The sequence below is a fragment of the Ornithodoros turicata genome, chromosome 1 (assembly GCF_037126465.1).
Source record: "Ornithodoros turicata isolate Travis chromosome 1, ASM3712646v1, whole genome shotgun sequence".
NCBI lineage: Eukaryota > Metazoa > Arthropoda > Arachnida > Ixodida > Argasidae > Ornithodoros > Ornithodoros turicata.
In genome coordinates this window covers 4,428,020-4,494,734 of record NC_088201.1, presented here as the reverse complement: position 1 = coordinate 4,494,734, position 66,715 = coordinate 4,428,020, and the positions used below count along the sequence as shown (strand labels likewise).

The following is a 66,715-nucleotide window of genomic DNA, read 5'->3' as shown; positions in this document are numbered from 1 at the left end:
CTACCGGGAAAGCAGAAACACGTATCGAACCTTTTGTCTCGGGGTCTTGAAGGAAGATGTCTAAGCAGTCGATAAAGTTTGTGCCATTGAAAGGGTCGCCTCCAATTCCAACGCACAGGGACTGACCCAGCCCCACTTGAGTCGTCTGATGTACAGCCTCGTAGGTCAGGGTGCCGGACCTCGAGACGATGCCGATCTTACCCTTCTGGTGGATGTGGCCGGGCATGATGCCTATCTTGCACTCTTGAGGCTGAACGTAATTCCCAAAAGTGTGGGGAAAATAGTGTAGGTAACGTCACGGTCCCACGTTCCCCCCAACAACCGATCTCAAATCCTAACGGGACCTGTACCTTGATGATGCCTGGACAGTTGGGGCCGACCAGACGGGTCTTTCCTTGCCGTAGGAGGCTGTGCTGAACGCGCACCATGTCTTGCTGCGGAATCCCTTCCGTGATGCACACCACTAGAGAGATTTCTGCCTCCATGGCCTCCAGTATTGCCTTGGCAGCTACAGGTGCCGGTACGTAGACGACGGAGGCATCCGCACCGGTTGCATCCTTGGCCTGTGCGAGGATCATTTCACGTTGTGTGCATCGCACATTTTCTCACAATGCCAGTTTTTACGGATCACTTTTCTCACCTCCTTAACCGAGTTGAACACTGGAAGATTAAGATGCGTCTGTCCTCCTTTGCCAGGAGACACGCCTCCAACCATCCTGGTGCCATATTCTATCGCCTGCTTACTATGGAAAGTTCCCTGGACGAGGGAGCAACCCACACGTTACCATAGTATCGGTAGGAAGCAGACGACGCCCTACCTGTTTCCCCGTAAAACCCTGGCAAATGATTTTCGTGTCCTTGTCAATTTTTAAAGCGGTCCTAGTGTTCGTGTAGCACGAACGGACGCCGGCTGGGAAGCCTGTGGGAGGAGGAGAAGAGATGTTTGGGGACAATATGGCCAGTCGAGCAACATATTTTTTGTACGGGAGTGACACGTCACAGAGATCATTTGTCTCCGACGGCTGCATCCCGTCCTAACTTAGGAGCAGTCGCGTAAGTGGAACGAGAGGTCCTGTACGAGATATTTTTTGTGCGAGATAAAAACAACGCTGTCACTATCACCCCTTATACCTCACCTGTGAAAGCTGGCACAAAATAACGTAAGCCAAATTAATGGCCATCTTGTCTGTCACAATGTCCCTTTTTTTTTCTTCCAATCTTTTTCTTTTCTCTGCGTTTGTAGTTTCTGCATTGTTCATGCCACAGTCCCCTGCTATGATGCCTTTATTGTGGTGCTGTGGGGTATGCCATAAATCAATATTTTTAAAGTACCAGCAAAATGTAGGTCTTGGTATGGATGCCACCTAGTTCTGAGTATCTCTAACTAAGGAAGCTTCAGTGTTGCTTTTTGATTGTGCTGTATCTCTAACTATGAAAACATTGTGCGCGTGGAGTTTCCCAGCAGCAGATATGGGGTACAAAATCAATGATTCCGCTCAATATTTGCCTCACATTTTTATAACCGCTGGAATACGTAACACTTTAATGACAGGGGTAGTGCTACACTTTCACTGAACAGTCTTCACATCACATCACATCACACCAGTTTTGTTTTGAGACAATAAGATACAAGACATTTGCACGACAGAAAATTTGCACAAAGTAATATACTGAGTGCTTTGAGACTACCTAAGGGTGTCCTATTTGATACCGATACCTGTTCAAAGTAGCCAATGCCTAGGTTTTCATCTGCCTTGAAACAGGAGGCTCCTCCGCATAATTCAACTTCTGCTACTGTATCATCTGCAGCAGAACTGAGCTCTTCACATCCAACCTGACACTTAGGGTTTTCATATCCCAAATGAAAATCATACAAAGCTTTCTGAACATCTGCACAATCTCATTCAATCAGAATTTAGTCCAAGGCTCCTTGGTTCCAGTTCAAGGTGCTTTCATTACAGATAGTTTGTAATACAAACGGCATTATTCTCAATGTTCCATTCCGTGTCTGACTTAAACTATGTTTGCAGGATGACAGGGTGTGGACACGTTTCTGAGCTAAACTTGATTACAAATACCACCCTTCGACACAGGCATAGTGCAAGTATTTTTTACGCGTTTTACTTTCTTCGTACGATACATGGTATGAAAGCAACTCACTGCCTGCTGATGTAAGATTTCATGTACACTATTCTCACAATGCAGCGTTATGCACTTTTCAAAACAGAGCAAGTGTTCTTAAATTCTGAACCATTTCATGAAGCATACGATCAGGAAACTTTCACTGCTTGGCAACAAACTTTGCTCGAAACTGCACTCGCAAATACTTAATGGCTTTGAAATTGATGTTTTTCCACTCTCTATGACATTCTCGAGCTTTCCAACCTGTGTGCACAAATCCTTAGAAGTCGCAAAGCTGTATTTTTACTAGCACGGGCTAAAATGGAAGAAAATAGGTGGACAGTCTCAAAATTTGTCCGCTCTGATTATCGGGTTCTGAAGATCAAACCAAGTTCTCTAACTTCGCACACAAACAATATTTAACTGCCGCACCTCCGAATATATATGCCTGTGTAGGGTCCTAGTGCAAACAGCAAAATCAGAGTAGCTTATTAGGTGATAAACACCACGATACTACGTAGACCGCTATCGTCCGGAGGTTATGCGAGTCGTCCACTTATCGATAGCGAGGTCAATGCGGGCAACAGTTCGCAGAGACATTGCCACTTAACGGGGCCGTTTGGAGGCTCAAATGATGCAATGTATCTTATAAATATTGCTGAAGAATCTTCGTATATTCATTTGAAATACATAGCCGGAAACAAGAAACAGGATAAGCTGCGTTCGCAGCACAAGGAAACATACAAATGGCCTCTTAGTTCCAATATATAAACGCATCCGTCACACGTTTAGTGACGAAATTTTATGAGCATAAGTTTATGAAATTACGAAGGGGAAAAAAAAAACAGCCTCAGAACGGAGCAGTATGCATGCGGTTAAGCGAAGTACCGGTTTGTCTGCCGACAACGTGCCGCTCAATTTGCAACTTGAACTTGGCTTCTGTTTACTGCCCTCTACTCACGCAGGTATTTCTAAAAAGAAACATAGGTAGCAAACGGACGACTTACTAGCAGAGAACCTTGTAATAAACCTGCAGCATGCCATAACTGCCTTCGTCCCTGACCAGTTTCGTACAGGGTGGCCAGAAGGTCAGAACGCAGACGACATTTCCCGCGGTATGTGGCGATTCGAGCTTTCGCTGTAAGCTAACTAGTTCCGCTAGTCCCTTTACTTCGAACTTTATTACTCGCTTGTTTCTTTTGAATTCATTCTCATTAAATCACTCAATATTTTTTGCTGTGCCTTGTTCTTAGTTGTCTGGAAAAAGGCAAGATCCAGAAGCAGAAGAGCTAAGACTCCTGCCATGTGGGAAAGAACCACTAAACATGATCATTAGTATTTTCTTTTACTAAAGGGCCGTGAGGAGCCCTCAAGAGCGTCATAAGAAGAAAAATATGCACAAGAAAGGGTATTAATATTAGCCTGATTCGTGCACCCAGCGACTGATCCGCAGACGCCGGAGACCGCGGCGGGCTTATAGGTAGAGGTGAGTGCGGGTAAGCAAACTTGGACCCGCATCCGCACCCTCAAGAATTTAATCTGGGCGACCCGTAGTCCTGTCTGTATACCCGCATTGGGACCCGCAGGGGGAAGTGAGCGGTATACACGCCCTCGGCCGCCAGTTCGAACCCCCGTTCCCCCCCCCCCCCGTTCCTTTTTTCTTTGTCTTTTTTTTTCTGACAATAAATCCCCCCTTTTTTCTTGTTCACCCTCAGGGTGATGAGGATGACGATGCGGGCACGATACACCAGCCTTACCCCAAATCAATGGATGCCTTCCTTCGTTATTGAACGTCCCCTCGTCCACCGTACCGCTGTTTCCATTTTAAAACAATGGAAATTCTGAGTGTTGGCTACGTGTCTCGGACGGCTTCAATCGTATGCCAATAAAACTGCAATTCGACAAAGAGCCATATATGTCTGCATCAATAATCGAACTCGCCCGCCAGCACTTGCCTGCTGCAGTCTGGCACGTGGATTTATGCGGCCAACGACGTAGGGAACTGCTGAGTTCGTGTGTGACATAGAGGGATCACTTAGTTGGCCATGGAGTGCGGGTAATGCGGGTATATCCGCGGTCGCATTGCGGCTACACCCGCATTTTACACGCTACCCGTAGCGATCGCGAATTCCTACCCGCAAATCGTGACGATGTGCGGGTAACTGCGGGTACTCGCGCGTATACCCGCACCCGCGCTCAGCTCTACTTATAGGCCGTGCAGATTATTGGCATTACTTCTTTTGTGACAGATTGAGTTGTAATTGCACGTTGGCGTCCTCGGAGCTATCACAGGTTACGGTGATTGTACTATAGGTCACGTCACGCCGACTCAACACTATGCTGTCTTGCTGAGTTTTCATGAAACTTTTCATGGTAGCTGCCGGCGTCAACATGGAGCGGGGGGGGGGGGACAATTGCCCCCACCCTCGAGCCCGCCTGAAGGTGCCAAAAAGACACTTTTCGGGCAGGAAGAAGCTGCTTTGACAGAAGACAAAGATAATCAAGAATACGGGGGGCACAAATTTCACAGTTTACTCCCGGAGACGAAAAGTATAACACCGGCCCCTGCCTGGTGTCTTTCCATGGCATCCCGTTGGTCTTGCTGTTTGAACTCATCTGAACGCAACTGGCGCAGCTAGTCCTGACGACGTCGTTTGAAGCGGAGAACATACTCTGTTCGACCCAGGGGCGGATTTAGGGGGAAGGGGGTCCGGATGTCCTGACCGCCCCCCTCAATTCGAGACTTGAACATAGGGTTCAATGGACCACAGCATGCACCTGGCACTTGTCCATAGCGGACCCCCCACCCCCCACCCCTCGGAAAAATCCTAGATCCGCCCCTGGTTAGACAGTTTGCTACGGTGCTAACGCCACAGTCTCGATTTGTTGTGACGCATATGGGGGTAAAAGAGTAGGCAGCGCCTCCCACTGAAGGATATGCAGTTCTCGGGTCATCGTCCCTTAGCGTCCTCCTGGTGACCCTTCGTGCCCTGTCTGGCAGCGAAAACTGTCGCAGGATTTTCCCAGCACCCCCCTATAATAGCCTCCCCCCCCCTCCCCCCCGTGTAGTCGGCTGCGTACTAACCTCCTTCCTGCTGTCCTTGTCAATCTATCACACGCCAGTAAGTCACTCGTAGCCACGGTTGCTTCGCGGTGATAAGAGGTCTATGGAGGGATGTGCATGGGCAGACGAACGAATGAGAGACGCACGCTATGGGGCTGATGGAATTTATGAGAAGTGTCCTGACGTAGGTGTAAGGACCACACACACACACACACGCACACACACACACACAAATCTCTTAGATGAATACACCGAGAAATGTTGCTCTGTCTCCAACACATCACACACCGTTGCTCATTCTAAACAGCAATAAATTAATAAGACTTAGGAAATGCAGGAACGTGAAACACATGCAGCACTCGGTTTTTTTAAAAAAGGAGATAAGAAAGTTGATTTCAGAGGTAAAAAAAAAAGGTTTCATTGCAATGCGTTCGACAGTAACTTTTAACAGAGTTCTATACCCCTACAGTCTTCAAATGAAAAACCGATGGAAAAATTGACCACCAAGTGACACGTTAGGTGGCGCCACGCATATGTTCATGTTCAATTATGATTGAAGAGCGTTTCAAATGAGTCTCAGTGCAATACATTTGTGCAAATCTCTACACTTTGGATTTACTCCTTTATTATTCATGTTGAGCGTTTTATCCTGCGTTGTAGATAGAATTCGACTACGCCTTTCCTTTCCAGACTCCAATGATTGTGACGTAGCGGTTGCAGCCAATCAGGAAGCGCGAAGTCCTCTTTTTTTTTAATGCTTTCTATGCAACAGCCATTTCAGGCTACACTCTTAAAAATGAACTTCACCTCATAGCACGCCCCTAGCCAACCATTATCTCGAATGATATGGTTATCTGCCCTGATTTGTTGAAAACGGGGGGCGTACGCCATTTCTGTGACACTTATGCTGTTCATAATTGTCACAGAAAAGGCGTACGCCCCGTGTTTTCAACAAATCAGGGCAGATAACGATATCATTCGAGATAATGGTTGGCTAGGAGCGTGCTATGGGGTGAAGTTCATTTTTAAGAGTGTAGACTATATAGTCATGTAGAGGTCTTCTAGAAAACGGCGGTCTGTGGTGCTTCCCATCTTCCATTCTACGTCCTGTGGCGCGTAAAGTATCGTCATTTTTTCTTCTTCTTTTTTTTTTGTGTGTTGCGAGCAGATAGCGGAGACAACTGCATAGATTTCAATGACCGATTTTGACAAGTAAATGGAGCTAGATATTTACCCCCTCTGAAAGAGCAACTCCTTCTCTGAGTGTGCACTGAGTTTTTTCTTTCTTTCTTTCTATTTTTTTTTTTTTAAATGGTCCACACTTGTCCACAATAATGTCGGAGATGCATCTAAAGACTTCTCTGCAGTTCCGTGCCGACGTTAAACTTTTATGAAATGTGGAAATAACGAGCATGCATATCCCGACCGGGAAAGGAAAACCACGCCGAAAAGTGCACCGTCGTGCGATAACAGCTGACAATCCATTTATTACGTATATATGCTAATTGCCTCTGGAACTTCTTTCGTAAAAAGCACTTTGTCCAATATGCAACGCGTCTGAAGGCTGGTCGTCTGAAAATCGACTGGAAACAGCACCGGTCGATTGCAGACGACACACTTGCAGATCGGACGCAACGTTTGGGACACCACGACACTATTGGTAATCAGTTGACAGTAATCAAACTGCCCGCATCAATTGCATAAATAGTAATGCTGACCTACAACTGCGTTCGAGAAACTCTCGAGTGTAATCCTCTACACTCTCAGAGAAAAGGGTGGAGCAGTTATACCTTCCAGGAGGTAATATTTGTCGCATGTTGTGCCTAAAAGGTTGCAAAGTTCTACACTCTTACAAATGAAGTTCACCGCATAGCACGCTCCTAGCCAACCATCATCTCGAATGATATCGCTTTCTGCCCTGATTTGTTGAAAACGGGAGGCGTATGCCTTTTTTTGTGTCAATTATAAACAGCATAAGTGTCACAAAAAAGGCGTACGCCTCCCGTTTTCAACAAATCAGGGCAGATAACGATATCATTCGAGATGATGGTTGGCTAGGAGCGTGCTATGCGGTAAAGTTCATTTCTAAGAGTGTACCTGGTACCTCACTCTCTCCCACGAATGTTAGGGTTACAACTTCTGATTCGGTGAGCGAGGGGGGCGTACGCCTTTTTGTAGCAATTTGGATATATGATAACTGCTTTTGCCACCCTTTTACATCCTTTATGAGACGCCGTGTTGACCTAGGTGGTAACTGTACGAGTTACCACTTTTTCACACCCTTTTTTCTGAGAGTGTGTACGCTCACAGAAATGAACTTCACCGCATAGCACGCTCCTAGCCAATCATAATCTCGAATGATATCGTTATCTTCCCTGATTTGCTGAAAACGGGAGGCGTACGCCTTTTTTTTGTGACAATTATGTACAGCATAAGTGTCACAAAATAAGCTCCGCCCCACGTTTTCAACGAATCAGGGACGAGAACGTTGTCATTCGGGATTATATGGTTGGCTACACTGTAAAAACAGAAGTTCACCGCATAGCACGCTGTGCGCCAACCATTGCCAAGGATGATAGGGTTATCGCTTCTGATTCGAAGAGAGACGGGGGCGTACGCCTTTTTGTGGCAATTTTCATATATCCAAATTGCCACAAAAAGGCGCCCCCCTCTCTCTTCGAATCAGAAGCGATAACCCTATCATTCGTGGCAATGGTTGGCTCACAGCGTGCTATGCGGTGAACTTCTGTTTTTTTAGAGTGTACACTATTAAACAGAACTTCACCACATAGCACGCTCCTGACCAACCACCATACCGAATGATATCATTCTGTGTCATGATTTGTTCAAAACAGGGGGGAGGCGCCTATCTGGGACAAGATAATCTGTCCCAGATAGGCGCCTCCTCTCATTTTCAACAAATCAATGCACAGAATGATATCATTCGGAATGACGGTTAGCTAGGAGCGTGCTATGCGGTGAAGTTCTGTTTTAACAGTGTAGGAGCGTGCTCTGTGGTGACACTCATTTTTAAGAGTGTAGGGGGGAAGTCGAACTGCCGAGTGTTGTGTGAACAAGTGTGGACCAACATCTTTCTCTGCGTGAAACAACCAAACATCCGTCGATGACACCAATATCGATGAAACTCCGGACGCCAGACGCTCAGGCGGAATTTGCGTGCACCCGCATGTGCCGGTTCAAGTTGCCAGACTGCGAGAAGCGGAGCAGGCAAAGCTTGCACTGGTACGGTTTTTCCCCGCTGTGGATTCTCAAATGCTTGGTCAACGTGGAGCTGTCCGAGAAGGCCTTGCGGCAGAAACAGCAGCGGTAGGGCCGTTCGCCCGAGTGCGTACGCAGGTGCGTCGTCACCGAGGAGCTCTGCGAGAACCGGCGCTCGCACACGGGACATCGGAAGGGCTTCTCGCCGCTGTGGGTCCGCAGATGCGCTGTCAGGTTGGCCGCCTGCGAGAAGCACTTGCTGCACTGCAGGCAGCGGTAGGGACGCTCGCCCGAGTGCGTGCGCAGGTGCGTCTTCAGCGTGCTGGGCCGCGCGTATGCCTTGCCGCAGATACCGCACAGGTTGAGACGACCCGCGTCCATAGAGTTCATCGGCGTTGCCAGGCCGGCGCTCGGGACCTGTGGTTGTGGAGGGGGTCCGGCCCACGGGGAAGAGTAGCAACCGCCGTCTAGGCTGGACATGGAGAACATGGGTGCCGAGGGCTCTGGGCCCCCCATGGGCCCGGTCGACTGGTTGGGATGGACGACGGCGTGCTTCAGGGAGAGGAGGACGTCCGCGATGGTGTCGTGGCCTCCGGCTCTGCGAGGAAATAAGTGCCGATGGTACGTTTTCGTATTCAAGTCGAATGAAGAGAACATACACGCGTGCTGAAGAAAGGTTAGTTAGTTACAGTGAACTCTCGTTATTATGACCATGGTCGTTCCCGAAAATTTTGGTCATAATGAGGAGTTGTCATATTAACGGGAGGAGACTTGCATAGGTTTCACTGCATTGTTCCCCAGTAGTATGGTCGTAAAGCGCGTATGTCAGATTATCGGGGGTCATATTAACGAGTGTTCACTGTAGATGATTTCCTAATGCCACTTTTTTTTTTGTCTCATCCCAGAAATTGGTGCGAAAGGGATTGAAAAGAACCGTTTATATCCTATTATTTAAAATGAAGTCCAGGGACTACAGTTGCATGACGGTTCTCGGAGTTTTATTCACTAGTGAACATCTTGTAAGAGATAGTATGTTAGGCGTCAAGACTCGATGTCCTTCTCCAGGCCGTCTTACGCGACATGGCGGAAAAAAATGGTCGTTTGCGTTCTCGTCAACTCCAAGACCTTAGAGTTATGAGGGAGGTTCAGACTAAAGATGAGCCGAAAGATGATAACGGTTGTACCTTTTGCGGGACCTCGACGCAGACGTTGCAGGTTTGTGTAGGAACAATTTTGTATAAAAATCACGCTTGTTCCACAAGGCTCGTGAACAAATTACTATGTGCCGTTGTCATCAAAAAGAAAGGACGTCTCACTTTAGGCCTCATCACTAGGCCTTCGCACATCTTGATAAAAACATCAGTTGGGGAGGCTCTGTTCGTCTATAGGGTTCTTGTATATGGCACTATCCAGCTTCGGTATACGACGATGTAAGTGAGACAGAAGCTGGAATAGACCTTGTCGATGATTGCGGGCCATAATCATCTGAAGGACAGTTCGTTGAAGGACAATGAGTTGCATCAAAAATTGAAGTTCGGACGTTCCCATTTGTTGGGGTTGTGCGCACTCATCCGAGGTGCACTCACATTCGGCATACGGATGTTGAGCAACTGTGGGATGCTATAAAGCCGAAAACAGTGAGGGACTAAAGCAGTCGTCGAACAGGTCAGACAGCGATGGGTTGGCGCTATGTGGCTTTTTGGACGACTGCTTTATTTAGTAAACGTCGTATACCGAGAAGGACATTTACTGATCGAATCTGGTGCTTCCTCAGACGCCTATGAATGTCAAGTCCCCGGAACAACATATTGCCACACAAACAACGCGCCGCCAACTAACGCCGCACTTCGCTTTACCAGCAGCGTGCCTCTCATTCCACGGGAACGAAAAAAAAAAAAAGCAAGTTAACGCCGTCCAGGACCGTTATTATTAATTATGGTTCAATCGAAATTGACTTCTGTTCCCGATGGATGCGCTCAGACGGGAGCATCTTTGTGCGCGTCTTTGGGTATATATTTTTTTTTATTGAACTGACAACATCGTAATATACATGGTAAGGCACTATATACCAGTCGGATCATAGCTACAAGCTAGTGCGATCCGATAATATTTTTCGACGTTTAGTTATTCAAACGCGGCAGTTACATTAAGAAAAAGATTGGCTGAGGAAACACACATTTATACAAGCGCTAAGATTACACAATAACAAAAATATAAATATATATCATCAATCCTTCTTACTGACATCACTATAACGATATATTCAACAAGACTCGAACAGAAACCTCCGGACGGCTAATTTGAAGTGTTTGGCTACAACGACATCAAGGGGGCAAGGAGTTCCACTTTATGACCCCTTGGCGTTGGAGAAGGCGCTTACCATATATGTTTGAGAAACACTGTACAATAAAGTGATGTTCCAATACGTCCGTATATACGTCACGCGTCATTCTTGCTACGTTCGGAGCATCATTGTGATCTAAATTTATTAACTAACGTAACCAGGGTATCGATCGTATATACGAACCCGATACACTCTTTAAAAAAAAGGGTGTGCTTTAACTCCTTTTCCTTGCCACACATATATCACTCCCTTTTGAAGAGTACAATTACTCTCAAAAAGGAATCTCCTCACTCTCTTCAGGGAGTGAGGGTACCCCTTAACTCCCTACTGCAATATTACTCTCCAGTACGGAGTTAAAGGGTCTGAAGAGAGTGGACTCCTTTTTGAGAGTAATTGTACTCTCCAAAACGGGAGTGATATACAGTGAACCCTCGTTATTATGACCATGGTCGTTCCCGAAAATTTTGGTCATAATGCGGAATGGTCATATTAACGGGGAAGATTTGCAGAGCTTTCACTGCATTGTTCCCCAGAAGTATGGTCGTAAAGCGCGTATGTCAGATTATCGGGGGTCATATTAACGAGGGTTCACTGTATATATCAAGAGAGCAAGGCAAGGAAAAGAAGTGCGAATGGTGACTAACAGTAACCAAGTTTAGCTCTCTCCGTGAGATGTAGAACAACAGTCAGAGCAATTAAATGTTGGACCTCAAACTGTTTAAATCTATACAGACCGTTAAGGATTACAAGGATGACGCGTACGACCGGCGAGCATCGAGACCTCCGCGCGCCCTATGCACCTTTTCGCGGCCCGCTATAGTATATGCGTGCTTATCTTTTGATACCAATATAATTAAATAGGAAGACTGAGGGGAGTACACGAGTGGAACATTTCTTTTCAATGTCATGTGCGGCCAAGATGGCGGCCGTTGCATACGTGGCTTCCTGGGATCAATATGGCAGGAGAGAAGCCGGACTCGGACAAGAAAAGATTGACCACATGGGCTCTTAACGTGGTACCTCGAATTATAGGGAAGTTAAAAACGCTTTCCCGGTTGTCTAATTGGAAAGCCACAGGGGTTGATATTTGTCTTTTTCGGTGCATCCGGTTCACCCGGTAGCACATCTACTAGCCTCTCCATCAATCCAGTACATTGTCTTGAGGGAACATTCTTTCACTGAGATGGAATGCGGTTCGAACTGCAACCAGCGATGCAGTGCGACACGCATTGTTTCTGACAGCAGGGACAACGAAAGGGCATGCCAAAGAAGAGCAAGAAGAATTGTTCCCGGAGTGCGGCTTCACCTGTTCTCACCTGGGGGAATGTCCGAAGAATCCCGCCAGAGGATCGGGTTCGGCGTTCACCAGGTCGGTGAGGTCGGGCTGTCCGCACTTCCAGGACTCATCGTCGTCCCACAACTCCATGGCTTCCAGAATCCTTAGGGCGGCCGTGACGTCAGCGCCTGCGACCGAGACTGCACTCTGAGTCCGTTCGTTCGCGAAGCCCCCGAAGGATTGAAACTCAGGGGCTTCGACCCTCCTGTGGGGCTTCAGCCTCGTAAGGATTCCCTTTGCATCGAACATCAAATAGGAAATACGGACACGGGCACCGCCTAACGATGCGAAGGTTAAAGCTCCACCCCCTTAATACTAACCGTTATCCCGCCTTCCAAGTGATTGGCACAAGAGTTGACACTTGGTCGTGGCGGACGACTTGGAATGCAGGACCAGGAGAACTACGGGGATACAGTGCTACGTGGATCTTCCAACGTGTTTTTAATTTCTTTATTACTCGATAGGACGGTTTGTGACTTGGAAGGACTGCTTCGGACGGACAACATAAGTGCTTTTCCAAAACTCTCTCAGACGTAACCAGCCCCGGTTTTGTCTTAGCACGGGAGCTGCTCTTTCTGCCGGAAGGCAAAAAAAGACAAATTGATGCTCTAAAACTATCAACTTCTACACCGCAAAAGAAGCTATAGCAATTTGTGCGCATATATATGCGTCATATACTTGCCTTCTGCAAATTAGAACAGTGAACGATTCAATGCAGGTCGCTATATGTGTCGCGCCCCCGCTTGAATCTATAGATCGAAAGCTCAAAAAGTATGGAAGAGTGTCCGTCATTTCATTTCTTGACAATGTGAAGATATACTTTTTCGGAAGATGGTGACTTTCACAACAACAACAACAACAAACTGACTGAAACTGGTGACTTTCAGAAAAGCCGTTAAGCGATATGAATTCCTGGTTATCAACATTTTAGCTTCGTGATCTATAGATGCGTCGATAAAACGGGTTGTATACGCTCGTACTCTTTTTAAACTACTGTGCCGCAGAGGGAAAAAAAAACGTACTGTCAGTTTATTTAGTTTATTCCGTCCGTATACATGCACATGTGGCAATACTATAGATTCCGACGGGCGCTCGCACTGCCTTCCATTCTTCCTTCTTTGAGACCCGGAATGTTTCTATAGGGAACTTGCTTATTCTAATAACAAAAGCGTAGTCCTCTCGATTTTTTTTTGGCTTAAGATGGCTACCGTGGCCGCAGCGGAACTTATAAGTGATGGTGCCTGGGCCCGCAAATTGCGCAGGGAGTCCGTGCGCTTTACCAATCCACCAATTCCGTCAGCCGAACTCTTGCCGTGATCCGTGTCGGAAAATATCCATTCCGTCATGTGCGATCTTTTTTGGAATTCATACCTCTGATACTAGTTCTTGAAATGTCTGGCGGCTCAGTCTGGCACTGATTAGAGTCACTAAATAAGCTACGCTTCAGAGTATCGACACTGAGCCGCCATGTTGTTTCGGATGACCTCCAGCGCCATCCATTTAGCGCTCTTCGAAGTGTTGTCTTCTTCCACTGCTGAACTTCACCTTCTTCTATTTCTACTGCCAAAAGAGAGGTGGGGCTGGAGGTCATCCGAAACAACATGGCGGCTCAGTGTCGATACTCTGAAGCGTAGCTTATTTAGTGACTCTAGCACTGATATGGCTCCGGCAAAGACACCAGCATTTTCGTCCATCCAGTCTTCAATCAGGCTCAGCGCCGCCATGGGCGGAGTTGTGAGGAATGTCGGTAGTAATCGCTTGGATTCTGGTTCAGTATGATGCCAATACATATACGATGCCACGATGAGACCAATACATACATAATATAAGGTACAGGAGCTTACGCTTGTCCCATCCTACAGTTGGCAATATAAAGGTACAATATTTGGCTTCGATGCCAATACATAATGTCTCGTTAAAAGGAGCCTAAACCTCCATAGGTAGCTCCATGATGCCAATACAAAGTAATGTCTCGTTAAAGGAGCCTATACCTCCATAGGTAGCTCTCCTGCTTGATGACAATACACATGTCTCGTTAAAATCCCAGGAGTTGTTTTTGACAGTGCAGGGGGTCTCAACTGCCAACTGCATGACCTCGAGTATTCAGCCGCTGTGGTGCTCTGCTGTGAGATCTTAAGTTTGTTGACCTGGCGATCACTTTTCGGGCACGGCTGTTAGCAGCATGGTATTACAGTCGCTTGCGGTTTTTACCGGCTGTCTCATCACCGCCAGCGGTAATACAAGCTTCTATCACTCGACACGCGTTCCGCTTTCTGTGGGCCGGATCCGTTGAGTGGGTCTCTGGGTCTCTGGGTCTCTGTGATCTGGGTATTCTCCGTGCGTGAGAGCTCCCGTGAGAGCGTGGGTGCTCCGTGCGTGAGAGCACCCGGCCTGCGTATTAATGTGTACACTCTAAGAAAAAAAAGGAGTAAAACGGGGAGTAATTGTAACTTCTACTCCCCTAGTCTGCAATTACTCCCCATTTTAGTCCCCTAACCCGATATTTACTCCCCAGGACTGCAAATTGTCACTGAACTTCGCGAATGGTCTCCTGAATGCAACAGTCTATACGTAAATATGTGCCCTCGGTCAATTTGAACGACGTAAGTCTGTGTATACAGGGTGTCCCAGAAAACTTGTCATTGAATTATAAGAAAAAAAAAAAAAACTACAGCACCTAGAGTCATGCGGTCAATGGCATTTGTTCTTACTGGGTTTTTGCCACCTCCTCATGTGAATGTCGTGTAACGTAAGTTTAATTATGTAAATTTTTGCGAGCGTAAGTCGGAAATTTGCCTAGTAAAGGTCACTTTTTTTACCCCACCAATGTGAGGAGCGTGTCTAATTTACTCAAATTTATGATAATTGACAGTGATAGTCAGGAGCTATCCCATCGGAAAAAATAGCCAAACATCATGCTCTACGGAGGTTGCACAGGACAGCGCAATCTTCGTCAGTCCGACGAAAGGAGGTTGGAAACCCAGCCCTCCCCGACATCGCAGAAAGAGATAAAGCAGGCACGGCTTATCACGTCCGACTTTCGATGGGATAATGCTTTCCCTCTCCAATTTTAGGAACTGTTACTTTTTCTACTATCACTCTGTGGGCTGGCTTTGGAACCTCCTTTCGTCGCACTGAGAGCGATTGCGCTCAAAAAGTCATCGCGCGCTATGGTCCGGTGCTCCGAAAAGCATGATATTCGGCTATTTTTTCCGATGGGATAGCTCGTGAATATCACTGCGAATTGTCGTGAATTTGAGCGAATTCGGCACGCTCTTTATATTGGCGGGGTAAAAAAGTGATCTTTACTTGGCAAATTTCCGAGTTCAGTTCGCAAATATTTACATAATTAAACTTGGAGTACATGACATTCACATTAGGAGGTGGCAAAAACCTAATAAGAACAAATGCTGTTGACCGCGTGATTCTAGGTGGCGTAGTTTTTTTATTATAATTCAATGACACGTTTTCTGGGACACCCTGTAAAACTCCGACAACGTTGCAATTTTCCAGCCACACAGAGTAAAAACAGTTAGCGCATCTTCTTCGCAAATTGTGCCCTATGTATGGCGCAAGATTTTATATCACTCGATATATCACGGTTGACGGTTTGCTTCAAAGTATTTTCACGCATGCGCACCAATTATGTACCTGGGACTCTTACGACAGCGCGTGAGATGCGGTCTCCACTCTGCGACATTCATTTACACCCGTGCATTTACTCCCGAAAGGGACTATTTTTTGTGGCAATGCATTTAGTCCCCAAAATGAGTAAAAGTACTCCTTTTTTTTTTTCCTAGAGTGTAGAGGATGTGGTGTTCCTCTGCATGTGGTGACCCGAACAAAGAACACCATGTTCGGCGTAATTCGGCCTAGTACTGTCCCAAATTTTCCAACGACCAGCGAATCATTTCGGAAGCCATCATTGAAGGTACGGTGCCTAGTTCCTCCGAGGACTCGCTCAGTGGCGTAGCCACGGGGGGGGGCTAGGGGTGGCTCGAGCCCCCCCTACCTGCGACGGACCGACTCACGCAAATCGTGCAAATCCGAGGAGAACGTTATATAAGGGGGGGGGGCAGTGTGACGATCGCGAAAGTTCTTGCAGATCATGGCGTCTATCTAAGCAGCACTCTTGAATGGTTTTAATCATCGTATTGTGAATGTCCAAATCAACTTTTTTTTTTCATCCGCACTTTGCAGTGTGCCCAAGTACGTGTCCGTACTCGCACGCAGAATCAGCGGGGGGGGGGGCGAGTTTTCGTATCGAGCCCCCCCTACCTTGAAGGTCTGGCTACGCCACTGGACTCGCAATAGGCGGTGACGCTCTTCGCTCAGCATTCAACGACCTAGCATATCACGAGGCCCTCTCCCGCACCGTACCACTCTCACCACGCCATGGTAATACTCTCACTGCGTCACGCCCGCCTCGCGCTTCGCAGCGGTCCTCCTCGGGCATACACCAGCGGCATGTTCCCGACCACAGGGGTGACACAAACCCGCCATTGTTGTAACTACCCTCAAGCGGGTGCTTTTGGCAAAACTGCCATCTTGTCCTGGTCGTACGTCATGGAAAACGTCCATTTTGAGGTCATGTGACTTTGTTTACATGTCGTTTTGCCGCTTACCGACATATTTTCGCCGTCATAACACCAAGAGATGACCGTATTTTGCCAGCGTAAACTATGTGGTGCTTCTTCCGCAACATGGTAGCCCATTTCACCTTAGTTTAAGTACATCGCATCGGCTCGATAAGTCTTAACGCGCGGTCGTCATCACATCTTTGGAAGTTGTCAACAATACGAGGCCTTATGTGCAAAACTGCGCGTTTTATTGCGAGATTATCGGATAAAAATAATTACCGTGATCGAAAGACATCCAAAACGTTGCGCAGAAAAAACAACCGCATTGTTTACAAACGGTTTGCCCGCCGATCGCGGGCGCCGCCATCTTTAAGGTCACGTGTGCCTTGACGTTTGCTGTGACGTGCGACCAGGACCTGTCCAGGATGCATTGCGTTCGCCCACACGCTTTCGTCTACGGAGCAATACATTGGATGCCATCCCTGTGTCGGGCATACACCAGCGGCATGTTCCCGACCCACACGCTCCTGTACCGGTCGCGGTACGCCGCTGTCGACCGCACCACCTCCATCTCCTATACGGTAGCGGTCCAGGAACCCAGCCGCCGCTGTCTTCTCGCCTGGCCTTCCACATCGGTTTCTGAACTTCGACCACCCAGTAGCCCAACCATCTTATAGGGCAGGCAAGGGGCCCCGGGACCACCATTCCACCGAGACACGCACGGTAAGCCACAGTGAGTCCTGCTCCCGGTCTCCCCGTGCTTGTCGACGGTCCTCCCCGGCAATTCACAGGCGACAACCCTCGAGCTAAATGCTCACGTATCGGTCGCGGTATACTGTCGCCCTTCCGCCCACGCCACTTCGGCGCCCGCCAGTGGAACACGCCCGGTCAGCGCTTGCACCGCACCAACCCTTATGCTGCTAACTGCGCTTTCTGAACCAAGACGCTAAGCCGAGCCGTCCCTGTTGCACGTGCATGTCGCCGCTCTTTCTCATCATGGTCGGTGGATTCTTAAGATTCGATTCGCCGTTCTGGGCACTGCACTCTTAAAAATGAACTTCCCCGCACAGCACGCTCCTAGCCAAGCATCATCTCGAATGATATCGCTATGTGCCCTGATTTGTACAAAACGGTAGGCGTACGCCTTTTTTGTGACACTTATGCTGTTCATAATTGTCACAAAAATGGCGTACGCCTCCCTTTTTAACAAATCAGGGCGGATAACGATATCATTCGAGAAGATGGTGGCTAGGAGCGTGCTATGCGGTGAAGTTTATTTCTAAGAGTGTGGGATTCGAATCCCTGCCTACACTCTTAAAAATGAACTTCACCGCACAGCACGCTCCTAGCCAACCACTATCTCGAATGATATCGTTATCTGCCCTGATTTGTTGAAAACGGAGGCGGACGCCTTTTCTGTGACCATTATGAACAGCATAAGTGTCACAGAAAAGGCGTACGCCTCCCGTTTCAACAAATCAGGGCAGATAACGACATCATTCGAGGTTATGGTTGGCTAGGAGCGTGCTATGCGGTGAAGTTCATTTTTAAGAGTGTAGGCAGGGATTCGAATCCCACACTCTTAAAAATGAACTTCACCGCACAGAACACTCCTAGCCAACCATTATCTCGAATGATATCGTTATCTGCCCTGATTTGTTGAAAACGGGAGGCGTACGCCTTTCTGTGACAATTATGAACAGCATAAGTGTCACAGAAAATGCGTACGCCTCCCGTTTTCAACAAATCAGGGCAGATAACGATATCGTTCGAGGCTATGGTTGGCTAGGAGCGTGCTATGCGGTGAAGTTCATTTTTCAGAGTGTAGGCAGGGATTCGAATCCCACACTCTTAAAAATGAACTTCACCGCACAGAACACTCCTAGCCAACCATTATCTCGAATGATATCGTTATCTGCCCTGATTTGTTGAAAACGGGAGGCGTACGCCTTTTCTGTGACAATTATGAACAGCATAAGTGTCACAGAAAATGCGTACGCCTCCCGTTTTCAACAAATCAGGGCAGATAACGATATCGTTCGAGGCTGTGGTTGGCTAGGAGCGTGCTATGCGGTGAAGTTCATTTTCAGAGTGTAGGCAGGGATTCGAATCCCCACACTCTTAAAAATGAACTTCACCGCACAGAAACACTCCTAGCCAACCATTATCTCGAATGATATCGTTATCTGCCCTGATTTGTTGAAAACGGGAGGCGTACGCCTTTTCTGTGACAATTATGAACAGCATAAGTGTCACAGAAAATGCGTACGCCTCCCGTTTTCAACAAATCAGGGCAGATAACGATATCGTTCGAGGCTATGGTTGGCTAGGAGCGTGCTATGCGGTGAAGTTCATTTTTCAGAGTGTAGGCAGGGATTCGAATCCCACACTCTTAAAAATGAACTTCACCGCACAGAACACTCCTAGCCAACCATTATCTCGAATGATATCGTTATCTGCCCTGATTTGTTGAAAACGGGAGGCGTACGCCTTTTCTGTGACAATTATGAACAGCATAAGTGTCACAGAAAATGCGTACGCCTCCCGTTTTCAACAAATCAGGGCAGATAACGATATCGTTCGAGGCTATGGTTGGCTAGGAGCGTGCTATGCGGTGAAGTTCATTTTTCAGAGTGTAGGCAGGGATTCGAATCCCACACTCTTAAAAATGAACTTCACCGCACAGAACACTCCTAGCCAACCATTATCTCGAATGATATCGTTATCTGCCCTGATTTGTTGAAAACGGGAGGCGTACGCCTTTTCTGTGACAATTATGAACAGCATAAGTGTCACAGAAAATGCGTACGCCTCCCGTTTTCAACAAATCAGGGCAGATACGATATCGTTCGAGGCTATGGTTGGCTAGGAGCGTGCTATGCGGTGAAGTTCATTTTTCAGAGTGTAGGCAGGGATTCGAATCCCACACTCTTAAAAATGAACTTCACCGCACAGAACACTCCTAGCCAACCATTATCTCGAATGATATCGTTATCTGCCCTGATTTGTTGAAAACGGGAGGCGTACGCCTTTTCTGTGACAATTATGAACAGCATAAGTGTCACAGAAAAGGCGTACACCTCCCGTTTCAACAAATCAGGGCAGATAACGATATCATTCGAGGTTATGGTTGGCTAGGAGCGTGCTATGCGGTGAAGTTCATTTTTAAGAGTGTAGGATTCGTGAATTTGGTTGGCACATCCTAAAAAAAAAAAACGGAAACGCGCTATACCAAAAACTAAAAAGAAAAACCAAACCGTCGTTCGGCACAATCATCATTCGACAAGAATGACGATGACGATGAATTTTTGCCCACCTTTAACCGAGTCCCCGCATTTGGTGTCCCTCGTGGTCGTGCCTATATAAGCAACTTATTGTACCCCGATGCCTGCACCAGGTTGCGTGGTATCTTTCACCTATATACCGCTGTCCCAAAAGTTTCTGTCCAACTATTTCACGCAAAGACACTCCTCCGATCTTGACCCAGACGTCGCGTCAACATTCTAGCCAGCAGTGTCATCTGCGACGGTGTAGATAACACGATCTTGTACAGATAGTGGTGGCGGTGATAGAACTGCTTGATCGGTCACGCTAAAGCGATAGGAGGTTGACTTCCTAGACAGAGTTCCTTCCCCCCAAAAAGGCAGTGCCTTTCTGCTGTCCTTCTAGACACTTCTGTATATGCCACTCGTGACTACTTCGTGGTACTACACTCTTAAAAATGAACTTCACCGCATAGCACGGTCTTATCCAACCATCATCACGAATGATATCGTTATCTGCAATGATTCGTTGAAAACGGGAGGCGGACGCCTTTTTGTGACACTTATGCTGTTCATAATTGTCACAAAAAAGGCGTACGCCTCCCGTTTTCAACAAATCAGGGCAGATAACGATATCATTTGAGATTATGGTTGGCTAGGAGCGTGCTATGTGGTGAAGTTCATTTCTAAGTTCCCTTTCACCATCACCACCACCACCATCAATTCTAAGAGTGTACTTGAAGAAGAAGAAGAAAAACAATTTTTCGCCCTTGTGGTTAGAATTCACCCAACAATTGATTCGCGGGAGAGATGGTTTGAACTCGAAAACCGGGACGAAACGCTGAGTATTTTGCTATACTGCTAAAGTGTCAAAATTGTACACTCTAAAACAGAACTTCACCGCATAGCACGCTGTGCGCCAACCATTGCCGCGAATGATATGGTTATCGCTTCTGATTCAAAGAGAGAGGGGGGCGTACGCCTTTTTGTGGCAATTTGGATATACGAAAATTGCCACAAAAAGGCGTACGCCCCCGCTCCCCCTCGCTTCGAATCAGAAGCGATAATCCTACACTCTTAAAGATGATTTTCACCGCATAGCACGCATAGCCGCAACTTCACCGCATAGCTCGAATGATATCGTTATCTGCCCCGATTTGTTGAAAACTGGAGGCGTACGCCATTTTGTGACGCGATATCATTTGCGATGATGGCTGGCTAGCAGCGTCTATGCGGTGAAGTTCATTTTTAAAGAGTGTATCATTATTGGCAACGGTTGGAGCACAGAGTGCTATGCGGTGAAGTTCTGTTTTTAGAGGGTAGTGTCAAAAAAAAAAAATGTAAAGAACAAAATTGCCAAGTTGGCTGTCAGGGGGGCCGGTGTTGTCATCATCAGTGACTTGCGCTTTTTTTTGTTCTGTGAAGCGACAAAGTTGGCGAAATTTTGACAGATTCTTGGAACACGCCTCGTTGGTTGCATGTCTTCCCATTTTGCCTAATCTTAGCGCGTCATCTACCCATCCATAGACCTCTCCCTGTTTGTAAGCAAATGACGTCATACTGTTCGACGGCGCCACCAATTTGGTAGAGTTGAACTATACACATGTTAGAAATGAACTTCACCACATAGCACGATCCTAGCCAACCATCATCCCGAATGACAACGTTCTCGCCCCTGATTTGTTGAAAACATGAGGCGGATCTGGTGTGGTGAAGTTCATTCTAAGACAGTACGCTCGAAGCTACACTCTTAAAAATGAACTTCACCGCATAGCACGCTCCTAGCCAACCAGCATCTTGAATGATATCGTTACCTGCCCTGATTTGTTAAAAACGGGAGGCGTACGCCATTTTTGTGACACTTATGCTGTTCATAATTGTCACAGAAAAGGCGTACGCCCCTGTTTTCACAAATCAGGGCAGATAACGATATCATTCGACATTATGGTTGGCTAGGAGCGTGCTATGCGGTGAAGTTCATTTTGTAGGGGCGGACAAGGTCGCGCCCAAAAGCCACGGCCTTGAGGGGATTACGATGGTCCCTGAAAGGAACGCGACCTTCGGTCCTACTTTTCGTTCATTAGGAGGCAGCGAACAAGTGTCCATTCGTGGAACCCAGCTCTCCCCTTCCGATTTGTTTCGGTTTCAGTTTGTCTACCAACGTCATGATGACGTTTCTCGGGTAGAGGTTTATAGCCACTCACCCCGAACTGCACAGATGTGTCATTTCGCCCATTACCCTTCAGCCATGTCTATGTATTGGAGATATCACCAAGGCACATATATGCTTTCACCCCATAATTCAAGTGCATGATCAGATGCTGTGACACAAGCCTCTGTTCCACACTCTAAAAACAGAACTTCACCGCGTAGCACGCTGTGTGCCAACCATTGCCGCGAGTGATAGGTTATCGCTGTTGATTTGCAGAGAGGGGAGGCGTACACTCTTAAAATTTTTGTGACACTTATGCTGTTCATAATTGTCACAGAAAAGGCGTACGCCCCCCGTTTTCAACAAACCAGGGCAGATAACGATATCATTCGACATTATGGTTGGCTAGGAGCATGCTATGCGTTTGAAGTTCATTTTTAAGAGTGTACGCCTTTTTGTGGCAATTATCGTACATCCAAATTGCCACAAAAAGGCGTACGCCCTCCTCTCTCTTCGAATCAGAAGCGATAACCCTATCGCTTTCGGCAATGGTTGGCGCACAGCGTGCCATGTGGTGAAGTTCTGTGTTTAGCGTGTAGCGTGAGCGGTGACCCAGTCTCCAAATGACGCCAACCCATTTCTGACAGCATATATATATATGGTTTCATAGTAGCGGCCTGAAATGCGGACATTCCATCTTGGTGCAAGACGACATGTGTTTCAAAGCAGCCTTCCTCCGATGCTCGATTTCAACGCCTTCGCATCACTAAACCCCAAATCATCATCGCTTGGACGAATGCAATGAATATATACGTTCGCACGTTAGTAGCCCAAGTTAAATACAGTAGTTTAAATACAAGTGAAATACAGTTAAATTCAAGTTAAATACAGTTAAATACAAGTTAAATACCGTACACTCAATCTGACTCGTACACTCAAAAAACGGAGCTTCACCGCATAGCACGCTGTGCGCCAACCATTGCCACGAATGATAGGGCTTCCGATTCGAGGAGGGAAGGGGGCGTACGCCTTTTTGTGGCAATTTGGATATATGGTAATTGCCACAAAAAAAGGCGTACGCCCACCCCGTCTCCTCGAATCAAAAGCGATAACTCTACACTCTTAAAAATGACCTTCACCGCATAGCACGCTCCTAGCCAACCATAATCTCGAATGATATCACTATCTGCCCTGATTTGTTGAAAACGGTAGGCGTACGCCTTTTTTGTGACACTTATGCTGTTCATAATTGTCACAAAAAGGCGTCCGCCCCCCGTTTTCAACAAATCAGGGCAGATAACGATATCATTCGAGATGATGGTTGGTTAGAAGTGTGCTATGCGGTGAAGTTCATTTTTAAGAGAGTATCGTTCGCGACAATGATTGGTGCACTACGTGCCATGCGGTGAAGTTCTGTTTCTACACTCTAAAAACAGAACTTCACCGCATAGCACGCTGTGCGCCAACCGTTGCCACGAATGATAGGGTTATCGCTTGTGATTGAAAGACAGTGGGAGGCGTACGCCTGTTTGTGGCAATTACCATACATCCAAATTTCCAGAAAAAGGCGTACGCCCCCTCTCTCTTCGAATCACAAGCGATAACCCTATCACTCGGTTGGTGTACAGTGTGCTATGCGGTGAAGTTCTGTTTTTAGAGTGTATAGAGTGTAGATTGCAAGGTGTCACGCGTTCGCAAAATGTCACCAACAGGGTGTCGAGACAACGGCAATCTTTTAAGACGTCCGCGGTGACCTCTCGCGGTGATAAACCTCGGATATATACAGGAGGCCCACTACACTTGAATTGTTGCCGAGCAAAAGAGTGACTTACCTGGATCGGCCTCGTGGCCGGGGTGCGGTGCCACTGCCATGCAGTCGTTCAGCGACCGATATGTTGCGGAGACGCGATCTGGACCCACGTGGGCCGGCCGCTATACGGCTGGTGGGATTAGCCGGGTTGCGCAATCGTCCAGCTGCGGGTCCCCCGTGAGGGGACGTCCGGCAGCGACCGCTAAACGCGCTGTGACAGCGCGCGCTTCCGCCACGCCGGCTGCCAGCCGTCGTGGGGCTCGCGTTAACGTTCCCGACCGAAAAATCAACAGGAAAGGGGGATATGTCACGTGTCCGTCTTCATCGTCACCGTAACGAAAAAAAAAAAAGAAAAAAAACAGTGGCCGAGTCAGTCACGTATGCTTAAAAAACAAATGTGTTTGTGCAGTTTGTGTCTTCATCATTTTTCATTGACACCGTTCGAAGTATTTTTGTGGATAGAAATAACCAATGATGGCCAGTAGATAACTACATGTAGGTAAACTACATGGTTGTAGTTAAAAAGTAGTTACCAACTACTCGCAGAAATGTAGTGTGCAACTACTAGTTAAACTACTATTTTAAGTAGTTAACTACAGTAGTTAGGTTACTGAAGGCGCCAACTACTTCCGATTTTGCCGCAACCTTTACGGCACGATTGTGCTTCCGACTTTTACCTTGAGCGGCTTGTTTGATGAGAACGGAGGTGCAGAGCAATTGTGTCGTGCATGCGTACTAAATCTTCACTTTTAATGCTTGTCTAGTGAAGCCTCATTTGCCGTGAAATAATTCTGCAACTTAGTTTATCGCGTAGACACAGAACGACTCCCGCCGCAAGCTTTGTATATGACGATCGTAGCAATGGCTTGAGCCAAAGTTTATCATTGCTTGTGATTCGTATTTAGGTGTCCAAGAACACTACGAGGAATTGGTGTTGATGGACAACGTTAAGTAGTTATAGATATAGTTAAACTACATTGCAGTAGTTAAAGAAGTAGTTTTAACTACTCCCCTGAAAAGTAGTTCAACTACTTGTTAAACTACTCAGTGGCAAAGTAGTTAGTAGTTATAGTTAAACTATACTGTAGAAGTAGTTAGTGGCCATCACTGGAAATAACGTCTCTGTGCACTCTAAAAACGGAACTTCACCGCATGGCACGCTGTGCACCAACCACTGCGAAGAATGATAAACCTGTCGCTTCTGATTCGAAGAGAGAGGCGGGCGTACGCCTTTTTGTGGCAATTTTCATATATCCAAATTGCCACAAAAAGGCGTACGCCCCCCTCTCCCAATCGAATCAGAAGTGATAATCCTATCATTCTTCGCAGTGGTTGGCGCACAGCGTGCTATGCGGTGAAGTTCTGTTGTTATAGAGTGTGCTTTATCGAGTGAAATGGTACCCAAGCGAGCGACAGTGTAGTATTTGTAACTATCCTTATAAGCGTGACATTGATCACCGTGTCTTAGGTATAAGCCTCAATATAAATACCTCTCGATGACACATACACTCTAAGAAAAAAGGAGTAATTTTACTCATTTTGGGGAGTAATTGCATTGCCACAAAAAATAGTCCCTTTCGGGAGTAAATGCACGGGAGTAAATGAATGTCACAGAGTGAAGACCGCATTTCACGCGATGTTGTGAGAGTCCCAGGTACATAATTGGTGCGCATGCATGAAGATACTTTGAAGCAAACAGTAAACGGTGATATATGGAGTGATATAAAATCTTGCGCCATACATAGGGCACAATTTGCGAAGAAAGATGCGCTAACTGTTTCTTACTCTGTGTGGCTGGAAAATTGCTACGTTGTGTGAGTTATACAGCCTTATGTCGTTCAAATTGACCAAGGGCACATATTTACGTAACTTCTGCATTCAGGAGACCATTCGCGAAGTTTAGGGACAATTTGCAGTCGTGGGGAGTAAACGTCGGGACTAAATGTTGGGTTAGGGGACTAAAATGGGGAGTAATTGCAGATTAGGGGAGTAGAAGCTGCAATTACTCCCCGTTTTACTCCTTTTTTTCTTAGAGTGTATACGAGTCCTGTCCGTATGGGCGATCATCCTATTTACCTCAAAGTCCGCAAACAACAACACGATTACCTCGCAGACCCCATTACAACGTGCAGACGGATTGTTGTACAGTTTGTTGAGTTTCCTTTCGGCACAGAGACGTGTCTTTTATTAGAACCGTTCGTTTGGCGGACTTTTGTAACACGTTGGACGGCAACGTCCAGTCGAATGAGAAGGATATTCCATGGAACGTTCTCCGCAGGTCTGTAATAAGTGCACTCGATGTAGAGAACACTCGGTGAATGGCGGGACATTGAGTTGCGGCTGTTGCGCTCTTCGCTATCGAGATAACTGACTGATAACTGATATCGAGACCACATCCAAGTGGATCCCCCAAGGTCACGTGCCGGTGCAGGGTTCAAACCCTACACTCTTAAAAATGAACTTCACCGCATAGCACGCGCTTAGCCAACCATACTCTCGAATGGTATCGTTATCTGCCCTGATTTGTTGAAAACAGGGGCGTACGCCTTTTCTGTGACAATTATGAACAGCATAAGTGTCACAGAAATGGCGTACGCCCCCCGTTTTCAACAAATCAGGGAAGATAACGATATCATTCGAGATAATGGTTGGCTAGGAGCATGCTATGCGGTGAAGTTCATTTTTAAGAGTGAAGGATATCGTTATCTGCCCTTCGTTGAAAACGGGAGGCGTACGCTTTTTTTTTGTGTGTGTGTGACACTTATGCTGTTCATAATTGTCACAGAAAAGGCGTACGCCTCCCGTTTTCAACAAATCAGGGAAGATAACGATATCATTCGACGTGATGGAGCACCGCTAGGAGCGTGCTATGCGGTGAAGTTCATTTTTAAGAGTGCACTGTTGCAATGTAACTGCACCCGCTCCCTCTTCTTCTTCTTCTTTTTTTTTTTTTTTTGCAACACCCCCCCCCCTCCCTTGAGCCTGCGGTTCGTAATCGTAATCTTTATTCAGTCAATATTGCAAAAAATGTACACAAAGCGGGACTGTGAAGGGAAACCCTGTGGTATACAGTCCGAGCACAGTTCAAGGATTAACAGCTAAAAGATACAATTTAGTTGTGATTAAGATATTGTTAAATCGATATACGATTGCTATGAACAACGACAAAAACAGAAAAGATATACAAAAATATTTAAAAAAGAAGTACGTGTGGGGAGTTACCCGACAACTAACACACTGGTAAGTTACTAAAGATTGATTGATTGATTTTAAAAGAAAAAAATTACTAAAGAGCTATGGAACATTCGGGGAGTTCTGGCTAAACTGCCCTCGGGAAAGTGTTTCACCCTAAACACTCGTGTCTTTTACGTCAGGGTGTTTCGCCGAGATACAAGTGATAGTTGCTGGGTCCGTTATTACCGATCCCGCATGTTACTAGCGAGTCTTCCTGGGCCGACTTCACTGGGGCCGGGACTTGCCTTTACAGCGTCACACTTACAGCATACTGCAGTGTCCGTGGAGTTGCAAAACGTATTTTTTGAGAAAAATTGGAGGGTAACCCGATTCGGACCAAAATTGGTTTTACTCGAAAAAAAAAAAAAATCACTCCCTGGCGCGGTAGAAGAAGGATATATCTCGAGGAATCCTGTTGTCCATTCTCTACAGCTTTTCCAGACAAGTATACCGGAGTAGCCAGTCCTGACCCCGTCGGCCCTACCCAGCACGCTGAAGTCACGTCTGCGCTGACACGATTCCTTCGGGAATCTAAACTCCTGGACAGTCTCTGATGCGTCCTATGCGCAACGATTAGTGAAGGAGCTGTTTCTTCTGTATTTTTTGATAATTTTCTGTATCCCAGCTGTTTTCTTTTGTTTGCTTGAAAGCATTAGGGAATAGCAAGCCCACACCGTGGCTAACCTTTCCCTCCCCTTTTTTCTTACTTTGCATTAAACATATCCCCCCCCCCCCCCCCGTCGGCCGGAACTCACAGATTCACATTTCTTTTGATAAATCGCGCGCTTTTCAATGCGCTTCAATGTGATGTTTCAAACGCAATTCCAAATTGCGTCTGATGCGAAAAGTATTGGCGCTAATTTCCGCTTCTCAACGCGCTTTCCGATCGTCGGTTCTTTTCATCTATATAGAGCCACTCAATAGGCTCTGACTTACACCGACTTCACCTTCACGAAGAAACGGACACCGCGCGATTATATACCAAAGGCCATCCACGCGGGTCAAAGGAAACAAGGTCTCCGATCCGCGGTCAGTCTGACTCAGTGGCCGTGGAGTAATATATCCCTGACCTCGTTTCCTGGCCCTATCTGCTGCTTCCCATGATTCTGCAGCCAGTGAGCATTTGGACATGTGCGACAAGAACGTCATGTTCAACACGGCTTGCATCCGACCGGCGGTACCGCACCAGGTCTGTGGTTAATCGAGCTGTACAGATGCCACCTGTCAAGACTGTGGGTTCCGTTCGCAGATTTGAGGTCAGTCATTTCCAATCGTAATTTGCTGTAAAGTTACAAAGCTGAGCATATGACGAAAGGGCTTCAGCAGGTTTTTTTTTTTTCTTACGTACAGAAAGCACCGCTGGTTAACGTACTTGCGTGATCTGGATCTTACTGTGTCAAGAGGCACGGACAACGAGGGACATGAAAAGCACAAGGCTGATCATTGTCCTGTTGTGTTGTCCGTCTCTTGCGCCTGCTATACAGTTCAGATCACGCAATTATTCATTAACTGCTTCGTGACTTCGAAATCCTTAGTATAGTATCATGCGATAATCGATGCGATAATCGGCGTGGTACTATATACTGTGCACGGGAAATGTCTTTGACAAAGCTGGGTCTCTCGAGTCCTCGGGCAGGTATACGCGGGCTCATTTCATTTTTGTCTTCATCTTCACTGCGCAACATGCCGAATGTACTCAACAAAAATCGCGTAAGGGATATTCTTACACCCATCGACAAACGAACAAACCTCCTCGATTGTTTCATATTCTTTTTAAATGAATACAGTGAACCCTCGTTATTATGACCATGGTCGTTCCCGAAAATTTTGGTCATAAGCGAAATTATCCTATTAACGGAGGAATTGCAGAGGTTTCACTGCATTGTTCCCCAGGAGTATGGTCATAAAGCGGGTATGTCAGATTATCGGGGGTCATATTAACGAGGGTTCACTGTATACGTTTCGCGAATTCAGTAAGAAGCGTAACAAAGAAACGCCGTTTGTGCGTTGCAGAGTTTATTGCTTCGAATAAATCTTCCCTTTACAAAGAAACGCAAACTTCGTCAAATACCCGCATCCTTCGTCGAGGTCTTGCATGGGATCAGTTACATTGGTATATATAGTACGCGTAGTATTGTGTTCCATGTATAGTTTCTTCATATCAGTGAGTCACAAGAGCGCTGTGCAACGCTCAACGGAGAAAGAGGGAGATATCCGTCCTCTTGAAACGAGCAGCTGAATCACTTTCACCGATGACTCCTTTCTGTCCTCGAAGCCATCGCTGTCTTCCAAATCTAGCACACAAAGAAACACAATGCCCGTTGAAATGGCCTCTCCTATACTCTCCGAAAATAGAACTTGACCGCGTAGCACGCTCCTATATAGCCAACCATAATCCCAAATCAAATCGTTCTGCTCCCTGATTGGTTGAAAACGTTTTTGTGACACTTATGCAGTTACGTGAATTGCCATAAAAAGGCGTAACTTGACGCATAGCACGTAGCACGTAGAGGAAGACGTACACTTTTCTTTTTTGTGTGTGTGTGTGTGTGTCAATTATCCAAATTGACACAAAAAAGGCGTACGCCTCCCTCTTTCTTCAAATCAGCAGGTGATATCCTATCATTCGTGGCAATGGTTGGCGAGAGTGTTCTGCCGTCAAGTTCTGTTTTTAGAACTGGGAGGTACCGGGTTCGAATCCCGCTGCCGGCTGTGCTGTCTGTGGTCCTTCCTGGGTTTTCCTCGGACGCTGTCAGACATATTTTGACACAGTTCCCTTAGAAGTCGGCCCAGGAGCGTTAGTCGCAAACCTCTGTGAGGCCGACAACGGCGAGCTCTTTCAGCACTAACATTGATATCATTGATTGATAGATTGATATAGATTGATATCATTCTGTTTAATGGTTGGCCTTCACCGGGCTATGTGGTCAAGTAGAGGGTCGAGCGCGTGGTTTAAAAGTTTCATTTGGCGCTATATTTATTTAATATTTTTTATTATTTCAATATAATTTTAAAATAATTTTTATAATTTTAAAATAATTTTTATTATTGTAATATTTATCCCGATACTGGTGGCAGTTCTCTCTCAGTGATTCTCGACCGACTTGGCCTGCCCCGGCATGTTGCTTTGGTGCGGCCTACTTGAAACTATGCCGGCCATGAATCCCAGTGCCTCGGAGTGCAATGACACGGGCCCCAACTTTTAAGACAAATCGTGGGTAAACTTGACCGCATAGCACAGTGAAGGCGAACCATTGCACACAATGATATACCTTTATTGCTCCTTATTTGTGGAAGGCACGGGGCCTTTTTGTGACAATTAACGTAACTGCATAAGCATCACAAAAAAGGCCTCTCGTTTTTAACCAATCAGGGCGCATGCCGAACGATGTCATTGGGGATGGTGGTTGGCTAAGAGCGTTCTACACTGTTAAAACATAACTTCACCACATAGCACGCTACTAGCCAACCATCATACCGAATGATATCATTTTGTGTCATGATTTGGTTCAAAACAGGGGGGAGGCGCCTATCTGGGACAAGTTATACACTCTTAATTTTTTACACCTTTTAGGGTGTATAAAGGGTGTAATCCAAAAGTGCGATAACTCACTCCCTTTAGGGTGTAATATAACACCCTTTTCCACTGACTACACCCTGCGGAATGAGTTATCGCACTTTTGGATTACACCCTTTATACACCCTAAAGGGTGTAAAAAAATTAAGAGTGTATATCTTGTCCCACACTCTTAAAAAAAGGGTGTACTTTAACTCCTTTCCTTGCCACATATATAACACCCTTTTGGAGAGTACCATTACGCTCAAAGGGCCGGTGTCTCCTCATTCCCTCAAGGGAGTAGCATAACACCTTCTCCCTGCCGGGGAGTAATATTACTCTCCAGTAAGGAGAAAGGTGTTATGCTACTCCCTTGAGGGAGTGAGGAGACACCCTTTTGAGCGTAATGGTACTCTCCAAAAGGGTGTTATATATGTGGCAAGGAAAGGAGTTAAAGTACACCCTTTTTTTAAGAGTGCAGATAGGCGACTCCCCCCTGTTTTGAACAAATCATGACACAAAAGGATATCATTCCGTATGATGGTTGGCTAGTAGCGTGCTATGTGGTGAAGTCATGTTTTAACAGTGTATGTTCCCACCACCATCTGTTCGCTTTAACGGCATATACTAACACCGAGCGGTCTTCTTCTCTTGTGCAGATGGAATCACCTGCCCCTTCGAAAACGCATCTCCCTCACGTGGCGAGCAGAAACCGCCAAGGGAACCGACTTGAGCTGCCCACTGTGCTTGAAGGTGTTCCGCGACGCAGCGAATCAGCGAGCGCACGTGCGCAGACATCGGAGCAAAGCCATGGGACGGTACGCCTGCTCGGAGTGCGGCAAGCGGTTTGTCCAGCAGTCCTCGCTGACCACCCACGCGAGAATCCACAGCGGCGAGCGACCCTTCGACTGCGAACTGTGCGGTGCCAGCTTCAGTGATCTGTCCACCTGCGCCAAGCATCGCAGAACGCACAGCGGCGAAAAACCGTACGTCTGCCCGGTCTGTCAGCGAGCGTTCTCGCAGTCCGGCAACATGCACAGGCACGTCAAGACGTTTGCATCCACAAGTGAGATGTTAGTTACTGAGAATGAACTCTGAACTATATAGACACCCTCGTGGGACCAGGGTTGGCACTGCATACTGAGGGCACTATCACTTGACCATCTGCTGGACAGTTCCATCTGCTAAAGAACTGCAAGTCATGCAGAGTTGAGCATAAGCCATGGCTTATGCTCAACTCTGCATGACTTGCAGTTCTTTAGCAGATGGAACTGTCCAGCAGATGGTCAAGTGATAGTGCCCTCAGTACGTTTCATTTCTAGAAACAGGCGTGCACCCTTCTGCTTGTCTGCGCTGACACAAAATGGCCGTAACGCCGCTGTCGGAAGGGTTAGCGATGCTGTCGATGAAAGCTCTGTTGCTGATACAGAAGGATCTCGTTGCATGCTAGTCATGATATTTGCTCTGTAATAATATCAATAAATGGACTCCTGTTCTTACTTGCTCTGTAGACGTTTCGTTTTAGCAATCACTGCAAGAAAATGTATCTCGTGCTCACGGGGTGCGCATCTATAGTATTCATCAATTGATAAACCAGTCACAGTATCGCTATATGCGTCTTGCTTTTCCAGCCAGTTGAAGCATGTTTCATTCAGTGACGTGGCTGGATTGGTGCATGTTATAAAATACTCGCCTTATTAAGTTAAGGATAACGTCGCATTATGTGTAAGGCATATCGTAGCCTCTATTGGCAACATATCTACGTGTACCTGATGCATCACAAACAACTTCTACTTTCACTGCTAAAGTTTCAGAATTGAATGTGTGCGCACGCGCACACTTTCCCATGTGCGTGCATATAATATGCGGTGCAGACGTGTGCAATGTTTTCGATAATTAATTACTTTAACCCGATAACACCCGAATTCAAACTCAGTGCCCGATTTCGCTCACTTCATACTTGCGGCCAGTGATGGCCACTAACTACTTCTACAGTAGTTTAACTATAACTACTAACTACTTTGTGATTGAGTAGTTTAACTAGTAGTTCAACTACTTTTCAGGGAAGTAGTTAAAACTACTTTTTTAGCTACTGCAATGTAGTTTAACTACATCTATAACTACTTAACGTTGTCCACCAACACCAATCCCATGTAGTGTTCTTGGACAGCTAAATATGAATCACAAGCAATAATAAATTTTGGCTCAAGCCATTGCTACGGTCGTCAAATACAAAGCTTGCGGCGGGATTCTTTCTGTGCCTACGCGATAAACTAAGTTGCAGAATTATTTCACAGCAAATGAGGCTTCACTAGACAAGCATTAAAAGTGAAGATTAAGTACACATGCACGACACAATTGCTCTGCATCTCCGTTCTCATCAAACAAGTAGCTCAAGGTAAAAGTCGGAAGCACAATCGTGCCGTAAAGCTTGCGGCAAAATCGGAAGTAGTTGGCGCCTTGAGTAACCTAACTACTGTAGTTAACTACATAAAATAGTAGTTTAACTAGTAGTTGCCATTACATTTCTACAAGTAGTTGATAACTACTTTTTAACTACAATCAGGTAGTTTAACTAGTAGTTTAACTACATGTAGTTAACTACTGGCCATCACTGCTTGCGGCCACTGCAAGTTGTACCGAGGATAGCATTTCAGCCCGAATTATAGATAAAAAAGGTAGATGCCGTTTTCAATGTCAGAATTTGGAAAAAAACGTACTCTGTCTCACTTCGTATACCGCATTGAAAATGATACATCATTCGGCTAAGACGAGGATTGAAACGAGGCCAAACATTAAAGGACAACTTAATCCGACCAAATGGAGGACTTCTGGTCCGTGAACCTGACGACTTCCGTGAAATACCGTTACCTGCGAAACACACCGGCGACCTTCGCGGCGCCGTGAAATCGGCAGAACGCGGGCTGGGTGCAGGAAGCGTCACGAAAAGACTCTTCTATCTCGACGTCCAAAAAAAATAAAAATAAAAATAAATATATATATATATAGTATATAAAACGTGAGAAACTTGTCGTAAAGAAAGTTCGTGTGGAAACAGAAGTTCGCCACCACTTCATCCTTAAAGAGCACCTCCTTCTGCGTGCTCCTCCGGCACAGGTCACGTTTGCTTCGTGGCGTTTATCGCCGACCTGATTTGCCTTCCAGCATCGTAGGAAACACAGTTCCAACTACGGCTAATAAACCTCTACCCGAGAAACGTCATCATGACGTTGGTGTAGACAGACCGAAACCGAAACAGATCGGAAGGGGGAGAGCTGGTTTCCACGAATGAGCACTTGTTCGCTGCCTCCTATATTGAAAGAAAAGTAGGACCGAAGGTCGCGTCCAATCCCCTCAAGACAGTGGCTTTCGGGCGCGACCTTGTTGGCCCCCATAGCTTCGAGCATATATAGTTCAACTCTACCAAACCGGTGGCGCTGTCGAACACTATGACGTCATTTGTTTACAAACAGGGAGAGGTCTTTCACGAGCAAGATGACAATCCCCAGGTACTTCTCTGACCTACCGATCCTCAAAGTTCTGTACGTTTGCTTTCTTTTTTCTTTTTTTGCCCGTTATAGCGTCTGTGTACGGTCCACCATGGCGGTCGTCATGGGAAGGATCATGTGCTTTGGGCCGACTTCACAGGGACTTGGGCGTGGAGTATGCCATCGTCGTATAGCCACGGGAGCTGGTTAGCGAAGTAGTCTGGCGGAAGCGCTATATACCGACCATACCTGTGTAGTAGTGTCATTACTGTAATGAAATTACAGTAATATGAATTACTTTTTCTGGTAATTTGTAATGTAATGCATTACTTTTGACATCATGTAATTTGTAATGCAATTTAATTACATTTTGGGCAGTAATTTTAACGACATTACTCGTGACTTTTTACAAAAGAATCGAGCCTGTGTTCTGTGTTGGCACTTATTGGCAGAAAGAGAGTTGGCGACTGGCGAGTTAAAAGAATTCCGACGTCCACAATGAATTTCCACATCCTCAACATCGTTACGATTAAGCTCGCGGTAATGACTTTGTAATGTCATTACTTTTTTTCGTAGTAATCGTAATGTAATTTCATTACGTTTCAATTGCAGTAATGAGTAATGTATCTCTCGGAGAACAAGGAGCAGTCTAAACAAGGACAACGACACAAGAAGACACACAAACAGAGGCTCCTGTTTGTGTAATACATGAGTAATGTAATTTAATTAAATTCTAGCTGGAGTAATGAGTAATTTAATTTAATTACATTTTAGCTGGAGTAATGAGTCATGTAATTTAATTACATTTTAGAAGTAATTTACCCAGGTATGATACCGACTGAGAAATCTCCTCAACGCGTAAGCAAGCACGTTTGTGGCTTGCTCTTCGCGGTGTTTGGACGGATGGTCACTCCTGGAGCGCTGATCACTCCGCACGCTTTTGTTGACTTGGCCAACTTAACGCGTCGGCGAAAGAAAACAGAGCCGTCAGTAGAGATTGTACTTTTTAATAGGGATACGTTTTTTTGGATCGGCGACGATTAAAAAGATGCGTTTTTATTCTTCGTCGTCGGTGCCACCGCAGATGAGCTTCACGTACGAGTCGATGTTGATGTAGCCGTCCCGGTCGATGGGGACTTCTTTCAAGACCTCGTCCACCTGATGGTTAGAACAGGTGCCATTTTACTTTTTTTTAGCTCATATTTACACGGGGAAACATGCCATGTTATCATCCACTCTTAGAAATGATGGTGGTGGTGGTGGTGGTGATGTTGAAAGGGCTTGCCGTTGTCGGCCTCACGTATGTGGGCAACGTCACGACTGACGCCCTGGGGAAATGTGCGTCCTGGGCCGACTTCTAGGGGAACTGTGCCGACATATGTCTGAAAGCGTCTGAGGAAAACTCTTAGAAATGAACTTCACCACATAGCACGCTCCTAGCCAACCATCATCCCGAATACCAACGTTCTCGCCCCTGATTTGTTGAAAACGGGAGGCGGAGCCTATTTTGTTTTCATTATGCACGGCACAGAAGAGGCTCCGCCTCCCGTTTTCAACAAATCTAGGGCGAGAACGTTGTCATTCAGGGTGATGGTTGGCTGGGAGCGTGCTATGTGGTGAAGTTCATTTTTAAGAGTGTCACTTCTCCTTCATTTATTGTTGTTGTTGTACAACATTTCTCTTTTCGTATCTTATCTCATTTTCCCGATAGTTACGCATAAAACCTCTTTATTATTGCGCTGCTCACGTGACTTACAGATAGCCGAACCCAACAAACGTGAAATACGTGGGGAAAGGCCAGCGCGGAATGATTGGGTAATACAACGACCCTAATGAAACGAAATTTGTGTCCCCGTGCATTCCTACGGCCAATACCTCCCCGTAAAGCAGGAGCGGGCTTCCAGAGCGTTTTCTGCACGAACCGCTAGGGGCAGCACAGTAGCATCAACGCTCGTCGGCGGTGGTTGGCCAGATGGCCAGAAACACGAAAATCGGAAACGAACGTTGGAAGATGCGGCTATCCATTTCCACGTTCCGTACAGACAATCTGAGAAATTTTTCGGGGGTTTTCAAAGAGCAACGCGAACTTGAACTGGTTCTGCGCGCCGCAGAGAACATTATTATAGAAATAATTACAAAGTAACGAAGCAGTTTTCCACGATGCTTGGAAGGTACACTTTCTGGGATCTCATACGCGCACTTGACAGCAGTGTCAATAAGAATTGAACAGAACGTGCATGCAGATGGACAGCACACATGATACGAGCACAATGCAAGCTTTTGTGAACAGAATTGCGACATTTAGAAGGAATGCCATTGACGACGAAAGATGGAAGTCACTGAAAAGGTTAGCCAGCTGTACACTCTTAAAAATGAACTTCACCACATAGCACGCTCCTAGCCAACCATCACCCCGAATGACAACGTTCTCGCCCTAGATTTGTTGAAAACGGGAGGAGGAGCCTATTTTGTGCCATTATGCACGGCACAAAATAGGCTCCTCCTCCCGTTTTCAACAAATCAGGGGCGAGAACGTTGTCATTCGGGGTGATGGTTGGCTAGGAGCGTGCTATGTGGTGAAGTTCATTTTTAAGAGTGTAGGACTCGATCCCACATCTTCTGGATTACCGACCCAGGGCTCTACCAATTGAGCTATGCTAACACGCCTTCTCAGCGACTTCCAGGGTGCGTCATCCAGGGTTGTTCCAGCCTCAGAACATCAGTTCTCTCTTGAATGCCATTGAGCAGTGCTAGACACCATCAGGGTTCTCTGAGGAAGAGTATTTTAGTTTGAGAGGTAAACACGTTTAAGTGAAACGGCTCATGAAGGATGTAGACGAAGGGGATACTCGAAGCCGTGGTGTTATAACGAAGAAGGTTTTCAAGGGTTTCAAGGTCCTGTGCGAACCCTGAATTCGTTGGACTGGATAAGCCATGCGTGCGTAAGGTATTGTGTAGTGCATATGTGTAGTAATGTCATTACTGTAATGAAATTACAGTAATGAATTACTTTTTCTGGTAATTTGTAATGTAATGTATTACTTTTGACATTATGTAATTTGTAATGCAATTTAATTACATTTTGGGCAGTAATTTTAATGACATTACTCGTGACTTTTTACGAAAGAATCAAGTCTGTGTTCTGTGTTGGCACTTATTGGCAGAAAGAGAGTTGGCGACTGGCGAGTTTAAAGAACTCCAACGCCCACAATGAATTTCCACATCCTCAACATCGTTACGATTAAGCTCGCAGTAATGACTTTGTAATGTCATTACTTTTTCGTAGTAATTGTAATGTAATTTCATTACGTTTCGATTGCAGTGATGAGTAATGTAATTAAATTAAATTCTAGCTGGAGTAATGAGTAATGTAATTTAATTACATTTTAGAAGTAATTTACCCAGGTATGGTGTAGTATAGTTCTGCGCACTGCGCGAAGCTGTCTTTCTGTTATGGGGCGTGCGCAGAACTTATCAACGCTGTCGTTTACGTACGCAAAGGCTATAGCGTACAATGCACTTCCCGTGCATTCACACGAGCGACATTTCCCCAGAAGCGGCAGACGCGAAAAACGCCATGGCCTTCTGCTGTTACGTGAGCGCGAGCGCTCAGCGTCATATCCTCACCACGACCTACTAGATTATAACGACCATGTCACAATCAGAAAACCCTATGAGGAGCCTGTCCGCACGATCCGCCAGGGGCGCTACTGATCGGCACAACACGATTGGACGATGGAAATTTGAATTCTGAACGCGCAGAAGCGTGTGTACGAGTACCGTAGCAGACGACAGCGATAGCCCCTATGAAAACGCGTAGAATGATGATGATAATCAACCTCAGAATGAAACATCTGTGGAACGTCCACCGCTTGTACAGAAATACTAAGGTAAGCTGAAGTACAAAGTATTGTAGAGGTTGAGGAAACAATAACTGGGACGATCAGAAGCGCCACCGCTACCTTCCAAAAATGCGGCGCATAGAAGGGGTGCGCCTGACATGGTCGTTATAATCTAGTAGGTCGTGATCCTCACGTACGCCGCTAACTATGGGGAATATCTTGCGCCACAGCCACAAGATATTCCGTAGCAGACGACAGGAAAAGACTTGGCGTCGTCTGCTAAGTGCCGTCTGCTAAATGCGCAATAGGCCTTGTGAATGCTCAACACAAGACGGGTACCGACCTTCGTCTTTGTGAGCAGCATTTTCGCGTTTTCTTCCGCTAGAATCTTCCGTGAGCATGTCGCTCTTGTGAATACACGGTAATACTGACTATTGTTGGAACTTCTGATGAAGGACAATAGAAGGGGGGGGGGGGCAACATTTGAAAGGCCACGTCAGCATGGTGTTACTACAACCGACCCGGGTACTCGTTTTGGACGAGACGTTTGGATTCGAGTCCACACCGCCCTCGTACTCACTTTCCATTCTGATAAGAATTGAAAACGTATGTCATGTGTCACGGTAATCAGTCAAGTCATATTAACTTTGGAGCGCGATGCGTCTTCATCTTATCTGCACCAGAGAAAAGCGCTCTATCATTTTAAGCTCCGCAAGGCTTGACTTTTGTTCCAGTAATCCATGCTGATTGCGGAGTCGTGATAGGACTTTCACTGGTTATCTTGAAGGTTGCACGTGTGCATCGAATCCACATCTTGCTAGTGATATCATGAAGCTGTCGTGATTCGAAAGTTCCCGAACTTTTTTGTTTTAGTTCGACGTTAGCGCCGCGAAGTAACCGTCGCTATGAGCGGTGTACAGACTTGGACAGACGAAGAGAGGACAGCAGGAAGGAGTGGGAGACAGGGGGGGTTAGTGTGCGTCCTGGGCCGACTTCAGGGGGAAACTGTGCCGACATTCCGAACTTTGATCCCCGAAAATCGAAAATGTTGGTCAAGGTTCGACTTTACTACGCACGCCCTTTCAAGCACCTCCCCAGGTGAAGTCTGCTTTGGAAATAGCTGACTGCAACCTCGTCACATTCGTGCAAATCCCTCGAACATCGTGAGGTATTTTTTTCCTTTTAGCGGCATATTTTTTTTAATTTTTTTGCAGCTTTGGAGTCACACGGGGCGAATTGCCCCCTTTTCCCTCTATCCAAAAACCCAAATGTAATTATAACGTAAATATAATTAAATGTTTTATACAAAAAAAGTTCTTTTTGTCCTGACGAAGACAGTGCTGCTGTCGAAACGTCGAGCGTTCTTTTAAACGTTTCATAGCGTTTTATAATCTAAGAGTTAAATTACCCATTAAATAAATTAGTTTTTGTTAACTTTCCTGTAATCTGTCGTCCACGTCTTATTATTTTACTTTTATTCAACTTCGTAGCCGTCTCTATATGTATGTAAGATTTACTTACTACTTTATTTATTTATTTATTTATTATTATTACTTTACATATATGTATGTAAGATTTCAGGATCTACGGGAGATAGAAAAAGATATTTCGCACACTGGGAACAGCGCTGGTGTAAGTGTGTGGCTTTGAAACCGCCGGACTACTTCGATGATGACTAAATTCCAAATATCTCCAGCATTCTACACTTAAAAAAAAAGGGGGTATAAATCCAGTCTTTGAACAGCTGTCCCACGTGACAAATAATTATCCCCCGTTTGCCTCGATGCGCTGACACAAGTCATCCGTGTGGCTGTACACTCTTAGAAATGAACTTCACCGCATAGCACGCTCCTAGACAACCATCACCTCGAATGATATCGTTATCTGTCCTGATTTGTTGAAAACGGGGGGCGTACGCCTTTTTTGTGACAATTATGAACAGCATAAGTGTCACAAAAAGGCGTACGCCTCCAGTTGTCAACAAATCAGGGCAGATAACGATATCATTCGAGATGATGGTTGGCTAGGAGCGTGCTCTGCGGTGAAGTTCATTTTTAAGAGTGTATTTACCTCCGATTCTTGAAACTTGTCTCCCCACGTGATGAGAGCTCTCTTCAGTCTGCAAGAAAGGAATCCGTTATTGGAGCCATCTAACGTGGACGGCCGGTGGACGTACTCTTTTTCGCTCACTCTTCCGTCCCCAGTCTTGTCGAAGGTTTTGAAAGCGTTGCGGATCACGTCCTCTGGGTCGGTGCCTGCAGAAAACACTCGCATCACACGGTGTTCGCCGACTAATCTATGAACGTTCCATCCTGCCAGAGTACGCCCTCTGTTCTTGCGAGCCCAATTTTCCAACCACTGTGCACACTCTTAAAAATGAGGTGGTGGTGGTGGTCGTGGTGGTGACGAAGAACCGGCTTGCCGTTGTTGGCCTCACGTATGTGGGCTGCGTCACGACTGTATAGCCAGGATGAGATGAGATGGTGCGATAACAGATGAAGGAATGATGACGGCCGAAATTTAAGATTAAGGGCTGTCACTGCAGAGTTGCCGAGCAGTACTTATAGCCTTTGAGCGAGGCCAGATTCTTGGAGAAAGTACACTCTTAAAAATGAACTTCACCACATAGCACGCTCCTAGCCAACCATCATCTCGAATGACAACGTTCTCGCCCTAGATTTGTTGAAAACGGGAGGACGAGCCTATTTTCTGCCGTGCATAACAGCACAAAATAGGCTCCTCCTCCTGTTTTCAACAAATCAGGGGCGAGAACGTTGTCATTCGGGATGGTGGTTGGCTAGGAGCGTGCTATGTGGTGAAGTTCATTTTTAAGAGTGTAGACGAGGCTGCGAATTTTGGAGTGTCTTTCCGTGAATGAGCCTTTGGGATGTAGGACATCATCCACACTCTTAAAAATGAACTTCATCGCATAGCACGCTCCTAGCCAACCATTATTTCCAATGATTTCGTTATCTGACCTGATTCGCTGAAAACGGGGGGCGTACGCCTTTTTTGTGTCAATTATAAACAGCATAAGTGTCACAAAAAAGGCGTACGTCTCCCGTTTTCAACAAATCAGGGAAGATAACGATATCATTCGTGATGATGTCTGGCTACGAGTGTGCTATGCTGTGAAGTTCATTTCTAAGAGTGCACTGTACAGTTCCTGCAATGAACTTAAAAATGAACTTCACCACATAGTACGCTCCTAGCCAACTATCGTCCTGAAGGACAGCGTTCTCGCTCACGATTTGTTGGAAACGAGGGGCGTAGCCTATTTTGTTGCCATTATGTACGGCACAAAATAGGCTCCGCCTCTCGTTTTTCAACAAATCGGGGACGAGAACGCTGTCATTCGGGATGATGGTTGGCTAGGAGCGTGCTATGTGGTGAAGTGCACCTCACCGCATCCTCATCCTTCAACCTCCTCTATCCTCCATCCGTCCGTCCTTCCTTTGTGTTTTGTTTTGCTATGCGTTTTCTTTTTTTTTCTTTTTTTTTGCTATAGTCGTGACGACGCCCACTTCTGTGTGGCCAACAACGGCGATCCTACACTCTTAAAAATGAACTTCACCACATAGCACGCTCCTAGCCAACCATCATCCCGAGTGACATCGTTCTCTCCCCTGATTTGTTGAAAACGGGAGGCGTCCGCCTTTTTGTGACAATTAACATTTCTGCATAAGTGTCACAAAAAGGCGTACGCCTCCCGTTTTAAACAAATGAGGGGAGAGAACGATGTCACTCGGGATGATGGTTGGCTAGGAGCGTGCTATGTGGTGAAGTTCATTTTTAAGAGTGTATCCTGCCATCACCCCCCCCCCCCCCCCCTCATTTCTAAGAGTGCACCTATGTGTGGCCTCCAATGCTATAAATTGCGACCCTGTTGACACTGTGCGTTAAAGCGAGATTTCGTCCTAGCTAGATACGTCATTGAAAGTCCAATAAATGTCCCGTTTAGGTGCCCTACTTGATGACAATTTACGGTAATTTTGAATGATTCGGTTATAAAAAAACTTCGACTGCAAACGATTTAAATCCGCGTTCTAATCGTTTGCTTTTAGGGCGAGGGCAATATTAGGGATAGGGGGAGCAATTTTAATGAGTATAAAAAAAGGGGGTATATACACCGACTGGACAAAAACAATAGAAAAAACAAAAAAAGCAGAGAACTCCGGCTTAACACGACTCTACTTTTTTGTCTAGTTATGTCGTCTCCCGGCTTTTGGAGTATTTTTGCATTAAATTCCTCGTCCTAATTAAATTGTTTTTTCTATTGTTTTTGTCAAGTCGGTGTATATACCCCCTTTTTTTATACTCGTGATGAATCCCGGCTTTTGGAACATTTTTTCGGCAATTTTAATGCACCCAATGAACGGCTCGTACACGGCGGAATCGGGTTTCCCCCAACCAGGGATGGGCATAAATACATTTTTTGAGTATTTAAATATAAATAAAAAATACTTTGTTGACGAGGGTATTTAAATACTCTTCATAAATAGTTTTCAAAATGAGTATTTAAATACAAAATATAAATACTGTATTTAAATACCGTAACTACTACCATAAATACTGTGAGGAAGATGTCATATGGAATTACAGAAAGAATTATGATCATAAGGACAAATCAGCAAGAAAGAACAGCATTTATTTGTTAGATTATCATGGCGATTTTAATATAAGAAATTTCTCGAAGAGATCTTCTTTTAGGCATCTTCTGCTCGGCCGTACAATCAGATTCGCAAAGGGGAACAGCATCTCCACAGGTGCCGATGAACAAATGCTTGTATTAAATTTGACGAAGATGCTTCGTAGAACAATGTAATCGGGTAGCCACGACCGTTGTCCGCAGCAACAGTGAAAAACTCGCCATCTAAAATGGTTTGTCGCATGCGCATGCTAGCGCAAACCCGGCATAATTGCGCCCCAAACTCTCCCTTCTTCCCGAAAGGTCAAATGCAGGGCAACTTTAAGATATGTGTCAGTATATTCTGTATTTAAGAGTATTTATAAAGTATTTACAAGAATAAATACCCGAAAATTGGTATTTAAATATAATTATAAATACATTTTTTAAGTCTGTATTTAAATACAAAATATAAATACATGTATTTATATTTTAAATAGTATTTTAATTACAATGTATTTAAATACTGCCCATCCCTGCCCCCAACCCAAAACGTAACCTTGCGGTGTGAAGTACTATATACGAAGGTACAGGGCGTTGTCTCGCGGGTTGAGTCTGTGCAAGAGGATAGCAATACCGCGGTCCATATTTGTACGAATTTTCAAAGCTGACTGAGGGCACCTACCATGAACTCGCTCTCCGAAGATGGTGAGGAACATGGTGAAGTTGATGGGGCCTGTGGCTTCCGCCACCATGCCGTCCAGGTCCTTATCCGGAATGATTCTCCCTGCGAAGATTATGAAAAAAAGGAATCGTCTTGCTTGTGCTCCTGCATCAGCTGCATTAGTTACTTGGCGTCATGGTTGGAGCTCGGCTAGCGTCGCTCGATAAACGCTTATCATTTAAAATAGTTTCGTTGTCTCGTCACTGGCCCTATTTCATTTACAAATATGTCCTATAAAAAAAAAAAAAACACGTGTCGTGCTTGGAAGCCCATTCCCTCATCCATTCAAGTTATTCAATCCTTTTGCCTTCGTACACAAACACGCGGGTGTTGTGTTACACACCGTGCGCTTATACAACCAGACAGTGTCCAGCACGTTCGTAAGAGTTAACTACGAGGGTGCCCATCGACTAACTGTTCACTATAGCACGTTGAACAACCACAAGGATGGTATACACACCGAGAGAGTCCCACGTGGCTCGGAGGTCGTTCTTATCCAGGAAGCCGTCCTTGTTTGAGTCGATCATCTGGAACGCCTGAGAAAAAAAAAACAAAAAAAAAAAAAAAAAAAACGGTGGGTTGCGTCTGTATAATGCAGTGATGACGGAGACTGACGACGTTGTCTCAACACCCTAAAGAAGTCGAGATGATATGTGCTGGTCTGATTCAGTAACATTTAATGCTACAGTTTTATCGGGTCTACGACATTTTGGTGCACGGGCAATTCAGGTATTCCAGAGTTCAGACAATTCCCAAGGTTGGGAATTGTTGGAATTATTGGGAATTGTTGGAATTATACACCAAAAATAAAATAAACGAAAACGACTTCTTAGGAGTTAAGCACCCCAGAAGCAAAGCAGCGTTTTGCGCAATGGGCAGTGATGCCTCCTTGTTCCATTGGAGTACCCAATGCGCTCGGGTACCCTAACTGTTTAAATATTGTTGCCGGTTTATGAAACTGCCTATTTATTATTCTGCTGCTTCACAATTTCAAAAGATAGCGTGCGCTATTGTTGTTTCACCTTTGAATAAGTTGCTAAGTATTTTTTTTTTTTTTTAATATGGAGATATGCCTCCTACAGTTAATTTCAATGCAACAGTTATCCCCCTGATAGAACGAAAATTGCAGAATTGCGGTGAACACGAATACTTTGCAGAAATGCATCCGGGGCGATGCTACAACCAACCGCTATCCCCGTATAGCCTACAGCAGACGACAGCCCAAACGCGTAGTGTTCAATCCTCGAATTTTGGGAGTCACGGCCACGGAGATGACGTCACGAGAGCGGCGGCGAGGAATTTTCGCCCACGAAGAGTCCACTCTCGAGTTGCTCGAGTCCATCCGCTTGCCCATATGTTACGTGATGTACTTAATTACCTCCCTTATTAACACTCCAGTTCAGGCAACTATTTCCATTTCCATCCCTCTGTCTCAAAAAAACAAAAAAAACAAAAACAAAAACCTAACTAGAAGGATGCATGAAACTAAAAACCGGAAAGAAACGACACTCGTATCCTATTTTTGTTTTGCAGACGACATCCCTATTTTTGTTTTGTTTCGCAGACGACATCCCAGGTGCACGTGACCGGCCACCCGCTTGTCGTAATGCGCCCCCTCGCGAGCGGCGCACAAACCTCAAAACAGAAGCAAGGGGAAGCCAGGTGCACAGGAGAGTGACATGATAGGCTTCACCTTTCTCCGTTTTTTACTTTTCTAGCTCTCGCTGAGCGAGGCTGCGCATCATTTCCACGTGTTCCATTGATCCTGAGTGATTACGGAAGAGATAAGAACTTACCCGTAATCCACGCGCTGTGCTCAAATGGTTTTTACGCGGTATAGTAGTCTGCGCGGGAGATTGAATATAGCCGTTAAAAAAAAGGGGGGGAGAGGGCGATGAGCAAAGTGAGCGAGAGACAAGCGAGCTGGTGGCTGCGTGAAGCGGGCAATATTTACTTGAGTTATATGAAACAAACAATTTGTCCCTTGTTTGTTTTCTTCACATTCAAAATTAAATGTTCCCCGCGTCCAAAAGAGGGATATTGCACGCAGTAAATAGCTTTGAGAAACGAGAAGGAGTCATTTTTAATGTAATACTAAGAATGCTTATTAGCGTTTTTGTTCGAAGTGACTTTATGATAATTGTAGCATTATCAATTTTACGAGATGATCTTCCAAAGTGAGAAAAGGCTTGGGGGGTAGCTACATATTGAAGCACCATTCCTTCCTAAACTTTAGCCTAAACGGAAGTTCAGCAAGTTATACTATAGAGGAAATTGCATATAACCCAGTGACATAATCTAATCACACTTAACCAGAATTTTCGTGGACAACACGGGACTAATGCATATTACATCATCGTGAAATTCCATAATTAGTATGAGGGCCCTGCAGAGTAGGCTTCTCCTACTCGCATCCAAGATTTAGGCGGTGTTAACTTGGAGGACATCAACCAAAATAAGTTGGTCTCCGAAACATCTCTTACGTGCCAAATACCAACGAAGAATATTTGACTTTTGATTCGAATATTTTTTTTAAGCTCGAGTCGCCGCGTCTTCGCGTTTTTTAGCAGTGACCTCGCACTATTTTTTACACCGAATATACCTCAAAATATCTACGATGTTAGCACGCTTGGATGTTGTAGGCGCTTGACGATTCCGCCAAGATGTCTTGGCTACGAACCAGCCTTAAAAATACACGATTATCGGTGGGATCGGTGTGCTAAAGTTGTGTGGTTTGACAGGTGTAACATTTATCCCCAGAGTGCGTTGAAACACGTATTTGTCCGTTAAGAAACCGTGCAAAAGAATCATCACAGTCCCGTAGTAGGTTGTAATTCATATTATTGTGCCACTCAAATCCCAGTATACTCAACAGAGAAATTAATGTTATCATTGCCTCGAGTTTGAGGCAAAACACAGGACGAGAAGAAGACACGACAGACGCTTTCTGTCGTGTGTTCTTCTCGTGCCGTGTTTTACCTCAAACTCATGACTATGTTAGCATCAAGTCAACGGGCGCGTTTTCTTATTCAACTCGAGTAGCCAGGGAGTTAGGTAACGACGTCAGAGCCTTTATCATCACGTGACTCCAGAGTAGCCACCTTTAACCGCAATTTTCGAACGGCTAGAGTTACTCTGCGCTGAAAATGGCAGACTGGCCTGACGGGCGGGTGGCATACCGTCTGTTCAACAACTTACCCCAGATGCGTGCACTCTAGCAGATTTTGAAAACGTTCGACAGTTTTTGACCAGTCCTACATTTCCAAATTGAACACCACCCAAACTGTCTGTCAACAGGACGGTTGGTAGCAGACGACGCATCGTCGTCTGCTAGCTTGCGTGTGACGTCATAACGACGGCTACCCGTCTTCAGAGCAGAGTATAGAGAAGAGTTGTCACTCCCTGGCTACTCCGGCTGCTCTGGTTATTTTTTGCCGGCTTAGAGTAACTCGGAGTTGCCAGAGTTGAATAAGAGAACGCACCAAACATCAGCTATCTTGCCTACTCCTGTTATGTTCAGATAAATTAACTTGGCAGACGACACTTAAAGTATGCGACCTACAGGCGCAGACGGCACGTCAGAGAATGCAATCTGTTGTTTATGAATGCAGCATATGAGCAGTATGCTGAGCAATTAACACCAACATACACTATTCCACACTAGTGGTTAAATTATCGCGCTCTTTTTAATTCGCGAATTTGGATGGAGGCACGTTTGGGAAACATTTCGCGAGATCTTAATAGAGAGTTTTAGCACATCGTACGCAAATGCGGTAGCCTATACGTAGGGCCTGACTTTTTAGGGTTAAACCCGTATCCACCCGATATTTACCCCCCGAACGAAATCTGTAAAATTCGGGTTTAACCCGAATCTACCCGAAAACATCCCGGTCGCGTGGCACACTCATATGCGTGCATTAAAATAAAGTTTGATAACATTGCTAAACATTAGTTCCATGTTAAGACAAATTTTTATTAAACAAAAAAAAAATCACCAGAATACACCCGAATTCCTGACGGCAGAATATGCCGTAACGGGATTTAACTCGAATACACCCGAATTTTCGAATGAAAATATCACCCGATATTTACCCCCCGAATTTGGCCAAAAATAAAACCCGAAAAAGTCAGGCCCTACCTATACGGTGTACTAAAACTCTATAATTTCGCGGCGGTACGTCGATCATATACCACGGAGTTCTCGGGGGGTGTCGCTTACTTCGCGAGACTTTAATTTCGCGGGAAAATGGCATTAACGAAATTCGCGAAAAAAAAAATGAAGTCCTCGCGAAAATGCCTCTACTCTTATACCGTATATGTGGATGGGTGTGTTTGCGCGCGCGGCGGAACGCAGAAGAGAGAGGAGGGTAGGCCCCGCTTGCTCATGTCGGCAGGACGCGCCTCCCGAGCGCTAGCCCTATTTGGTGCGGGCGCTAAATCGAGCTGATGTCTGGAGGGGGGAAACCGGAGCTCACTTACCTCTTTGAACTCGGCTATTTGGTTCTGCTCAAACATGGCGAAAACGTTGGAGGTGGCCCTCTGGGCGCGCCTCTTGGTCGAGTCACTCTTTCCACGCTTCGACTGAAAAAAAAAAATTTTTTTTTCTTCTATGGAGCCGACGAATTATGATCGCGTCAAGGCTGTCTCCAACACATTCCATAGCGGTTCGCAATATAGAATGTGAAACCGCGCTATAAAACATTTCGATGGACAAAGACTCAAACTTTAAAGGAGATAAGAACTCCTATCTGCATATATTTAGTTACGGGTTGAATATACACTCTTAGAAATGAACTTCACCGTATAGCACGCTCCTAGCCAACCATCATCTCGAATGATAACGTTATCTGCCCTGATTTGTTGAAAACGGGAGGCGTACGCCTTTTTTTTTGTGACAATTATGAACAGCATAAGTGTCACAAAAAAAAGGCGTACGCCTCCCGTTTCCAACAAATCAGGGCAGATAACGATATGTCACTCGAGGTGATGGTTGGCTGAGAGCGTGCTATGCGGTGAAGTTCATTTCTAAGAGTGTAGATGTAATAATGTTCTTCTACGCTTCCTAATTCTATTTACACTCTAAAAACAGAAATTTCGCCGCATAGCACGCTGTCTGCCAACCATTTTCATATATATTTTCGTATGTCCAAGTTGCCACAAAAAGGTTCTTCGAATCAGAAGCGATAACCCTATCATTCGTGGCAATGGTTGGCGCACAGCGTGCTATGCGGTGAAGTTCTGTTTTTAGAGTGTACAATTTATTGTTCAGTTCCTCACTTTCATAACTTGTGCAGCGTTAATACAAAAACGCACCCTCTTTCGTATTCGGGCGAGTAGACGCACCGCCGTTACCTCTATCCATCGTTACGTCATCCGAAGAATTGTAGCACCCAATCAGACGCCAACGCGGAAGTACACATAACGTTCTGCTTTACCCTCTTCAAGATGAACTTCACTACATGGCACGCTCCTAGCCAACCATCATCCCGAATGACAACGTTTTCGTCTCTGATTTGTTGAAAACGGGAGGCGTAGCCCATTTTGTAGCCGCGCATAATAGATACATAATAAGCTCCGCCTCTCGTTATCAACAAATCATGGGCGAGAACGTTGTCATTCGGGAAGATGGTTGGCCAAGAGCGTGCTATATGTGCTGAAGATACGCACCTATCAAATTCACCTATACAAACGGTGTCACAGATAACACGTTGAAATCGCCCTTTGGGGCCGACACAGTCGGCGGGCTCGCTTGGTACAGTTCATAACTCCTTTAAAGTGACGGAGTGGTGAACGTAAAAATGTGCGTCCATCCTCTTCATTACTGCTGGCCCCATTCAAGATATACACTTGCGATGCATTCTGAACGACAGGGCATGACACTACACTCTTACAAATGAACTTCACCGCATAGCACGCTCCTAGCCAACCATAATCTCAAATGATATCGTTATCTGCCCTAGTTCGTTGAAAACGGGAGGCGTACGCCTTTTTGTGACAATTATGAACCGCATAAGTGTCACAAAAAAGGCGTACACCTCCAGTTTTCAATAAATCAGGGCAGATAACGCTATCATTCGAGATGGGGGTTGGCTAGGAGCGTGCTATGCGGTGAAGTTCATATTTAAGAGTGTAGCGCAGTGAAGTCGCGTACAATAATAAGTTATACACCGCATTCGTAATCGCCGCGCCACTGTGATAAAAATTTGACCAACTGCTTTGTTTACAGTTGTGAAGGTTCGCGTGACTGTGTGTCACGGTGTAAATAACTATACGCCCAATTTCCGCGAATCACACTAAGTTATCTGACGAAAGACAGTGGTGGAAAGTAGAATGTACAGATATTTTATTTCGTGCCTGCGAAGCTTTCTTCACCACACGCTTACATCCAATGAGGGAAAGCGAACTTTACATCTCATTCACACGTTAGCACCGGGGTGTTCTTGCCAAGTAGCCTATTCTAGGCGATCTTGGATCTTGAGTTACTTAACTAATGATAAGGTTTGAAGTATGCACTTGAGGCTTGGAGGTGGGAAGACTGTATATAACCGAACGGGATATATATACATGCAATGCAGCACATGTATGATGCGGATAAAAATATGAAGTATATATCGCTCACTTTCCTTTCTGCCGCTTCGGAACTATTCGAATTTATTCGGTTTGGAACATCGACTCGATTCGAAATTCACGCATACGTATAAAAGTCGGTATTCGAATAGGAAATAGAATCTGATACAGGATTATGCGCTTCGATATTAAACATATACGGGCCTAGACGATACATTCTGTGAACGCAGAAGGCGACACGGCGTACAAAACTGAAGCGGCAGGGACAGCAGTGTTGTGCGTCCGGGGATGTCAACAGCTCTTCGGAACACCGCAATTTTGTTCGTTTTCAATGCGATGCTCCGAAATTTACCAGGATTAATTGAATTGTACTGGATCCAGCATTGAGTAATTGCAGAGCACGCGGCACGGGTAAACGTTTCGAGGTGGCTGCCCTGTACGTATTTCATTGGCCATATAGCTCGAAGCTCGATTCTGTTCGTCTATGTGAAGGTACGTTAATGAAATACGATAGTGTATATTCGCTATTCGCCCGCTGTAGCTATATCACGCTGGTCACTACTGTTCTTTAGTCGTTATCTGTGAATTGAGGTGACATTAACTTTTCTTCGGAGCTCCCCAAGTACATGAGAGACGGGTTGATATTGGAACTTTGTGATTGGTTGCTCCCGTTAGGTCACGCGGCACCAAGTCGAGAAAAGAAAAGATATATATATATTGCAGTCGCACACGTGCATAGGGAATATCCAAATTGCTTGTCCATTCAAAGTCGCAGAAAGGTGATCGTCGCAAAAGAACTGATATTTAGAAAGCACGCGTAATTAATAGAGCGAAATATTTTCATTGAACGTTGTTTGACCTTTGCGATCTGACGTAAGGAGTACACCGTGACGTAGGAGATCTCGTGACATGTCTTTCTATATGAAGGGTTTCTGGAGTGTGGGACTTCAAAACTATTCTGCACAACTGCATGTACACCAACCATCCAACAGATAACAAAGCCAGGAAAAAAGGGCTTTAATGCTTCGCGTTGGCATATGAGAGTAGAGATGCAAAATTTCCGGAAATTTTGAATCGCGCGAAAAAAAAATAAATAAATAAATAGCGGTTTCTTTTCGTGTTTTTTTCTCGAAAGATTGGAAGAAATGGAAACAAACGTGGTTACTGCTCTCCAACATTATGTGAACGCGATGGCAATCGCTTGGAGCGGCCAGATGGAGCTCTAAGTTGGTGGTTGTTGGCGGATTAGAGGCACGTAGGCACTGTTGGCGGGTTGGAACGCATCAAAGGCACGAAAATTTACATTGTCGAATTTTGTCGCCTGGGAATTTTGGGCTATTTTTCCAGAGACGAGGAAAAAAACCGAAAAATTGTTTTTCCCCAAAATTTCCATTTTTTTTCCGGGGCTTCGCATCTCTGTGTGAGAGCACTGAAATACAAAGAGACTGAATACGATATTCCAAGTGCTACCAGCGGAGCGAAACAGCATAAACCACACCCTACTGACCCCTATACGTTCCGGCTTCCAACCCGTACCGAGGAATCCCATACATCTTCATGTCTGAGCGCAAGTTGCCACGTCTTTCTCCGCGCCCTCATGATCGCAGTCCGCCGTAAAGCTACCAATTATCATTATCATTATAATCAACGTGTGCAGAGGTAAAAAAAAAAAAAAAAAACGCTGTCTGAGGGTGAAAAACGTCCGGTCCAAGATAAAAACGCACGCAGAAAGAATGAATATTTCATATGTCTGCTGTCCAGAACGGCTGGGACAACTCGTGCAAGTTTCCGCTTTGTTTCCATCACGTATACCTTCCTCTACCCGATGATTCCGAAATTATGGCGCCATTTAATTCCTCATTTGAGCACCCACAAGACGGAAATTTTGTTTCTGCTTTGGGAGCAAAATAGTGCTCGGCACTTGGCTCTCTGATCGGAGCGGCCGATGGCAAACTCCCAAGAGATGAGCACCCTGCGCTGGTGGTTGCTCGCTTGCACCACGGACCCTCGTTGCATGTTTTCTACTACTATAGACAGATGAGACATATGTGAAAGAAGGAAAAGACCCCACATCGTCTGGATTACCGGTCCAGGGCTCTACGAATTCAGAACATCACTTTCCATCGAGACATATACAGTCAACCCTCGATTTATGAACACCCTCGGTTCCCCGAAAAATCGTTCATAAATCGAGGGATTCATAAATCGAAAATTCCGTTAAGTGAGTACTATCGAGCAAATGGAACAGTATTTCCGAGTTGATATTGTGTTTATAATGCAATATATTGTGTAATTTTGCTTTGGACCATGCCTTCTGCTGTATCAGTCTCACAAAACACTGATGTTGGCGCATTCACACTCTGTTTATTATGCAATACTAAACAGTTTAATTTTGCTTTGGACTATGCCTTCCGCTGTGTCAATTGAGATCAGGAACACTTCTGCAAAAATCCGTTTGTTGTTCGGATTTCGAGGGGTTAAGAACCGAGGGTGCAATACCTGGAAAACGTTTTGTCTGTTCAGGCGTCATTCATAAGACCACGAATAATCCCTTTGAAGGTTTTTGTTGGCCTCGGAATGATCCGTTCATGAATTGAGGGGAAAAACGCTGGGCAACTCCTAGTTGGTTCCCAGAAATTCCATTCATTATTCGAATATCGAGGTTCATAAGACGAGGGAAAAATGCATGTAAAAAGTTTGGTTCCTCGTGCTAGTGTTCATAAAACGAGGGAATTCATAAATCGAAGGTTCATAAATCGGGGGTTTACTGTATATGTTCTCAGTCCGGGTGGCACGGTATTGGTCATCGCGTGATTTGCCGCGACAATGTTATAGGCAGGGTCATCTAAGACTTAATGCCCGCCGAGGACGCACTCTTAAAAATGAACTTCACCTCATAGCACGCTCCTAGCCAACCATTATTTCGAATGATATCGTTATCTGCCCTGATTTGTTGAAAACGGGGGGCGTACGCCATTTCTGTGACACTTATGCTGTTCATAATTGTCACAGAAAAGGCGTACGCCCTGTGATTTCAACAAATCAGGGCAGATAACGATATCATTCGAGATAATGGTTGGCTAGGAGCGTGCTATGCGGTGAAGTTCATTTTTAAGAGTGCGGTTGCAGTATGTCCATATACACTCTTAAAAATGAACTTCACCGCATAGCACGCTCCTAGCCAACCATTATCTTGAATGATATCGTTATCTGCTCTGATTTGTTGAAAACGGGAGGCGTACGCCTTTTTTGTGACAATTATGAACAGCATAAGTGTCACAAAAAAGGCGTACGCCCCCGTTTTCAACAAATCAGGGCAGATAACGATATCATTCGAGATGATGGTTGGCTAGGAGCATGCTATGCGGTGAAGTTCATTTTTAAGAGTGTATAGTGGTATATGTCTGAGTTTATACTACTTTTCTCGCACACGGCTCATTAAAATACCGCCGTCAAATCACGGAGAATTATTTCGTCATATTTTGTCACTCACAACTCGGTGAGTGAGCAACTGTCGAGTTGAAGAGAGTGTTTGGTTGGTGCAAGTTTGGAACGCAAGAATGGGAAGGGACCCGGGTTGGAATACCGGCTGTGATTCTCTGGGTCTTTTCCCGCTTGGGTTCTCTTCGGAAGTCGGTAAATGTCGGTACAGTTCCACACTCTTAAAAATGAACTTCACCGCAAAGCACGCTCCTAGCCAACCATAACCTCTAATGATACCGTTATCTGCCGTGATTTGCTGAAAACGGGAGGCGTACGCCTTTTTTGTGACAATTATGAACAGCATAAGTGTCACAGAAAAGGCGTACGCCTCCCGTTTTCAACAAATCAGGGCAGATAACGATATCATTCGAGATTATGGTTGGCTAGGAGCGTGCTATGCGGTGAAGTTCATTTTTAAGAGTGCATGTCAAGTCGGCCGCTGACAGCAGTCCGTGAGAATATCAGAATCGAGATATTTTTTTTCGAGATCAATTACGCGAATGACCCGGTGTAATATACGATGTACACCCTCGTAATACACGATACGTGGTGCTCGTTGAACAAGTGCTACACAGAAGCTTTTCATGAACAACTTGTTGAATAACGCGTATCATATTGTGGTCAAGGTAACGGATAAACCCCCCCTTTCCCCAACTAAACGTTACAGTGCGCTAACCGCTGTCAAATTGGAGGTCCAGTGGGCCAATGGTGACATTATCAAGTATGATACTCCGTATAATGTCACCATCGGACTTGACATTTTTTTCAATTCAGTTCAGTTTCGTTTTATCTGGCGTTCTGCTTGGGACACACTTGTCTGATATCTTAATTCAAATGTTCCCATATTGGCTTGGCCACCCTTGAAGGTGCTGTACCATTATCGTGAGGACGGGCAGTGTGCCGGAAGAAACAATCATGCAACACCTGAAGATTTCGGACAGGATAAACCGCGAGCATTTCAAGACAAGTCGATTTCAAACAAGCATCACTCTTAAAAATGAACTTCACCGCATAGCACGCTCCTAGCCAACCATCATCTCGAATGATATCGTTATCTGCCCTGATTTGTTGAAAACGGGAGGCGTACGCCTTTTCTGTGACAATTATGAACAGCATAAGTGTCACAGAAATGGCGTACGCCCCCCGTTTTCAACAAATCAGGGCAGATAACGATATCATTCGAGATAATGGTTGGCTAGGAGCGTGCTATGCGGTGAAGTTCATTTTTAAGAGTGCATGTCGCGAGCGGTACATTTAGATGCATACATTCATCCGCACATAAGGTGAAAGGTGTCAAGTTCTGTAGAACACATAGATCACTTAGGAAGCGAGATAAACTTTTCATTTTCATCTTTCATCTCAACATTTCATCAACATTTCATCTTTCATCGGAGATAAACGTGTTCGCCTCCTGCAATGTCCCTTTCGACGGTCAAACTTGGTCTCGTTTTCTGCGGAGTGGTGAAAACTGTTTCGCTGTCTGATAAAGGGACGAGATTTATTTAGGAGCTATACGTGTAGTATTTTTATATGGGAGCCCGAAAACTGCTTGTCATGGCGTCGCGACTACATAGCCTTGCGTCCCACGCTAAGCTGCGAACATCACCAGCTTGATGAGTGAGAATTTGGTGCATCTCGCGGGTCCTCCTTAGTTGAATTGGCAGCTAACGAGCGCTCAGATCCCGCCGCGCTGTGTTCGTCCAGACAGCACGGACGGCATTCGAACCCGGATCGCGCCTGCCAAGATGGAAGGTGATCACTTTCGCCGCGGGAATTTGTAGGTAACGCGCTCCCTCCATCAAATTAAAGGAGACTCGCTTTGTGCCAAGTTTGACTGTCAAGTACACAACAACAAATGTCTATACTATACTTGAGAAGAACAAATTGTACACCCTGACCTCGACTGAGAGTAATTTGCGTTTGCAGACAGCAAAAACCGCCTTTTTATCGTAACCCAAGCAGCACAATGTACTGAAAGTCGAGTGCAATAGGGGTGGACGGTATGTGTCTTATCAATGTTCTTTAGTTTCACGAGTCTGTTCAAGGTCTTCCACCTACCCGTCCACCCCCATTGCACTCGACTTTCAGTACATTTTGCTGCTTGGGAAGCTTGCCGAACACATATTGAATATCCGAGCCCGACTCACCATGACTGGTTGCGGCCTTCCTTGGACGATGTCTTATGCTCGACTGACGTCTCGGCGTATCCCAGTAGCGGAAGCCTTTTACGGTCCGAGAGCCTTTGCTCCCCTCCCCCGCAAAGCCGAGCCCGCCCGCACGCCCACGCAAGAGACCCTGGATGCTAGCCCCATCTAATGCCCGCAACAACCGCATTTCTGACTCTCAGAATCATACGCCTTCATCCGGAGTCGCGCCGGGAGAACTGTTTGACAGCGCCGATGACACAGGCTGTTGTCTTTTTTTCCGCCCTTGTCAAACGTCCAACACGTGAGACGCCAAAAAAAAAAAAAAAAAAAAAAATGTTTTGTCGCACGTTGCTCCCTTGGCGGCGATGGGAAATGTTTGCAGTTTTTATCGAACGTTATAATGTTAAAACAGAACTTCACCACGTAGCACGATCATAGCCAACCATCATTCCGAATGATATTATTATGTGTATTGATTTGTTGAAAATGGGAGGAGGCGCCTATCTGGGACAGATTATCTTGTCCCAGGTAGGCGCCTCCCCCCTTGAACATGAGATAACTGATGTTCTGAGGCTGGAACGACATAGAAGGGACAAATACACGCAAAGCCTCAAATTGCCTAAGAAATTAACGATGAAAGATGAAAGTCACTGAAAAGGTTAGCCAGCTGTACACTGTAAAAACGGAACTTCACCGCATAGCGCGCTGTGCGCCAACCGTTGCCACGAATGGTAGGGTTATCGCTTCTGATTTCAGGAGAGAGGGGGGCGTACGCCTTTTTGTGGCAATTTGGATATATGGTAATTGCCACAAAAAGGCGTACGCCTCCCCGTCTCCCCGGATTAAAAGCTATAACCCTATGGTTCGCGACAATGATTGGCGCAGTATACGTGCTATGCGGTGAAGTTCTGTTTTTAGGGTGTAGGACTCGAACCCACATCTTCTGGATTGCCTTTCCAGGGCTCCGGGCCGGTCCAGGGCTTTCATCGCCTCCCCCCTGTTTCGAACAAATCAGGGCACAGAATGATATTATTCGGAATGATGGTTGGCTAGGAGCGTGCTATGTGGTGAAGTTCTGTTTTAACAGTGTAGTTTCCAGCTGTTTGGAGAACGTCACCCAAGGTTCTCAAAGTTACTTTTAAAAATGTATCTGGGTTACAACTATATACAAACACCGCGTGGGAGAAAATACACCGATACCCTTACAGTTACTTAAAAAAAAGTTATCGGTACTTTTACAGTTACTTTTTTCATTAGATTGATTGGATTGATTTTGGCTATCTGTTATTAGTTGCACTAGGATTAATAAACCAGATTTACCTCGGGCCACGTGATATGCTGATAACGCGTAATATTTTTAATTTCATTTCTCGTGAACTTCTGCACACATCCCAGATATGAACCATTAGATATCTTTATTCGGAGAAAATAGATTGCACACTGACCAGATAGCACACATTAACAAACCGGCAACTTATCTCAGCTGTTTGCTTTCCTTCTTAACATTTCTCTTCACTTGCATATATATACCTTCTATTTGCACGAAGGAGCACGCTGATCATTTCAAGATTCTTCTCTGTCATGCGGGTTCGAAGATTTGAGCTGACAGAACCCCCGCTAAAGTAACCGCTTCACCGCGGCACTGCTTGGTAATGTACTAATGGTAGCCCAGTGGTATATTTGAGAAATACAGACTTCGGCATACTGGGAATGATTGCAAAGCACTCAGGTTAGGTTGTCTAGCCGAATTAGCGTCACCTGTTTATTTATTTATTTATAAAATACCCTCAGGGCGTTAGCGTTACAGAGGGGAGTGGGGGTTAAAATAAACGAGTTACACGGGGTAAAAAAAAAGCTGAATACAAAGTATAAAAATAACAATGTTGATTACAATGTTACATAATCACTACTGACACTTTTGAGCTGAGCGATGGGCAAAATTGATGTCAGTGAACTGGTCTGTGAACTGTTGATGACGGTTGGCGCTCATGTTTCTTTTTTTTGTGTGTGAGATAATCAGATAAAGATTAGATTGAATCAGGCAGATAAAGGAAAACATAAGTGTTGTTAGGACTGGCTGCACCGATACGCATAGTCTGGGAAAAATAAACGGCAAAAAAAAAGCCTAGAATCTACCCAATCGAGGATGTCAGTCTTCTGTTTGCCTCCCTCATGACAAGCACGCTTATTTTGCTTTTTGTACTATATCCATAGCGGCTTAAACGGATATTTATTACGCACTTTCCAAGTCTTACAACAATGTGTCGTTGACTCGTTCGTGCCTCGGACATCAGCTCGTTGCGTCAGTGCTCTAAAGGTACAACCGCCATGAAAGTGAACTGCAGCGGTGTGTAAGCCTCTGGATTTGAGCCCAGCTCACGTCAGCTGCTCCGCCTCATAGGTTGGTTGGTTATCGCCACCTACATATCACTCACGCCCACCACAGGCTTGTGTTGCATGCGCGCTGTGACCACCTAGTCTCAAACTCAGCAGCGATGCGCTCGCTTGTTACGGTTAAGTCTGACGGCGTCTGTACAAAGGATGGCTCTCGGGAACCCGATTGTCTAGAGTAAAAACTGGATTTTTTAATTAGGTTAAGAATCAAATTTCCTTCCTTACAGTACACGATCACAAAGGCGTCAGAAGTCCTTCACGGCAGGAGGGGGGGGGGGGGCGTAACCTAACCCAACCTAACCTAACCTAACCTAGAGGAGAGCGCTACGGTGCATGGTTCTAGATTGAGAAGTGCGGCAAATACAAATATGAGAGCCATTGATGCGCTTCTTAGAAATGACTCGTCCAAGCATTCCGATGACGGTGGAGGTTGTAATGCATGTAGGGAAGACCATCTCGCGTTCTTGATTACCTTGAGGCGAACAAGAAATTGGCATTAGAGCAGCACAAACTGAAAAACTTGTTGATATAGTTTCATGAAATGCATAAGACACATTTATAGAAGAAAGCGAGCGGTGGCGTGTTTCTTTATTTTTGTACTCGTCTGCAAAGGGTGTCATTACTGCTGTGTCGAGTGTTCTGGCCATGGTTCAGGCAAAACACAGCCAGATATGCCACACGAGTCATCAAACGTAGCAGCGAATCCTCGCCGCAGGATAAGAGCTTCCCTTTCTAGCCTACGTTGATGAAAAACAAGGCGGCGTCCTTTGCTGGAGAGCAATCTGCGTACCGTCTAGGCGAGGCTACTGAATGGCGCGTAGGAGATCCAGTATGACGTAGGATAGTACCTATTCGGGTGAATTTCGTAGTCTACTTTTTTCCGACTTGTCTACTACTGGTCGGATTCTATTTGGCCAATTTTCAGTGCTGCTAGTGCCATTTTTCTCTTTGTATGCTGACATTGTACTCCAAACCTTGACCAGCCATTCTCAAGAGCCGGTGCCCGTATACTTGTTGTCTGCGAACGAATACATAGGTGTCTACTAGACACCTATTGGGTCGTACCACACAGATCTATGGATCTACTAGGTGGCGTTGGTCGCACCAAGGGACCGTACACAATTGTCGTACCTCCTGGAACTGGGTATTGCTGTGTTATACGAAAGACGGGATATGTAACATGATATAGACGACACATTAGCCACTCCTCCCTGACGAGTTACAAATTTGTGCTTGCTGGGCAAACAGGCCAGTTTTGTTGAAAGACCTGAGAGTTGAAAGACGGGCATGCTGGTATGGGTCCATATTCCAAAAGGGGAGAGCACAAAACACAGCAGACGACACGGAGCTTGAGCTTGGCTGTGTTTTTTGTGCTCTACCCTTTTGGAAAGACCTGAGGTCGAAACTAAAGGGTGCATAGCTACAGGCCCTTTGTTAGTTTGCACGTATTTAACGCCCTTTGGAATGATTCGACTATACTTATTAAAGTAAATGTTTGTTTCTTGTCAGGAAGTATACCTTCTCCTTTATAGCATGCAGCTATGATCCATCTGCTCGTATACAGTCTCGTCTGCGATGACGAATGCGTTCGTCCAGAGTACGACCTACTAGATTATAACGACCATGTCATAATCAGCAACCCCTATGAGGAGCTTGTCCGCACGGCCCGCTAGGGGCGCTACTCATCGGCACGCGAGATCAGCATCACGATTGGACGATGGTAATTTGAATTCCGAACGCGCAGAAGCGTATGTACGACTACCGTAGCAGACGACGGCAATAGCTCCTACGAAAACGCGTAGAATGATGATGATAATAAACCTGAAAAAGAAACATCTGTGGAATATCCACCGCTTGTACAGAAACACTAAGGTAAGCTGAAGTACAAAGTATCGTAGAAGTTGAGGAAGCAATAGATGGGACGATGAGCAGCGCCACCGCTACCTTCCAAAAATGCGGCGCTGGGAAGGGGTGCCTATGACGTGGTCTTTATAATCTAGTAGGTGGTGCTCCAAAGATGGAAGGGCTATATGCAAAAGCGTGGCGTGGGCTAAACAGTTATATGGTGAACATTTATTATTGACGGAATTCGAATTGTACAAGGCAGAAAATTTAAACAGACGATGTAAAATTGCAGGTGATGCTCTACGCTCCTTCCTCTTCTTCGACTCCCTTGGTGAGGATGGAGGCGAATTTTTTTAGGTCCACGTTGCCGTCACGATCAACAGGGGCTTCGTTGAAGGCGTCGTTGGCCTGCGTGCATAATCACTAGTGTGAGATAGTGATCTTTTTTTTTTCGGGAACATGGAGCTTACCTCCTGCTCGTTGAGCTTCTCGCCGAAAGTGGTAAGCATCTGACGAAGCCTGCGGTAAGGTTAGCAATGAATATCTTCAGAGATGAAATCTTTGTCACATTGGCGTACTCTAGTGCATTTTAAGACAGGACGCAGCATCTGCGCACCTTATGTTTTCCTAAAGTGTGCAGACGTTACACACCCGATGTCTGTTCAAACTATGGGTCTGGGTATCGTATATACGCTCCTGTGTGACGAAATTTGAGACTAAGGTAGAGAAACTTTAAGATACTGATCACTGTATCGGGGTATATTCAGTTTTTTGTTGGTTGAATTTATATGGGTTGAATAGTGCCTATGGGAGAACCGTTCTAGAGACAGACGCTAATAAAACCGACCAAGTTTGCGAGGCTTCACTTATCTTAGGTTAAAGTGGGATTCATTGCGCAGATTGAAACTCAACTGATCCCTGTGTAATTTTGTGGACGCCTATAGTACAGATCCTTCGGCGTATACCGCGCTAAACCTGGCGTGATCCGCGGTCGGTGGTATCTTGACTCGCCACAGGTACGCATGGTACGGGTATCCCAACGCTCAGAATCACGAGCTTGCCAGTATTCTGTCATATTAGGACGACTTAATTTTCAGTCATAGTAAAGCTGACATCTACGTGCCATCGGAATACTGGCGACTGAGGGGCATAGCTGCGCTCGAAGCAAAAAACGCTTACTTTTCCTCCTTGCAGGTGCCATTGCCCTGGTCGAACATGTTGAAGGCGTTGACGATCACCTCTTCGTCATCGACACCCGTGATGCGTTCACCGAAGATGGTGAGGAACATGGTGAAGTTGATGGGTCCTGGTGCCTCAGCGAGCATGGATTCGAGCTCCTGGTCGTTGGTGAGCCTGCCCAAAGAGTCGAATGTGGCACGAATGTCGTTCTTGCTGATAAAACCGTCCTTGTCCTGGTCTATCATCTGGAAGGCTTCCTTGAACTCCTGCACTTGGTGCTGTGTGAACATGGCGAACACGTTGGAAGTGCTGCGGACGGCACGTTTCTTGGCCGAGCTCTTGGGAGCAGCAGGGGCAGGGGCAGGGGCGGGGGCAGGCGCGGGAGCAGGGGCGGCAGCAGGCGCGGGGGCAGCCTCTTCGGGCTCCGCTGCCTTCTTGCTCTTCTTCTTCTTTTCCTTCACGGAGTCTCCCTGTGGGTGGACGTCGTCATCCTTTAGCCATTACATATATTCACCGTCCCCCCGTTCCGGCTGAATGAAACGGGTATATACGAGGCATCTACTTCTTGAGATTCGAAATGGTTTCACCGGAACTCCTCTCGGATAGGAGTCCTTTAGATTTACAAGAGTGGTGCCATGCCTCGAAAGAGAACCTAACCGCGTGACGTGCCCAGAGACAAATTCCCCCACTCTCTATCAGCGATCTCAACCGAGAACGATAAACGCGGTAGTACTTCCATCTGTGGGATATGGTATATGCCGCGTGGCAAATCGGCTGAACCACGACGCAGTGTGTTGCGGGGATCTCTACTTTGTCGAAATGAAGCGCACTATAAGCTAACCCTGCAGACCATATGACAGATGTCCATCGTTACAACATCTGCCCTATAGTAACTGATTCGTTTACAAGGCTAGCACTCTCTTACCCTAGTCAACGAGACACTGAACACCATTTAGAATTGCCACGTGACAAACAAATGTACAGTAATGTAAAGTCCCTCTTGGCATCTACCTATCCATAAAAAAAAAAAAGGCTAGGAGAAAGGAAGGTGCTTTTTGATACCTGAGCTGCGGTAGTAAATTGGATAGGTTGCATTTTTCGTGTGAGTCATCGATAAATTTAGCAGTGGCTAAAGTTATGGATGGTTGTTCACCAGGAGAGCCACTGTATAGTCTCGGGTTACACCGCTCTATATATGTAGCACCCTGACGACATGTTTCTACGCGGTATGACACACACACGATTATTATGGAACCAGATAACCCTATTCAATGCCATCATCACATGCCGATCAAATATATCGCGGCCTCCGCTCTTTTTTTTTGTCCCCCTTACAAACGCAAACAAACAAATATTCGCGTCAACACCTACAACATCCCCATTGTCACAACTTCAATACATATGGTCCATTTACGAGGCAAGCACTCGTATCCATTCATGTTCACCACAAGACACCAGGCCGCCGCTGGAAGCCATGCGAGGTCCACAAGACGTCCAGAGGACGGCCCCGATGTATCCGAGACGTTGCTTACCATGTCTGTAGATCTGCTGCTGCTGCTACCCCGAGAACGACTGAGGAGGATGCCCCGTGGAGACTGAGCTGCACGGCGCCCGTCTTCAAATACTGGTCCAGGACTGCCACACGTGACACGACGTCTCGCGGTTCCGCCATTGGTTCAGCGACGAATATGGCGGCGTGCCAAGCCAATCAAATTTAGACGAGAGAAAGGAATTGAGGCCGGACGCCTAAATTTGGAACCCGCCAAAGTTAGCTCGCGTGCCTTCGCGCGCTGTACAATGAAGCGGCACCCGAAAGAGGGTTCAACCGGAGGACTCCCAGCCAAGGGCGTCTGCTTAGCCTTCCAAGAGTGGTCAGCAAAACAAAAAACTTGTATTACATAGCTGAGAGAGAGAGAGAGAGAGAAAGTAGCTCTATGTGAAAACGTCGATGTCTGCATGGTGGCTTGCGATGGAGCATCAAAAAGACAGTGAAACGAAGGAGCAAGAGAGGGGTAATGAAGCAAATTTGCAATACAGTCAAACTCCTTTATAGCGAACACCTTTTTAACGAAAATACCACTACAGCAAATTTTTTTTTTTTTTTTGCTGTCCCCTGAGTTTCGTTGTAAAGGAGTTTGACTGTACAGCGAAGAAGGCTGTCTTTCGATGCGCAACATTTTGAATCCCTGCGACCAGCTCAAACTTCGCGGGGGTGTAAAATTCTGCCCACAAAGAAGGAAAAGACTTCGGGTGTACCGATAAAAGGATCGCTCTTGAGGTGTCACGAGTGGTTGAGTTACAACTGACACCATCTTGCAGGACAACGCGATACCGTCTTAGGTCACATATTACTTGAGAACAACACAGCTGAATGTATATGTATAGAGATTTTATATCGTGCATGACACGGACCACTCGCGTTTTTTCAATAATTCCTGCGGAGCCATACCCCGCAAATGCATCGTATAATAACCACTCGGTCAAACGCCTGTAAGCACCGCGAAGCAAATGTGGCCAGTGATGGCCACTAACTACTTCTACAGTAGTTTAACTATAACTACTAACTACTTCGCGATGGAGTAGTTTAACTAGTAGTTCAACTACTTTTGAGAGGAGGTAGTTAAAACTACTTCTTTAACTACTGCAATGTATTTTAACTACATCTCTAACTACTTAACGTTGTCCATCAACACCAATCCCATTCTATAGTGTTCTTGGACACCTAAATATTAATCACAAGCAGTGATATAGCAGTGAAGATTTAGTACACAAGCACGGCACAACTGCTCTGCACCTCCGTTCTCGTCAAACAAGTAGCTCGAGGTAAAAGTCGGAAGCACAATCGTGCCGTAAAGCTTGCGGCAAAATCGGAAATAGTTGGCGCCTGCAGTAACCTAACTACTGTAGTTAACTACTCGAAATAGTAGTTTAACTAGTAGTTGCACACTACATTTCTGCAAGTAGTTGATAACTACTTTTTGACTACAATCAGGCAGTTTAACTAGTAGTTTAACTACATGTAGTTAACTACTGGCCATCACTGAATGTGGCTACGAGCGATGTATATAGATGCAGATAGGACAGGTGCAGGAGGACTTTGTATGCTTTCTGTGGGCCGACTTGAGGAGAAACGATGCAGACGCCCGGCTGGGAAATCCGGGAGGTGGTGAGACTATAGGTTGAGAATATCGTTGTCCTGTTGTATGTGGCTAAGTTAGGTACGATAATAAAAGATAGACGTGCTCTTATACATATTATTGATAATTTTCTGCTCACGTGGTTGCGCCTTATGCTGTGGTGAATCGAATCGACGCACGGACGCGGACAGATTGAGAATGCACAGGGGGGCAGGGGCGGATTTAAGGGTCCGTCATGGGGGGGGGCGGGGGGGCGGTCTTAAGGAAATTTCGTGCTTTGCGGCACAGCATCATCCAGGAGATAGGGTTTTTACATAGGGATCACAGCCGTAAGAGGGGGGCGGTCGCCCCCGCCGCCCCCTTAAATCCGCCCCTGCAGGGGGTTAGTATATGCGTCCTGGGCCGACTTCAGGGGAACTGTTCCGGCACGCAACGCGACAAGGGACAAGGAGTGGGTGCTTTTATCCACTCAGCCATTCTCAAGCGCTTTCATAAGAATCTTTCTGTCTTTTTTTTTTCTCTCTCTCTTTCTCTTTTGATGACCTCCTTGTCTTTTATTTCATTAAAACAAAAATGCATTACGGTTACTATTGTGTAACGCGAATTTCAGCGGTAGCTGTTGTGTGTGTGGATGTGGATGTTGACGCTTTTATATATGACACTGATCTATGCGCAACTACTTTGGAGTGACGAGTACTGCCTCGCGATCTGTGAAGTGAGTGGTGATGTGCAGAGCTGAGATATTAGCGGGATAAAAATATTACTAAAATCGGGGAAAAAAGCGGGACAGGAAACGCCGAAAAATCTGGACACTTTCCGGTACAACGTACCCATCTCTGAGTATGTCAAAACTGCTTTTATTGGCTTTAGATTATTTTAACTCGTTTTGCATCACCGAAACCGACAGTCAACAGAGAGAAGGAGACAGAGAAGAAGAAGAAGTAGAGGAGAGGGGGGGAATATATTTACTAGACGAAAGGAAAAAAAAAAAACGGGGAAAAGGTCAGCCAAACGGGACGTCGGCTTGCTATTCCGCAACAAAAAGAAAATTAATGAAAATGAAAAAAGAAGAAGAAAACGAATAAAAAGAAAAGACAAGAATGAAGATGAAGAAAGAAGAATAAAATAAATAAAAAGAAAAGAAAAGGATGAAGAAGAAAGAAAATAAGAAGAATGAAGCTGAAGAAAGAAGAATAAAATAAAAAAGAAAAGAAAAGGATGAAGAAGAAAAAAATAAGAGGAATGACGATCAAGAAAGAAGAATGGAGAGGAGGGTTTTGTGGATAGAACCGTAGCAAGTTCCCGATACCTTCCCGTTAACAGAGCTCTATAGCGCTGTAATATACCTCTATCTTGACTACTTGGCTATGCCTCTCCAAGATGCGCCCCGCGTGATGTATCTTTCGTTTGCGATGAATAGCAAACCCCGCGCGGAAAGGTGATCACGCTATTTGTAGTACGTATCTCGATTTCGGCTCCCAGGCCGACCATGTTGTTGGTACACGTGACAAGCCACGTTAGGTGCGGCCGCTGTTTTGTCTCTCATTGCCACGTGCGTTGAGAGAGAGCGCTCCCTCGAAAACTTGCCTATGGACTATTTTTAGACGGAGGGATGGATGGATAACGGCCTTCCCTTTGCATCGGGCGGTAGCATACGCCACCTAGCCTGTTTTGTTTTCATTACCAAGCCCTAAAAGACAGGCCAAATACAGTGCCACATTACAGAGGCGACCGAAAAAGCGCACTGCTCTTCCAGGTTCGTACGGGCTGCCTGATGATCCACAGAAAAGAAGGAGCGAGATCTTCAGCGGATCGGAGGTCGAATGCCCAGCCTGTCAAACCGAAACCGAGGACATTGAACATATTGTCCTACGCTGTTCCAGCCTCCCAGGACAGTCAAGATCCTGTGATCTTTCACAAGAAAGAAAATCCATTTGAAATCCATTTGGTTCCGAAGTTGGTCGGTAGAAGTCAGTGGGTGATTTTGTTGATTTGTTTGCGATATAATAACGCACACCGTCGACGCTGTCTGTCTAGCAGCCACAGACTATGTCGACGCACAGGCGCATTCATCGTAACACTTATAAAACACTTCGAAGCACGTACTTGATAACGCGTTGCCAGGCTCGTGGAACCTCCCTCTTTTCGCATATGCAGATGACCTCTCCTTAATCCTCAGTAACGACGACTCGATAGGTCGTGTTCTCGTTATTTTAGAGAGATACGGTCGAGTGTCGAATGCACGAATCAACAGAGAAAAAAGCGCTGCGCTGTTCATTAACGTCACTCCCTCCTGGCCGTCTCCATTCGGGACCCCTGTTAGGAATGAGGTGCGGATTCTCGGTATTCACTATAACAGGACTGGGGTCTCTTCTCTTTCTTGGTTGCGTGTTCACGAGCGCAAGGATCATGTTCACGATCATCATGTTCATGATCAAGGTGAGTGGCATACCAAGTTCTAGTAACCCCACTAGGACTGTACTGCCCCCCGTAGGGACTCTTCCGGAGTTACAGGATTGTTCGCAGGGTACGGCACGTACAAAAGCAATCTCCCTTTGGAGCGTTGTTATCTGGTATGTAAGATAGAGTTTGTGTAAAAGAGG

At 45.7% G+C, this 66,715-nt stretch overlaps 4 protein-coding genes across 5 annotated transcripts in view; all 4 read right to left on the bottom strand.

The window, feature by feature from the left end:
• The window catches only part of LOC135377345 (succinate--CoA ligase [ADP/GDP-forming] subunit alpha, mitochondrial-like), a 5,513-nt gene extending 2,277 nt beyond the window's left edge, over positions 1 to 3,236 (bottom strand). Inside the window, exons 1-5 of the mRNA XM_064609701.1 lie at positions 3,129 to 3,236; positions 819 to 919; positions 641 to 757; positions 351 to 563; positions 31 to 250 (exon numbers count right to left, since the gene is read on the bottom strand). Of these exons, the coding sequence (XP_064465771.1) occupies positions 31 to 250; positions 351 to 563; positions 641 to 757; positions 819 to 919; positions 3,129 to 3,165 (688 nt within the window). The 5' untranslated portion in view covers positions 3,166 to 3,236. The remainder of the gene's footprint in view (positions 1 to 30; positions 251 to 350; positions 564 to 640; positions 758 to 818; positions 920 to 3,128) is intronic.
• Positions 3,237 to 8,248: 5,012 nt separating this feature from the next.
• On the bottom strand, positions 8,249 to 24,124 carry LOC135396706 (zinc finger protein 771-like). Its single transcript, XM_064627837.1, has 3 exons — positions 23,912 to 24,124; positions 12,065 to 12,212; positions 8,249 to 9,002 (listed from the first exon to the last, which is right to left on the bottom strand). Exons 1-3 carry the CDS (start codon positions 23,949 to 23,951, stop codon positions 8,348 to 8,350), a joined length of 843 nt encoding a protein of 280 aa, XP_064483907.1. The 5' UTR covers positions 23,952 to 24,124; the 3' UTR covers positions 8,249 to 8,347.
• Positions 24,125 to 35,158: 11,034 nt separating this feature from the next.
• Positions 35,159 to 55,667, bottom strand: LOC135377344 (myosin regulatory light polypeptide 9-like). 2 transcript variants are annotated; one of them, XM_064609699.1, is made up of 7 exons: positions 55,558 to 55,667; positions 47,840 to 47,941; positions 43,821 to 43,896; positions 43,322 to 43,423; positions 40,186 to 40,264; positions 40,080 to 40,128; positions 35,159 to 35,325 (listed from the first exon to the last, which is right to left on the bottom strand). In XM_064609699.1, exons 1-7 carry the CDS (start codon positions 55,558 to 55,560, stop codon positions 35,224 to 35,226), a joined length of 513 nt encoding a protein of 170 aa, XP_064465769.1. In that variant the 5' UTR covers positions 55,561 to 55,667; the 3' UTR covers positions 35,159 to 35,223. The 2 variants fall into 2 exon arrangements, with proteins under 2 accessions (XP_064465769.1, XP_064465770.1); XM_064609700.1 differs by lacking the exon at positions 47,840 to 47,941 and having other exon boundaries at positions 55,558 to 55,609.
• Positions 55,668 to 60,002: 4,335 nt separating this feature from the next.
• On the bottom strand, positions 60,003 to 62,616 carry LOC135377343 (myosin regulatory light chain 12B-like). The gene is made up of 4 exons (XM_064609697.1): positions 62,508 to 62,616; positions 60,976 to 61,445; positions 60,267 to 60,315; positions 60,003 to 60,204 (listed from the first exon to the last, which is right to left on the bottom strand). Exons 1-4 carry the CDS (start codon positions 62,508 to 62,510, stop codon positions 60,097 to 60,099), a joined length of 630 nt encoding a protein of 209 aa, XP_064465767.1. The 5' UTR covers positions 62,511 to 62,616; the 3' UTR covers positions 60,003 to 60,096.
• Positions 62,617 to 66,715: the final 4,099 nt, after the last annotated feature.

What these genes read in the sequence shown, in the direction of transcription:
- LOC135396706 (XM_064627837.1), bottom strand. Translation starts at nt 23,951, where the DNA reads ATGGCAGTGGCACCGCACCCCGGCCACGAGGCCGATCCAG. An exon ending in CGGCCACGAGGCCGATCCAG is followed by an intron (nt 12,213 to 23,911) that starts GTAAGTCACTCT and finishes TCTCGGTCGCAG; the next exon opens with GCGCTGACGTCACGGCCGCC. An exon ending in TTCTTCGGACATTCCCCCAG is followed by an intron (nt 9,003 to 12,064) that starts GTGAGAACAGGT and finishes ATTTCCTCGCAG; the next exon opens with AGCCGGAGGCCACGACACCA.
- LOC135377343 (XM_064609697.1), bottom strand. An exon ending in GGCACCTGCAAGGAGGAAAA is followed by an intron (nt 60,316 to 60,975) that starts GTAAGCGTTTTT and finishes ACCTTACCGCAG; the next exon opens with GCTTCGTCAGATGCTTACCA. An exon ending in AGAAGCTCAACGAGCAGGAG is followed by an intron (nt 60,205 to 60,266) that starts GTAAGCTCCATG and finishes TTATGCACGCAG; the next exon opens with GCCAACGACGCCTTCAACGA.
- LOC135377344 (XM_064609699.1), bottom strand. An exon ending in CTTCGGAGAGCGAGTTCATG is followed by an intron (nt 40,265 to 43,321) that starts GTAGGTGCCCTC and finishes TGTTTTCTGCAG; the next exon opens with GCACCGACCCAGAGGACGTG. An exon ending in GGAAGAGTGAGCGAAAAAGA is followed by an intron (nt 40,129 to 40,185) that starts GTACGTCCACCG and finishes CCTTTCTTGCAG; the next exon opens with ACTGAAGAGAGCTCTCATCA.